The sequence below is a fragment of the Passer montanus genome, unplaced genomic scaffold (assembly GCF_014805655.1).
Source record: "Passer montanus isolate IOZ18808 unplaced genomic scaffold, ASM1480565v1 scaffold5, whole genome shotgun sequence".
Classification (NCBI taxonomy): domain Eukaryota; kingdom Metazoa; phylum Chordata; class Aves; order Passeriformes; family Passeridae; genus Passer; species Passer montanus.
This window is the reverse complement of record NW_024369929.1, coordinates 12,839,823-12,911,911: the sequence shown is the minus strand read 5'-3', so window position 1 is coordinate 12,911,911 and position 72,089 is coordinate 12,839,823. Positions and strand designations below refer to the sequence as shown.

General features: G+C 41.3%; 2 long non-coding RNA genes across 3 annotated transcripts; both read right to left on the bottom strand.

Moving 5' to 3' along the window:
• Nucleotides 1-19,588: 19,588 nt before the first annotated feature.
• LOC120509213 lies at nt 19,589-57,137 on the bottom strand. 2 transcript variants are annotated; one of them, XR_005629193.1, is made up of 8 exons: nt 56,693-57,137; nt 56,351-56,514; nt 45,231-45,330; nt 42,824-43,110; nt 39,608-39,753; nt 38,219-38,306; nt 36,217-36,308; nt 19,589-22,699 (listed from the first exon to the last, which is right to left on the bottom strand). It is a non-coding gene; the product is annotated as an uncharacterized LOC120509213 (long non-coding RNA). The 2 variants fall into 2 exon arrangements; XR_005629192.1 differs by having other exon boundaries at nt 56,351-57,137.
• A 4,187-nt stretch (nt 57,138-61,324) lies between these two features.
• LOC120509214 lies at nt 61,325-68,769 on the bottom strand. Its single transcript, XR_005629194.1, has 4 exons — nt 68,731-68,769; nt 68,038-68,295; nt 63,540-64,051; nt 61,325-61,810 (listed from the first exon to the last, which is right to left on the bottom strand). It is a non-coding gene; the product is annotated as an uncharacterized LOC120509214 (long non-coding RNA).
• Nucleotides 68,770-72,089: the final 3,320 nt, after the last annotated feature.

Here is a 72,089-nt window from a genome sequence, read left to right as displayed (position 1 = left end):
ACCTCTCCTAGCTGGAAGAGGACACTGGGTGTCTCCAAGGGTGGTTTGAGGGAAGGGCAGGGACCAAGCAGCTCACTGGACAGGAGCAAGGGAATGTGCTGGGAAATGCCAGCCTCCAGGGAGAGGTGTGGATGAAGGATGTTCAAGGTTGCAGTCAGGTGTCGAAGCTTTCACAGTCCTTCCCAATCTGACAGCCTGTCCAAAATCTGGGATGCAAATAGGTTGTTTCAGACAGATATGAATTCTGTGGTTTTCAGGGAGTTTGGCCCTCCCTCTGGGCAATCGGACACCAGGCCTCCTTGGAGGAAATGTGTCCATAATCACAATAAACAGGGCTAGAATTTAAAAAGCAACCACTGCACTTATTTTTTTTAAAGTTCATACACACCCTATCTGTGCCCAGAAGGAATTGAACAGAAGAAGAAAAAGCAAATTTTCCCTTCTGGCTGGAGCTGCCCAGAAAGAAGGATGATGGCAGGTGTTGGCAGACTCCAGACACTGTGTCTCTGCCTGTGTGAGGGATGGGGAGATGACATCTTCAGGGATGAGCTGCTCCTGTCTGGAACTTGTTCCATGTCAGCCCAACTTCTGAGCTTGGTCTAAAATTGTAAAAATTGAAAAAAAAATGACATCTCTTAAACTGCTCATTAAGGTTTTCAATTTTCCACCTTCCGTCTGATGACCTCTTTATAATTTCCTACACACGGGTGACCTTTTCTTTTTCACAGAGGACACAAAGCTCATCCACCAGGCAGCGCATGAGTTAAAAATATATTCATATAGACAAATCTGAACACTAAAATAAAATTGTCTTCCTGAGGTCATTGTCTCTGTAGACCAAATTGAGGGAGGAAGTGCAGGAATGTGATGCTGATTAAGATACCACATGCTGGGCAGGTATCAGTTTAAACACTTTAGACTGTTACCTGCTCAGCAGGGGAGACCTGAATCCACATTTGATGATTAGACCATATTTATGTCTCAGCTCAGCGAGTTTCTATACATTGGCCTGATGAGCAGAGTGTATAAAACTCACACTGGTGTCTCCATATTCATCAGAGGGCTGAAAAAAAAAAAAGTTTCACAGGTATGTCAGATTTCTAAATACGTGGGTGTCCAGGGCCCATTTACCCCAGACTGTATTATGGGGAAATGAGATTCTACTCAGTCTGCCCCCTTTCACATTTGGGATGAATCATGCAGCAAACTGAGTCATCTCAAATTAATACTCATTCACAGTTGCACAGGCAACAAAACCAATAATGTGCTGCCTGAAGAAGGGAGTTTCTAGCACATGGAAACTCTGCAGATATAGATACATACATAAATATATGCACACCTATATGAGACCTATGTATAGATGTTTTGCAACTTTGCATGACAAGCAGTAACTGTGTTACTTCATATGGTATTTGAAGGTCTCAAATTCTGATTAGCATTCTTGATGGGTTCTTTCAGCATGGTTTACTCAGGAAACCAGGCTTATGCAATCACAGTCTGTGTATGTGTGTACGCGTCTGTCACCATTAGACATCAGATAATTTACACAGGAGAGAGGCATTATGAATGTCCCTAGACCAGGAAAAGATTCCTGGAGAAATAACTGCTGTCAGTGTTTTCACCTTAAAGAAACGGAGTGAACCCAACTACGAGACGTCTCCACTAAAAATCTTCATTAGGCTTTATTAAATCCTGTACTCGTGGACCTGTTTTCTCCATATCTAATTAATTATTATGAATAAGGAGTCACTAAAGAAGCAGAATGCTACTCATATTTCTTATTAATCTGCTACATTTTTCACTACAAGAGATACACTTTTAAATGTTCTATTTTCCAGTTTACAAAATTCTCCTCTTGGCTATACACAAGTAGGTTTGCAGCTCTGGGCAGAGGTCAGCTTTCAGGATATTGCACTCCCACATGACCCAAACCATCTCACATGACACAAGGACTAATATTTCTATTTGGGAGTTAAAGCTGCGCTCCAAATGCTTATGAGTGATGTGCGAGAGGAGCCTTTAGCCCACATGCTCTGTAAAATAGAATTCCAGAGTAAGGTCCGATTAACACAACTTCTGCTGATGGACCTGAGTGCTCCTTCAGCAACAGTCCATGAAGATTAAGCCCCATAAGGCCCAATTATGAACTTAGAATTTAATATGGTATTTAATATAGGACAGTGGTTTAATTTCTTTTCCTGGTGTTTTATGTTTTGAGGATTATTATACATATATACATATATACATAACCTTGGCACTGGGGTTCATACACAAAGCAAAGAATTGGGCAGTGCTGTTGCTTACAGAGAAAATCCAACTCAAACAGCCGTGATTGCACCTGGAGAAGTCCTGGCTGCTGCCAAAATCCATCTCTGACTTGGAGAATTACTCTAGTATCCCATTAGGCATTTGTGCCCACGTACCCACTGCCTCAGCTGATTGTTACAGTTGGATCACAGACAATTTACTGGAGTTCTTTTGGGACAAATAATCCAGGGATATGGAGAAAGCAGAAAGAGGAAGGGAATTACGGTTTGAATTGCTGATATTTCTAAAAGAAAAACAGCAGTTGCCATGACAATGAAAATGTGAAATATTCAAAGAGGTCAAAATTAAAATACATGATTTACTCTTCACAAAGAAAGTGCTACACACACATAGCTTGTGGATTTTAGTTTTTCAGATTAATTTTTAAATTTTTTTTCTTTTACATTTAGGACACCATCTCTTGGAGAATCCCTCACTGTTAATACACCTTCAAACTGACCTCTGCTGTGGAGCCCATTTCTAAAATAGGGTCCTTGTGCTTGCTAGTAATTTCTAGAAAATTAGAAAAATGTGTCAAACATCTCTAGTCCATCTTTACATCTGTGACTTAATGGGAGTGAACAGGCCTGGAGAGATGGAGACTCCCCAGCTGGGAAAAATGAGAGCATTTGCTTCTGGAATACTAATATGTTGGCAAACATAGATGTTTTGGGAAGGACAGACCAATAATCAGTGCTTTGTGTTTCTTTCTTTTCAGATTCTCTGGAGAGGGAGGGCTGTTTTGCTTTTTATTTTTGTTTTAGTTTTAGCCTCCGTGTAGCATATTTCAAATATAGCCACCTTGGCACCTCCTTTCACCTTATTTTCTGCTTCTATAAGGAAGACTAGCTTGCACCAGAAGATTGATTCAGTATCTATATAATAAAACTGTTCACAGTCTCCATCCACAAAATTTCAAATGTGACCAAAAAATCCAATACTTTTTGGAATGCTCAAGATACAAAACCAGATTTTATTTCCCCCCTTGTGGTAGCATACTAAAATGAAAGAAGAGATTGTCATTAAAAAACAAAACTAAATAAAACAAAAACCAACAAAATACCCAGAAACTCCTCCTTCCAGGCTGGGACTGATCTCTGTTTACCTTGGGGGTTGCAGACTGGCAGGAGAACCTGCCATCTGAGCATGGCACATGCCAAGTTCTCCTTGCAGCCGAGTCCTTGTGCTGTAATTTGCTTTCCATGGAACAGGGAAGTATCCAGAAGGATCAGTGAGGTGTAAACCTTAAAGTGTACAAGGCCTCTTTTGTTCTTAACTAATAATGTTGTTACTCATGTGTGTCTTAGGTTGGAGATGGCCACGGAAGAGCAGCCAAGTGTCTGCTGCCTTCACCCTTTGTCACTGTTCCAGCCACAGTGGACTGCAGTGTTTTTGTCCTCAGAGCCATCAAGAACAGGGCATTTCAGGAATTCACAAAATCAATAAAGAGTAAAATCATGTGTGAGTGGGAAAAGGGAGGAGAAAGGTCAGCAGAGAACCAGCCTACCTAATGTCTGGGGCTTGTTCATTGTGGGGTGGGTGGACTGGGGCAAGGCTTTCTCAGAAGCTCTCCATTTACTGAAATAGGTTGAAGAGGTTGAGCCACTTAAAATCAGGTTAGTTTTAGTTCTTTTGCTGTGCTTGCTCAGGAAATGTCACCAGTGACCCTTACCCGCACTGTATTTTGAAGAGGATGGATTCTGCTCTCTGTGGTGCTGCTGGAAATCCCAACTGCATTAATTGTGCCAGATTCCCTTTGCCCAGATCCTTACCAAATTGTGCATGCATCTCATTCACTGTCATGGGTAAAACCCAGTTGAATTAATAAGTAATGATTTTGTGTGTTCAGCTTTTTTTTTTTTTTCAGTCATGTAGAAGGCTGATTTCCTTTTATTAAGAAACTAACAATTTGCCACCATAAACCTTTGAACCATTCATTTAAATTCCTGAATTTGGGGCACAATATTATGTGCACAACAGAGTCAGTTCTCCTTATCTCTGTAGCCTGAAGTATTCCAAGTGTTACCTGCTGTACAGTGCATATCTCATTGCAGTACATAGGCTCTGAAGTGTGCCAAGTAATAAGCTATAAAGAGAGAAGCAGGACTCAAGCAACACAAGGATGCAAAGCAATATTTTCTCTTGACACCCAAGGTCATGGCATAAAGAAACGTGGAACAAGGGAGCGTCAATTTTCATTGGAGAATAGGGTACAGTGCTGCTGTACCAAGCTAACAGAAATAAATTAATGTGATGGAAAACTTAGAGTATCCTCTTAAAATGTGTTTATAAGTGTGTGAGTGTGCATGCAAGGGGATGATGCTGCATTGCTCTGTATATTTTCATGGCTAGCAGAAACAGGCTGCTCAGACTTAAAAAGAAACACTTTTTAAAGATAATCCACTCTGTATATGCTATAAATACCGACACAGTTTTGCAAGGAGCTCTGGGTTAAAGAGCTGAGAGGAAAAAGTATGGTTTGCTGCCCAGTGAATTACTCATCAATACGGTCTTAACGCATTTGCAATTCCTAACCAAAACATTTACCCAATGATAATTTTCTAGAATTGATTATATTTATACCTGGGCCCCTGTAAAGCTGGAAAAACTGTTGTTACATTCTTCCATTGTCTTGACTCCATGGTAGGAGCTATCTGTGAAGAGGGAAATAGAAGGAACCTTGTTTGTCTGGCTATGAAGTGTAAACCAGGAGTAAATGCAGAAGAATAGTTGGGTTTCTGATTGTTCTGTGCCCAATTTGTCCTGTGAAGGCAATGGAAAATCTTCTGGTGGCTTAGGTAGGGTTTATATCAGTCCCTTAGACATTATCAATCCATCCAGAAGGATTCATAGCATTCACTCTATGGCTCCAACTGACTTTAATTCTTTACCTAACATTTCTGAAATGCAGACTGTAAGGCAGCATTTCTTTATAGTTAGGAAAGCACACGGTGCTTAATTTTAATGGAAAACTCTTTTTTAAACACAGACGGATCCTGCTGTGTTTGACAAATATGTTCCAGAAAGAAGCTCAATCTAGATGTTATGTGTAACTTTATCTTATTCCCTTTTGAGCACTACTGTTCTTGCAAAGTGATCTCTCAACTGCCCAAAGTCATTACACTTTTTCCCTTTCACATTGTACCTCTGTAAATGTCAGGCATAACTACATTTTTATTTGCAGAGATACCACTGCTATGAATGAGTAAAAATTTCCTGCTCCCCCGCCTCCTTCTCTTTACCCTGTGCGCTTTCTGCTAATATGATTTGTTGAACAAATTGTTCCATTAATCTGGGGCTGTTTGACAGAGTGAGAAAATAAGTGCCAAAGTGAGAAGATTCACAAGAATCGGAAATCTCAGTCCCTCTTTCTCAAGGTAAATAGTTATTATATCAGGGTGTCAGACTGGTGAAATGGATGTACTTTCATTCTCAGTTTGTAAATGTCACTTTTCCTCAGCCCATCAGGGTGACAAATGAGGTGTGGGTTACAGTAAGAGTTCATTCCTTGACAAAGTTCTTGCTGGTTTATTTCAACGGGAAGGTAACCTCCCCTTTCTGCCCCCCACCCAAAAAGCAGGGGGAGGGGGACACATCTTCAGTCAGGAGAGAAACAAAAAACAAGGCAACTTGGGCTTGAATAATGCCCAAATTGCTCCCATTTGCTGCTAAAACCTGGTGGAGGTTTCTTCAAAAAACAAGTTATGATACATTTTGTTTGCTTTCCTACTCTTTTCTTGCTTGTTGTTTTTAGCAAAGACCCATATGACATACTTTTACTGGTACTTATGTCAATATTTATTGAACAAGTGGTCAAGAGAGGCCACTTTCTAAGCCCTGTGCTATCTGGTTGTTAATTACCACACTGCAATGTGTTAATGAAGAAGAACACCCACCTCTTTTGACAGGTAATTGATAAGAGATCAGGAGGCCCAGTGACTGAGGAGGAACATGAAATGGCTTCTTTGATTGCCCCACAGATCACAACTAGCAAGGAGCTCACATGGCTCCTGGGCAAGCACAGTCACAGGGAGAAGAGAAAAGGATGATCTAAACAATTTGAGCACCAGGTCTTTTTGGTTTCTGAGCCTTTGATAACCCTCAGGAAAATAAGATTTGCAGTAGCTCATGAAATGTCTTCTGAGGCTGAACCATTATCTTCAGGACATAGACTGTGGGTTTTTTTCCTAATGGTTAAGTAACTATGAAAGAAAGCTGCTCCTGCCGGAATTTGCCATAGTGGTAATTCAGAAAGATATTTGTTTGATGGATTCAGCTCTTTTCTTTCAGCTTGTAGCAGCTCTTAGCTTTTAGAATTATCTGGTGACTCAATTTGGGTTCTTATATTGAGAATGCTTTGTGGGTTTACTGTGCTTGGTGCTCATGAACAAAACTGTTTTGAACCAAAAAGATGTGATTTTGCAAGAAATTCTGGAGAAAAAGCAGGAAGAAAGTAAAATAAAAAGTGGATGGATTTTTATTTTTATAGTTTCAAAATGAAATAAAATTTTCTTCAAAATAAAATTTTCTTCAAAAGGAAAACAAGCAACCTCAATGGAAAAAACAGAAACAATCAGCAGACCCCACTTGTATTTTCTCAGAAGCATATCAAAAGCAATATGTTTCCATGTAACATTCTGCTTTTAGTGAATCAGCATTTTCTGATGAAAATACATTTTATTGCAAAATGTCTGCTCCATTGGCACATAATCCTGCACATGTCATAAGAAATGAAAAGGGTTGAGGGTGAATGGGAACAGGGACCTCCAGATCTGGATCTACTGCTTGAACTGAAAGGCTCCTAAATGAACAACTATTATAGACTCTTGCGCGTGTTCGAACCCTCAGAGGGAGATATTAATTAAATGCATGTAACATGTTTCTTTTCCTGACTGATAAAATGTCAGGCTTTGAATTAGCTTGACGATGACAATGCTTATGATTCAGAAATGGAAATTTGCTTTTCATTATTAAGAAAACCACTGTATTCTAACACTCACTTGAAAGAATCTATTTCTACCAACACGTCTGCTGTTAAATTCCCAAGCTAGAATATTTGTTAGAAATTAACATTAAAATGGAGACTACACATAATCAAAGAAAATCTATCTAATTTTTTCTCTGTGTGTGCAATTCCAATATATTTATCTCTAAAATCCAAGTAGGAGATAATAGTGAATTTTGTATGACATCATATGCATTTCAAACAGATCACAGTTTCATCACCATATGATTATTTTTTCCTAACAAATCAGGGACTAAAAGGCTGTACTGAAAATAGAAATTTCAAAAAGTAATCATACAGTGAATAAGAAAAACAAATCATTTCATACTGCGACTTTTTTTTTCTTTAAAATGTTCTTCTCTTTTTCTCATCAAGCTTGCTCCTGCACATAAATTGTTCTTTGAAGACCTATTTTCTCTAGTACTGGCTAAAATAAGCAGAACAGTTACAGTCAACAATATTCTGCCCACTTTGCCAGAGCCTTCATAATTTATGTCTAACCTGGATAGGAAAAGCCCTTATAAATTTCAACAAATGTCTCATTAATTAACACCCCATCTCCCTAAGCCACAGAGCAGCTGGTGAAAGGAATTGTGTAGGTTGATTCTGTAGATATAAACTAGGTCAACAAGAGGGATCCATACTCACTATTGCAAGATGATATTTCTCTGGAGGGTATTAATAGTTTCTCGGATCTTTCAGCTTAGGCTTATAACTATACAAAGTCAACAGTATAAAGCTGCTCAGCCTATGTACTTAAATAAAAATAAAATAAAAAACCCCACAATGCATTACAAGGTTTCTTTGCAATCTGATGCAATGGGTCAAATCCTGAAATCCTTCTTTAGGCCTTTAGCCAAGACAATGGGAGGCTTTCTATTGATTTAAATGAACTTTGTATTTCAAATTTTTTCTGGTTAGTACTTGATCATGCAAACTCTTTACTGATTACACTATATATTCATGGAGAGTCTGAAGTCCTTAGTCAGGCAACTCTTTCTTCTTGCCTGCATGATAAATTATCTAGAGAGCATTGTTCTCTGCTCATTTCTAAATACTCCTTTAGCCTATTCAGCATGCTAATTTTAGGGTAATTTATTTTTTCTATAACTGTGCATAACTGTAATAAAATTAAATTAAAAATATAAGGCTGGACAGCAAGGAATTAATATTACAGGTCTATCTAAAGCAAGCACTGAATACAAGGTGGAAAAACGAGAGGAAAAAATGCCTGGGAAGCATTTCCCTTGCTATAGATGTCTTGCATATGAAAACCTTGTCTGAAGTCATCTGAGGAGGCAGACAGGCAATTTTCACCTATTCTTAGTGTTAGTATATACTATATCGTGATGGGATGCAGGGAAAGGAGAGGAGAATGCAGTGGCTAGCAGGGAAAGATTAGCATACAAAATTTTAGCAGGATCTGATAGCAGGAGGAGGGAGTCAATGGGCAGGCAGAGCAGAGGAAGACTTTTCCACGCTGGCAGACTCATTTCAAAAAGGTGCAGAACCAGGAGTGCAAGACCAAAATAAATGATAGCAAGAGGGTGAGCATTTATCAGAAAAGAGGAAGAGCAAATAGGGGATACAGTAGGATGTGAAAACAGCAAAGCAGTCAGGAGTGAAGCCATAAAGCTCCTCAGAGGAGATAATCCTGCCTCTAGTGAAGTCAATGGGAGTTTTGCCATTGACTTCAACAGGGTCAGGATTTCACCCAGGGAGTGTTAATATGATGTGGAAAGAGATAGGAAGACTGGGGAGATACTCAAGAGAGACAGCAACATGGTCATAGCATATAATATTAGCATATTAATGGCTATGGCTGTTTTATTTTACAGCTCTGTATGAAGCATAGAGACGATAGGAACTTTAAGAATACTAATATGTCCCTCATTATTAACTAATGCAATGTCAGGAATCCTCCAAATACAGATCCCCTGCCCACCCCTATCTCCCCCTGCAATATCTCATGAGGGAGCTGAAGTCAGACTAATTTTGGTATTTTAAAAAAAAGTCAGAACAAATATCATTGTGTCCAGTAAGCTGAACATAGTGATTGAATCCAAGCTGACCACAAAATTTAATTGCAGGTCCTGAATTATTTGAGGTTAGGAAAAGTTACATTATAGTTTCTGAGTTACGCAAAATAGATCAAGACTTTTTATCTTGTAAAAGAACAACCTAGAAGAGGGATAAGGAGGTCAGAGATAGGTCTTTAACATACTGACTGGCCTGGAAATGGCAAATAGATAATGAATGTTCACTGTCTCTAGTAATGCAAGATTTAAAAGTCATCAAAGGAAACTAGCACAGGATATATTCAAAAGGAACAAGACTTCTGTCTTTGTAGCACAAAGGCAACTTGCAAATTCCTTGCAAAAATATTTAGGGGTGGTTGTATAACTTCAAAAACAATCTATGGGGGAAATTAATGGAAGAAAAACACATTGAGAGCTATTCAATGCATAGAGAGCTTTTGTTTAAGGAGTTTCTGGGCCATGGGGATTTTTTTCTGAAAAACAGCACAGAAGTTTAGAAAAATATGCTTGTATTGTTCCCAGGATATCTGCTTATATCCAAATCCAGAGAGCACACAGGTCTATACAACTCTTGGGTCCAACATGGTGCAGCAATTCTCTATTCTAAGGCAAGAGAGGCAAACTTATTTACATAAAGTCTACATTACTATTTTTTCAATGTTTTTATTCAAATATTCTGGGAGTACCAGGTAAGGGATAAAATTCTCTGCAAGTAAAGGTTGAATTTGTCAGAATAACTCCACTGGGCAGCTCTGGAAGTTTTAGCTCTGCCACTGCTCACTAAAAGGAGACAAGGGTGCCAAGAAATCAGCAGCTTTTTTGGCTGGGATTTTACCTTCTACTGGAAATTCACTTAGGAGCTAATCCAAAGCCAACTAAGTCAATGAAAAACTCCCATTAATTTTAATGGGTTTGGGATCCGGCCCTTAAATCATATGTAGGCAGCTAAATCTGCCAGTCCTTTAAAGCTGCATAAATTTACCTGCTATTCCCCAAAGCACAAATGCATCCCTCCAACACCTGTCTGACAGAACTATTGCATATAATAAGAAAACCTTCCAGAATCACAAGTAAGCTGTGAACACCAGCCTGCCACCAATCTCTTCTGATGCTGAGGTAGTTAGTACCTGGGACTGCTAAAAAACCGTAATCAGGGATGGGGCTGAGATATGAAATACAAGTATTCCATCTGCTTAAGCTGAGCAGCTCACAAAACATTAGCCAACTGCTAAGTTGCTGCTTTTCTACAAACTGAGTCATCCTCATCACACATTACACTGGGTTTTAAATGATTGACAGGAAAAAAAGCTAAGAGAAGCAGCTATTTCTTTACATTTAGCTGGTTTGTCAGGGCATTTGAAAACTTCTGGATTAAGGTGAAAATGCTTAAGGATTAAGTGGGGAGTGAAGGGAAAGGGAATGAAAACATTTTAGTGCTGTGAATTTAGAAGTCAAGCAGACACACTCAGGAGAGCTAGCAAGACCTTTACCAATATGCTGTATCTAATCAACAATATCATTTAGAGTTTTCCACTTTATGGAGGAGAAAAAAAGTAATGTTTGAAGGTTTCTCTAGCCAGCGCTCTATCTCATCAGGGCCTTAATATACTCAGCGTGTGTTTTGCAAAATGAGATTTTGCAAAAATCAGGGTCACCCCTTGCACCCAGGCAAGAGGTATTAAAAGATATTCATCTTTACAAAGAGTGTCCTGAAATGATGGAAATAAATACAAGTCTCAAGAACTTTTGAGAGAGTTACCAGAGGCTCGATCACACCAGACAGTTGTGAATCATAACAAGAGATGTCTGGGAATGTATTATTCAAATGGAAGTGCTGATATTGATAATATTCACATTTAAAAGACTACTGTGAATTGTTTTAATGTTCCTCATCACATGAATAACAGACAAAAAAGAGGTACTTTTCTGTACTCCTTGTTTCTTTGCACTGTGTTAGGCAAAAGGTGCCTTGAGGGGGTCAGGAAATAATAATTTCGTTCCTTGGCCTATTGCAGGTCTCTGGTAATGCTTTGAGTACTTGGTTTTCTGTGTTTATTTCCCCATATAATATTTTTGGGCAGAAAATTTTAAAAAGAGAGAAGAAAAATCACATATGATCAATTTTACAGAGAATACTGGATAGTTCTGTCACATAGCAGGAGATTAAAACATCTTCCACTAGGCCATGGAAGCTTGGTTTGGAGGACTATAGGAAAAATTAGGGAAGTTTTTCAAACGCTTGAAGTAAGTTTTTTAAAGACCCCAGAGAGGAAAAAGGCAAGTAGGAAGAACAAGAAGATTTAACATTATCACTTGTACGAAGCTGTTTCTTTTGTAGAGACCCCCAGAGCTGGGAAAAAAAAAGGAAATAGTGAATCATTAATTCTCAGCTCAGTTGTTTTCTTTCATGTTTGCTATTCAGAGTAAGTATTTTATGCCCATTCTGGGACTGGAAACGTTTATACACACAGTAGCAGCAGCATCAGCATCATAATAACTGAATAATTTATATTTTAAAAAAAAACCCTTGCACATTTTATAAACCAGTATACAGGTATTGCTGCATTTGCTCATGTAAAGGTCCATAGCAAATCTCTGCCTAGAAAATGTCCCAATGTTTGGGGAAAAAAAATTTTACTTAGTTAAAGACAATTACAACCTATAAATAAAAAGTCTGAGGTAATTTCAGCTTATTGGTAAAGACTGATCCATGTAACACTCAAAAGTAGCAGTTATGATTCAGGTATCTCTCTATCACAGCTCTGATTACTTCTGAATTTTCTCCCTGGAGCAATACCTGAAGCTACCAGACAGCTCAGATTTTGGGTGGTGTGGCTGCCAGCACCAGGTTCCACAGAGCAGTGCTGATTTCCTTACTGCTCCTCACAGCGTCACAAGGCCCATGGCCCAGTAATTTCAAGGGTCTGACTGGAAATTCTTCTGCTTTCATGGCAGAGGTGTAGAAATATGCTTTAAGGGAGATGAACCCTATCCTGATGATGTCCCAGAGAATGCATGTTCCCTCTGAAACGTGCTTCCAGCCCAAGACAACAAAAATTCCCTGGCTCACCTCTGACCAACATGAACTTATGGGCACACTATTGTAACAGCCAACCACCCTGAGTTCAGGGTCTGCTTTTTCAGAAAAGAGGATACAGAAATTAGACTGATTCTTCTACCCCCCCAAAAAAGCCCAGCCTGATGGCTGTGTATCTCAATAATTTTGTTGGACTTAATTTTTTGAGGTACCTGCTTAAAATTAAGAGGGGGAAAAAAAGCCAAAACTAGGGGCTTGAAACATTACATAAACTGGGTTTACTAATCATCCAGTCTGCACCCCTCCAAAACCTGTAAAATACATGTAGGTTAACGTTATTAAATCCCACTTAAAAATAGGTTGGTTTTGTTAAGTGTGGCATGATTTTTACTGGGTGTTCTGCTCGCCTGGACCTCGGGAAGCACATGTAGGTACACGTGTCACTGGCTGATGTAGCCACCTGGCTGCAACCCTCCATCAGGTTCTTAGCCATTCCCACTTATTAGTAGAGAGGATTTTTTTCTTATTTTAATCTGCACATTGCACATGCATTTAATTTTACATTAAAATGCATGCATAATTAGGCATAGCAGCAATGAAACGTTCCCATTTGGAAATGTCCTGCCCAAACCCACACAATTCAGTGTCACATTTGGTACCAAGGTTTTTTAGAACATGACAGTCCATTATCCATTAGTTTCGAATCTCTTCTGTTAAATGCCTTGTTTCAGTTAGAAACTGCACAGTAGGAAATTAAAACATGTTGATAGATTGGAAAGTTATTAAGCTTCCTTGCAGTGTTAAACAAGAATTTACAAGAATTCGCTCTCCAGATTTATCAGGGATATATTTACAGTACTTGAGTAAGTGTGAATATTACTCACTGGAGATATTTAGTCACATACTGTATCTCTCTGAAGGGAGACCATATTGCATTAAATGTCTCCACCACGTTCTGTAATTTGAAAGATAAATCCTTGAGTGCTGATTAGTCATATATTGATACAGAACATCTATTATTTTGGGTCTATAAGAAGATTTTCATCTCTGTAATATTAATTTCTTGGCTATCATCATGCTTTTTCTTAGCAACCATCTTTCATTATCATAACTCAGGCCACTCGATATTGTTAAATTTCCTCATGTACAGTGCCAGAAATGGCATTGCAGGTGGGGGAGGTAAATCTTACTTAAATTAAATGGTTTGGTGTGGGCTTAGAACAAGAGCAGATATTGCTAAGGTTTTGTGTGAAGTTTTTCCAGTGACACATTTTGTGGCATTAAGGAAAAATCTCAGACTCACAGGGACTCCATTTCTACATCTGAAAACTGGGTTGGAATGTATTTTCCCAGTGACATGGGGAGATGTTGTTTTTATTCCCAAATTATTATGTAATGTATTAGTTAAAATAGGGTCCAATTGCTAAGATCAAAAATAGCATTTAGCACCTCGACTCCCACTGAATTCAAGTATCTGACTCTGCTTGGGTATCTGGTAAGGAAAAAAAATAGGTGCTCTGTCTTGCATGTGTATTTCTGTCTAGTTATGAAATACAGGCAGCAATGGTGACCAGAATAAAACTTCAATTTACCAAAAGATAAAATAATTCTGATAGTTTTGTAGGTAGTGAAAAATATCAACTATCTCTGATACACATGAGCTTTACTCAATACTCAAAGCCAAAATAGCTCTCGTAGTCCCATAGCACAAAGTTGAAGTTAGGAGCAATTTTTAGGCATTGATTTTTGACTAACCATCAGTGTAACACTAGATTTTTCTGTCTTTAAATCACAGCTGGGAATGGTATTCTCAAAATACTATGGTTGAGTAAGAATCGAACGAAGTTCCATGGAAAGTTACTTTTCACAATGCAATATTGTTCCTATACATTAGAGAAATATCAGTTCTCCTCGTCTGTCTTCAGCCCACTTGTCAGGAGAAAAAATTGTCATTTTCAGGTTTTCTCATTTTTTTCCCCTTTCCACTAAAAAACAAACAAACAAAATCCCCAGAAAAATAACTGCCCACTAACAAAATCCACACAGGGGCCCTAATTTACTTCTCTCCAATGTAAATGTTTTGCAAGAGGAAGATTTACTTTTTTTTCCCCAGACAACAAACACAGCCAAGGTATTTGGTGCCCTGATACTGCCCTCCTAACACCTCTCAGCTGTGAGACAGAGGGACTCAGACCCAGGATCTCATCCCTGTGCCTTCCCAACCCTCCTCTCTCCGAGGCAGCAACCATCACCACAGCATAGGCAGCTCCACGTCTTTTGTGATCAGAGAAGCTGCTCTAACACCAGCAATTAATTTCTCCTATTGGGACATCAGGGGCTTCAAACAGTTCACAAGCACGACAAAATAGATGGCAAGACTCCAATTTTCTTCCATGAACTTTCTAGGTCAGAAATCAGGTTTTAAGGGCACAGGAGATCATACTGTCTGGCTTGCTCTATAATCCTGGAAAAGAGACCTGTCCTAGGCTGACCAGCTTGTGAATCGAGGCCACTGTTTTTCTTTAGTTGGCCCTGCAGAAAAAATAGATTTTTCTTTGGGCTTAATGCTCAGAATTCTTATGGAAATAAAAAGGTGAAAAAGGGGGATGGAAACAAAAAGAAAAGGGAAATGGAGGAGGAAGGGAAGGGGAAAGGAAAAAGGGAAGGAGAAGGTGAAGGGGGAAAAAGGGGGAAGGAAAAGGGGAAATGAAATAATTTCTACTGTGTTAAACGCAGCTGGATATAAGCCTGCCATAATTTCACACACAAATCTTAACCTTTCCTCCCTCAGCTCGACCAGACTCCTGTAGTTCACAAAATGTTATCACAAGCGAGTTGAGCTGGCTGAGCACTCACGGCCCTAGGAGCATTCAGACCAGTATGAGACAAACCAGCTGTGCCAAATCCTGAGCTGAAGCATTGCCATGAGGTTCATCTGGTTTAGATCAAAGGGCTATAGGGCAGCTCTCATCAGAAAGTGCTGGGAATAGGAGACCTTAAACCTTTTGATTCCCGCAGTCCCTCAACCTCCAGATAAATTAAAATATTTAATCAAAATCTAATGGCAGTGATCTTGTTTGTAGAAATGCTTTATTATCCTGTGCATTTTAACCACAATCTGCCTGGTTCCTAATGCGACCTAAAGAACTAGTCGGCATTTATTACAAATGCAAGGCAGAAAGCTTCTGGCTCAGCAATTAATCACTGACATGGAGGAATTTCTTCTCTCCAGGTGGGGAACCCATCCAAAAACTAAGAAAAATAATCGGGCTAATTAATTCTTATCTGCAAAGAGCAATTAGATAAATGACCTAAAAACAGGCCTGTCACCCCTAGTGAGGTGCTCAGCTTCTAAATAGAATAATGTCTCTTTGCCAGGCCATCTCTGCAGTGAAATGGAGATCACAGGGAGGAAGGGGAAAAGACAGCATGTGGGGAGGGAATGGACTGATAGGGGAGTAGGTTAATTAGAGCTGAGACCAGCCATTGATATAAAAAAAAAATTAAACCAAAGCTCTGCACTCGGGTAGATTTGCTGTGATCCCATCACCTTCACAGCTCTGCCTTTGTGCAGCCAGAGGTACTAAGGAGAGTGAAGCCACATCTCCAAGCTACTTTTGAGGAGGAAAACCACTCACCAGGCTTGTCCACCACTGCATTGCATTTCACCTGGGTGAGTGGCATCCCTGACATGGCACTCTTATTAACTCTGAACCGTGTGTCTGTGGCATGGAATGATGGTGCCAAAGTGAGATGCAGAGTACTCTGCTTCAGTTAGTTTACTCCAGCAGACTTCTTGTTTAGTTAGGAAATGTGCAATGCAGAAACCTTCAGGACGGAGCCAAATTAATCTAAGCAGCACAGGTGAGAAGGCAACAAGAGTATTTGTACAGCAGACCTTTAGTCATCTGTGTATCCCCAACAGAATCTTGCTATCCTTTCAGACATCTCATAGCCAGGCAAAAACCAGAAGGGAAATCAAAAGAGGAGAGAAAGGGCTTTTGGATATATTAGGATAATATTAAGAATTTGTTTTTGCTTTCCTCTTCACAAATAAGTTCCTTGCTCAGTGGCACAAGGTATCTTTTCCTTGATCCTGCTATTCTGCTTACTTATGTCATGACACCATGCCATGTCTGATGGCAGGAGGCAAAGGGACTCACTGAAGGAATTGATTCAGGCTTATTGAAGTATTTACAGAAATAAGCCTAAATGACCAGACATAAAATACTACAGCAGTCAGATTAAAACAATCCACTCCACTTATAGTTAATCAGGGCTTTAGCCTCCAAGGAACTGATTTGAAACTAACAAAGTGTTTTCCAGCTCCCAAACCCCATGCCAATCATGTTACTCGTGCCTTGGAGCTGTTAACAATACCAAATACAAAAGTAAATGCAAGTCTGCAGATAGTTTTACTGTTTCCAAGATCCAAAGCTTCTTACAGTAAAAAAGAAAGACTAAAAAAATTACTCTCCCCAGGGCTACAGATGGTGGTAAAAGACCTTTGTCTCTGTCTGAAACCTTGTGTGACCAAGGTTCTTATAATTTATACAAAACAGATGCCTGCTTAAATGCTTTACTCAAAGCTGTCATGGCCCCTACATCCAAGCAGTTAACAATAAATTACAAGGACTAATGGATTAGATTAAGATGCATGAAAACATTGTATATATTCTGAAGAATGATACTTCACCTACCAAAAAAAAAAAAAACACCACAAAAAAAACCCCCAACCCTGTGAATGTTTGGAAAAGAAAAGAGATATATATTCCAGCTAAGTACTTTGCTGCTTGCATTGGCTGAAATGCGGCGGCACAACAAAAGCAACCATCTGTGTTTAAACACAAAGGAAGAGACAAGCAAGTCTGTGTCAGTTTAAATTTATATTTTCCCTCGATGATGCTAATGTGAGGTTTAAGGCAGAGCAGAGCCCACAGGATGCCTAAGGATGTTTCTGGAAGATGAATGCATGTGTGGAAGATGGACAGCTCGGGTCCAGGTGTGAGCTTCTGCAGGACTGGGAATGTTCTGGGGAGAAGGTTTGCTGCAGGAGGAGGATTCCTTCCTGAACTTGTGTCAACTTAGTAAACTTTGCCACAATTCAGAGAATAAAGATGAATAGGTTTCAGCTTTGCACTTTTTGCTGCATGTATTAAAATGGACAAGGCTCCAGGCACAGGCTTTTGAGGGGGGCTAATAGAAGATTGCTCTAATAAATATCCTCTCTTCATTTCTTGTGAAGATGCAGGAAAGTTCTCAAGAACTGGAAATTCAGACATAGCTGCGGATAGTCCAGAGCGGATACTTGCTAATATTGCTGTATAATAGAGGAACTGGGAGAATCTGAAAATAACACAGGAAAAAATGGAAAAGTAGCTTGGAAATTTGCAGGCCAATTGGTGTTTACAAGAAATGCCAGTGGCACATTATCCAAACTTCAGAATAGAAGCATGGAATGATGCAAATCAACACAGATTCACTAATAATTTAATTAAATTTAGTAAAGAAAAAATCAGTGTGAAAACATCCGAACTGCAGTTTTCCTGCCAAAGTTATTCCCTTTTATTTCTGAGCCTTCTTTGGCTCTATCAAGAAGAACCAAACCAAGGCTCATTCTTATCTAGAGTATGTTGATTGCACTGTATTGGTAATATTCATGCCCACAATAAAACTGGAGCTACCTGCAACTGAAAAATTTGGGGGCAGCTGGCACATCAATGTCCCCAACCCACTGCAAATATCTGCAAGGGCTGTTTTCTCTATATGCATCCTGTGCAAGGATTGAGAATCAGGAGAAATACCTTTTTCTTTTTTTTTTTTTTTTTTTTTTTTTTTTATCTTTCAACCAACTCACTTATGTTTAATTTATACAGAAGTAGGTACAGCCTCCTTCAGAACCAGAGCCCAGAGCATTAGGGTGTTTTTAATGAATAACTTACAAGAAACAGTCACCTGCTAACAGGTCAGCCTCCCTTTTGTGTTTCATTCTAGTTTCATTAGTAAAGAAAAAAAGGCCTTTGATTGGATTAATGGAAATAGAACCACAGGGTTTAAATTATAAAGTATCCAGTGGTTATTTCTAGTAGCTCCTACTTTCAACTGGGATCATGATTTTTATCATCTCAGGCTCAAAGCTTTTGTGTTTGACTGCCTTGGACTGCAACATGGAAAGGTTTTGCTTTAGCAGAAATCACATTTCATCTTTCTCTCTTCAGTGATGCAGCTAAACAGCCTCTGGCTTTAAGGCTATCACCCCTACTTGATCCCTGAGCTGCTGGGGTTGCTCTCAACAGGAACTTCTGAGCAGACTCCCTTTGGTTGTTTGCTTTTTTCTCCCCTCTACCCTACTCCTCATATCCCTGCACCACCACCTTCCAGCAAGGGGCTATTTTCATTTATGTATTTATTTCTTTCCATTGAAACTGCAATATCTGGAGGTGGCTACAGACAGGACACAGAGCCATATGCTCTGCCTAACTTATGTAAACAGCATCCTGGGTGACAGCCTTTCCTGGCCCATCTGCAGCTGCCAGGGAATCCATTATTTTTCTGGTCCCTGGGGAGAAAAAGTTCTTGAGCATCATTACTCCTAGGCAAATGTAACTGACTCTACCATGCACCCTAATTTGCTTGCCATAATTATAGGTCGCTCACCCCCCTTTGCTATTTATAAACCTTTTTTATTTATTTTTTGTACTTATCAATAATGAATGGAGACTAGTGAATCATGGGGCTGTAAATTTGAATATTATGAAAATGCTAATAACAAGGTATCACAGGCAGCAGCACCCAGGTCTTATCAGCTGGTCAGATGCTCTATTAAGAAGCCAGTGAGGAGTTCAAGCAAATTGGTTATGTTAATGTCCTGTAGTACTTGGGGAAGACGAGGAGTTAGCAATTAATTTTTTTTTCCTTCTTCTTCCCAGGCTGCAAGCCAACAAGGCAAATTTATATTCCTCCTATTCTATGGGACCCCAGCTCGCAAGGGGGGCAAGGTGAAAATGCAAGAGGCTACCAAGAGCTTTCTGAGATCTAATTGAATGGTGCAACTGAAAAAGCTGCTGGAAGGGCAAAGGCCTGGGCAAGGAATAAATAAAGAAATATATAAATAAGCAAGCAAGCCCCAAAACAATGGGAATGAGGCATTCTTCCCCATTCATTCAGTTGACAGTGCTTTTGCAACTTAAACCTGTTTTATTAATTATGTTTGACATTTCCTTAATTAGTTTCATTTACATCCCATCAGCCCCTACCAGACGATTGCCCCATACATCATTTCACCAGAGGACTGAGATGCCTACAGAATTACAAAAACACCCCCCTCACTGCAAACCTCAGTAACTCATCACTGTATATTTCACAGATTTTGAGAATTAATCTTTTCACCTCTTATTTCTTATAAAAAATATATGGACATTTAATCTTTTTTTTTTTAATTATTATTATTTTTTCAAAGGAATGTGATGCAGGACTAAATTTCTAGTTTCCTTCCATACATACAATTTGCTTTGTTTTACAGTTCTTATGTATCCTGACATTGACAAAACATGGACTCTAGTGAAGGATCCAGTTCCATGGACTCTGCTTTGGCTCCAGAGCCCTGTAAGTAACCCCAGTGCTTTTCCCAGTTAGCTCTAGAAACTCACAATATTTTAATTTATGGAGAGATTCTTGCTCCCCCCACAGTTGATATGCAGTTTTCCATATATTGATTAATTTCTACAGAAGACACGACAGACTTTTTACAACTTTAGTAAGAATGAAAGGATTTTTTGTTGTTGTTTCATACCATTGCTCAGAGCTCTGGCGTGTTTGTCCTACCTCTCTCTCCATCCCCTCCAGGGGCTGGTGCGTGCGCTGTCACTCTGCACATTGAGCAGCCAGACACAGGACTGCCATTAGAGGCAGGCATTTTAAAAGTACACACTATTTTAAAATCAGCTCAGTGCATTGTGCAAAGAACAGAGCGAGTCAGAGCTTCGCGCGAGGAGCACCGAGTGCTTTCAGCCTGGAAGCTGCACAGACAAAATCACACGGTGCTGCCTCAGGAAATCCAATCTCCTGCCGGAGCAGAGCCCTGCATACCCGACCTGGGAGCCACCTGGCAGGAGGCAGGACCTGCTTCCCACTTGGGCTGTCAGATGTCTGGTGCAGAACGTGGCTCTGCTGTCCAGCACTCGGCACACAGAGACTGCCTGATCCTGACTGGGGTAAAGTGACAACCTGTTTTTGCTAATCCCAGAACGTGCTACCAGGAGCTGTCATTTCAGAGTCATCACACTCTCTGTTGATATCACTGAAGTTAATCATGCAGAAGGAAAAAGCTTGTATTAAAGCAGATAATTATTCCCCAATTCCTTAATAATACATGCAAAGGAAAGTGATTCTTATTGTCTTGGCAAACTGTGATATTACAGCACATTTTTTGTTTAATATTGATGCCCAGGTATTTTTCCTACTTTACACCACCTAGATCAGGGTTGTTACACTGTACAGGTTTCTTTACTGTGAACTGCTATACCTTAGACTCAGACCATACTTACGTTGCAACATTGGCTCGGTGGGATCTAATTGACATAAGTAACCAGATTTTCTTGATTGATTTGAGAAGTTTATCCAATTAAAAAGGCAGCTGAGGAGATGTTGTCCCTATCCAACCACCTACCCTTGCAAGGGCTGTCCAGATCTGTGTGTAACAGCAGCGAAGGGATCTGCCAGCTCAAGCCCTCCCAATACAAATACCAGATGGACTTACAAGCCCCAATAAAAGAAATATTAATGCAACATATGGAAATATATTCACTAAAAGAAACAGCCTCAAAGAAATATTGATGTGCTTGCTTTCTCAGTGGGACTCATTTGCTAGGGCAGAGCTTGCTGCAGTCTCTTAACCACATTTCTCAGCCCTTTTGGCTCTGGGGCCAGGTCACGTGAAGCCAGGCAGATATTTCTGAGCTTTCAACAGGATCCAGATGTCACAGATGCTCCTGGTGCTCTGTCCTCTCCAACCTTCACATGGATGGCCCTAGCCTGGGTTATAACCAACTGTCTCCTCAAATTAAGTCTGCCCAAAACTTTAAGCCTTCACTTTAATAAAATTCTCTCAGCCCTCAACCCTCAGAGGGGAGGCAGAGGGGAGAAGATGGGGGAATAACATTCTCATTTCACCTCAGAGGTTATTACATCTGTGCTTTGGGAAGCAACAGACATCAGGGCTAGAGTTCCACAGTTGGACTAAACATAGAGAAAAAATCTTGCAATTTGTTCTGAAACCAGAGAGATTTCATCCTGTTTTGGAAGCCTTCCAGGTAAAAGCCATGTCTGGGACCCTCTCCAGATTTTCTGCAAAGCACTGGCTGTTTCATTTCCAGATCATTTCAACCCTCAAGATCAAAGGGAGCCTGATTTTAAAAGCAGGAATTAAGTACTGGTGAAGAAGAAGGCAGTTTTAACTTTGCTGTAACCATACACACGATTCACAGAGGAGTTTCATCAAAAAGTTTGGGGGGTGCTGGTTTTGTTTTGTTGTTTGCTTCTTGCTTCATTCCTTTGCTTGTTCTCTCTTATCTTTGATCCAAGCATTTCCCCAAGACACTGCAAGAACATGGGTGTGAGAGGAATACGAAGCAGATTGCAGGGAAAAGGCTGAGAAGTCCCATTCAAAATTTGCTGGTGTTTTTCTTTCTCAAGAATTCAGCTCAGAAGCCGTTCAGACAAAATTTGGAGAGATGAAGATGGGGGATGAAATACATATCCCTGTGGGACCACAAACAGCCCTGGGTGTTGTTCTTTGGGCTCTGGCTTCATAAAGTGACTCTTTTTGAGCGAGGCTGGCTCCTTCTTAATAATGTCCTCTTCTGTCATTGATGCTATTTCATGGCAGGTTAACCTCAAAGGGTTTTGATAATTTCCCAGCTTTCCTGTTTGGATTCCACTACAAACACATGAACACAAACCCCAGACCCTCCAGTTCAATTATGAATAGTTAAAAACCTCCACTAAAGTAGTTTGGTAGATTTATCAGATGCTGCTGAGGCTTCAGATTTATCTCAAATAGCATCAAATGACCAAAAAAGAAAAAAAAATCAAAATATTTTTCTGTCACATGCTGTCATACATTGTCAGGGAACCTTGTGCTGTAGCTGCAGTGAAGTTGAATCTGATTAAAAGATCAGCAAACAAGGCAGGTTGAGGGGAATTTGATCTCGTCATTGCTATGCCTGGAAATACCTGTCATCTTCTAGGTTGTCCTGCACTGTGACACTCTTTCTTATCCAGTTTGCCAATGGACATTCACGGTGACATTCTCTGCAAGCAAAAAAGGGGAAAATAAAAAAAGAAAAAGAGGGATTTGAACCATACCAATTTTATTTTCAAGTTCTGTATTTTTATTCCTCTGAGATCAAGTCTAAACATAAATACCAATTATCAGAGCTACAGACAAATGAATAATTTGTTGTAAAACAATCCTGATTTATTCAAATGAGAGTAGAGGTGAAATTAGAGCTATGCAGGATATTATGTTAAAAAGCACACGCATACAAAAAGAAAACAAAATGTCTAATTTTAACATAGTGTTGTTATCTGTGATTAATGATTTCCGTGGGTGTATAACTCTTATGCAAAAATGCCATGTAATCATGTACATATTTGATTAAATAGCTTAATTTGTGTTCATTTAAAAAAAAATAAAATAAAGCCAAATAAGCTAGATAATGAGTGGGCGTGTTGTAGGAAAAGCAGATGGGATTTGAGGCACTAGCTGTGTTCAAAGGAAGCCACCAATTTCACTTCAAGAATATTTGCGTATGAAAGCTGATATTTTCTAGAAACATTCATGAGTAGAACACAGAGGGAAATTTTGCCAAATTCTGCTGTTTTTAATGAAGGCACGCGGGGGGAAAAAAAAGTTCAGCTGAGCCCAGTTAAATTCCCACTCCACAGGAAGAGCATCTTTATTTATTTATTTTTCTATATTTACTGGGAATGTTTTCTTTCTCTGAGTCAATTATACCTAAAGCATTCTTTTGTTTACTTCTGAGCCTCTGACAACAACCTCCCCTTTCTTTGCCTTCACCTGTGGAATTAAATACTTACTTTTCATCACACAATAAAAAAGACACCTCCCCAGATTGGAAATAATGGGATTCTTTGGTGGTAAAGCTGTGTAAATCACAGTGTCAAATGAATGAACAAAGCTTTAATGGGGCTAATAAACATGTCCCTCAGTATTGAGCAAGGGGACTTTTTATGAAAATGATCAAATAAAGTAATAAAAAAGAAGGGGCTTCCCCTCTGGGTTTATGAGCTCTCTTGTTACACATCATGTATGACACACTGACTGGCAGAATATATGATGGACTGTCATACATTGCAGAATGACTTCAATTAGGATGATAAGATGACAAGTTCCCATAGTTCATATCTGGGTTGGCTGTGGGTTTTTTTTCAACGGGGCTCTTACTTTGACCTCTTTCTTTCTAATGTTTGATATGAAATTTAAAGGGCCAGTTGAGGTCGTAGGAGACAAAATATGACTTATGTCAGGGGAGGGAGAGGAAGGCCACTTGTTTCTTTGTTTTCTCTTATATCCATGGGTAGGATCCTGTAATTCAGCCTCTGACTCACTATCGAAAATAAATAATGCCAACAGTTCAACCCACACTCACAACTCCAGAATTATAAACCAACACATACAGCCTGCCACTCAAAACTGACTGCAAAAATCACTGCAAACCCCCCAAAAACCTACCAACAAATCTGGAGACACATCAGACAAGATGACACACGATCCAACATCCACCAGTGTAATTTATTTGCTTTATACTGACCAGTCCTGTACGTGGAGTCTCAGGGAAATGTATTTCTGCAGGGTAGAAACTGACTTTGGACCCATAAAAACACACTGGAAGAAGCAGAAGGCTGAGATAATTTGCATTTCTGAGATTTTCCAGCTAAAACCTTGGTTTGAATCTTTCTATTTGGCTGATACAGGTAGGAAACTTGAAGGAGAAGTTGTGCCTGAAATGGATGGTGAGGCAGTGCTGTCAGCATGTTGAACATCAGAGGAGAAAAAAAAAGGTACAAATCAGGAAGTATTTAGAATCTGTGGATGGTTTTGAGGGTCTGAAAAACTCCACATGTTAAAAAATAACCCCCCAAAACAGCCAGTGTACAAGCCCTTCTTTTATGGCTATTTTAGGGTCCTTTAAAGGACTATGCTCCAACAGTCATCAAGAGCAAATATTGCTCTTGTAAGACCTACATATAATACTACTGGGTCAGGCTCAATCTCAGGCTGCTTCTTCTGTGGCAACTATAAAACAGACAGAATGAAGATGGAAAGCTATTCATCCTCAACAGGGCTAAGCAGGCTCCCTGATATTGCTGATCCTGAGGACCACCCTCTGCCTGACCCCAGGGATGCTCCCTGGCTGGACAGCATCTCCTCACCCACTCAGGCTCTGACCCAGGCGTTTTACATGGTTGCATGATTTGAAGCAGCCCACCAACCTGGAAAAGGAAAATGCTTTCCAATGGAAGACCACATATTTTCCAGGTGGCCTATTCTGCGGATTCAGCGTTATTGCAGAGGATTTGCCTTTAAGTCAAAAAATTGCTTGTGTACGAGTCTCAAAAGCAAATCAGTAAGTGGAAGGAGTGGGATAATGGAGGCACTTATCTCTGCACAGAGGCACAAGTTTGATTTGCATAGATCCTGGCAGGAGTGACTCTGACTTTGAAGAATGGCACATGTCATGGTACGGCCACGGCAAAGACTGTAACTCAGACACACTGGAAAAGAAAAGCCTCACTGGGTAGAAACTGAATAGCAAAACTCCACTTCTCCTTAGCTCTGAAAAACTACAAATACCAGGAGGTTCCAGGAAGAATTTCCTGGGCATCTACTCCTTGGGATAAATCGAGGTCTAAATCTAGACTAATTTACCCAAAGCTCCTGTTGAAGGAAAAAAGAGGAAGAAAAGAGAAAAGAATAAATGGGGAAAATTCAGCTGAGTTTAATCTGAAGAGTGTATCCATCACCAAAAATGATACAAATCAGCTATTACTGGATCATGCAAAGGCAACTCCACTACCTGTGATCCTTCCTTCGCTTTCTAAACCTCTTTTCAGCCCAGCCTAATGAATTGTCAGAACTGTCAGACAGCTCCAAGGAATGACAAATGTCTATGATTTGCTGCTGCTACTTTGCTGAAAACACCTGATGTATATAGTCCTGAAATCCTCTGTTTTGTATTAAAGGCAAGTGTAAGCTGAAAGAATTGGTGTACATGTGGAGTTATTTTCTTTCCTTTTACATAAATGTAGCTTAACAAAAAGAATATGATAAAAGAAAGTTCAGGTGGAACATTAAAGTATTCCTAAATCAGGAAATGTCAAAAAATAAGGCAGAAAATATAACCTCCACCATGGCCTATTTTGAACATTTTACAATCCCATATTTAATTATATTTTTAATATTGTATATAATATCCCTCTATGACCTGATATAAAACTTGCAATTATAGATCTCGATACTTGCATCATGTTTTCTTAATCAGAATTATAGATAATGCAACACAAAGCATTCTAACTCCACAAAGAAATTGTTTGACACACAATAAGATCAGTCAAATAATTAATGTGACAAATATCAGAGTTTGAGTTAAACAGGCTCCAAACATTTATTAACTTGCAGCCAGATTCTGTGAACATTTGTCATTGACTTAAATGGGTCTAAGATTTCACTTCTTGACGAGTGACAGGCCCTGATGGGTATTTAGTCATTTCTGCTATACCAGATTGGCACTGTACTTAATACATTTGCTAATTCTGTCATAGAACTTACTCTCTATAACATTCCCCTGCATCTTCCCTAAAGAAACCCTTGTGAATCTGTCCCTTCAATATCACATACAGAAAAAACATAGTTTTGAAAAACAGACAGTACAAGTCTTGCCTAATTAGTCACTTGTCCAGCACTGTAATACATCTAGAAAAGGTTCCAATTGACTGGAAGAATAATTTTTGCTGCTTCAGTGCTTGTTGGATGATATTTTCACAACAATCACTTTCTTTGTATGACTTTACAGGGGAAAGAGAGAGACACAACCGTGGCACTATCCTTGAAGGTAGCAGACACTGAGAGGCTGATCTGAGTAAGGTTGGGAGTGTCACAAATTGTGTTTCTCAGCTGAAAGATTGGAGACAAAACACTGAGGTTGTAGAAAGCTGAACCAAATGTGCAGGAACCAAGTAGAGCTGATCCTTCCTCTCACTGCCACAACCTGTCTGTGACAGGTTTACTGTCACAGGCTGAGCTGCCTGGGAACAGAGTCCAGACTCAAAACACTGCTAAAAGCAGTAAACCTGAATCAGAACCATGAGGATATTTTGTCATATTTCTTGTAGACCACCTCATTTTCACACTGGAAAGAAAAAAAACCAAAAAAAACACTGTTTATAGATCAAAGACAATGCCAGCCACCCCCCTGTAAGTGTGCACAGTGATTTCCATGAATGGTAGAGCCAAGGATGATGCTTCAAAGATGGAAAATGAGGTTGAGCTGGGTCTTGATGTTTTATCAACTTCATTAATGCTTCAGGCTCTCTGCAAGCCAAGAGCATTCTCAAGTCTTATTTCGCAATGAATCAGGCCTAGTCCAAAAAGAAAATACTTGCCCAGCCCTTGCAATTCTAATTAAAGGGAGGGTTGGGAGAAAAAAAACAACCAAAAAAGCCTACAAAATTTAAATTGATTAATTGACTCACATGAAAGGCTGCAAAATGGAAGGCCCCTGTGCTGTGTGTCTTATAATAAAGCTCCCCTGGCACACACTTGCACAGCTGCTACCTTGGTGTGGATGTCTGCCGACGATACAACATTGCCATCTCTCTGGATATCATCCCAATGAACACATTCCTCCTCAAACCACTCATGTGAGCCACTCCAGTGAGCCAGACAGGGAACTGAGGCACAGAGAATGCAGATAAAGACCTCCAAGGCATCAGGCTTGCTGGCTCCTATTGAAGTCCAGAGCAATCAAGCCTCTAAACGGGGGTCAAACACTGGAGAATTTCATCTAGGACGCTTTGCCCTCTGTGGTCAGTTCCAATTAATCAGGGCATGGAAAACAGGTCCCCACACATTAAGTGGCTGTCTAAATACTGGCATCCTGCCTCCTCTCCCTTATGAGCAGATGTGGGTTTGGGCCAAGCCTGCCTGAGTGAAGGTATTGGGTTGTCATCCCCTGCGCTGTCACGTCAAAGCACGATGATGGGACTGTGTGAGGATCTCCCAGGGCATCAGTGCTGCTGGATAACAAAGGGGGGCTGGTGCTTTCTCAGCAATCAGAGCTGAGCTCCCAAAAGCAGCCTCAGCAAAGGGCAAGAGGAAGCTCTGAAGCACTGCTGCTCCCATAGATGCACTGCAAATGAAGATGTGTATACCCAAGCAGGAGGAATAATGAGAAATGTATGCCAAGGAGATTACTGGGTTTCTCTATTAGATTAACTCTAGTTTGACAGTGGTTGGGTTTGGGAAATCCTCTATGATTTAAGAATAAGAATTCTTCTCTAAGTGGCCTAAAACTCGCTGCTATATCATCACTTGCTGTTGTCAAATAAATAATCATGCGAAATCAGCTGCAGAGAAAAGTCTGCTGTAGAAGAGAGTTCATGCATGACATATGATATATCTTTTCACAGGGACAGATACATCTTTCTTACAGCCAGCATGCAGCTTCCTTCACTGCACCTTCCCTCCCATCCAAATCACCTCAAATAAATGTGAGTTCTGCTGTGTTCACAGTAATTCCTTCATTTTTAAACACATAATGGAAATGTATAACTAGTCCTCATAAAAATTTATATCTCAATTCGTCCCTTTAATTTATAACAGGCCCTCCAGGCAGTTATTATTCAAACATTAATAAAATGCCTATGGATCACCAAAAGCATCAATTTTCAGATCCACCTCCCCTCCTATTTGTACATATATAAAGCCAGATTAGAGTTAATGCCACTTCTGTGTCTAACAACAATTACGCCTTTAATAAGATAGGAACAAATGATATATTATCTTAATCATGTTAGGAATTTGAGTTCTTTCCATGAAACAAAGTTGAATTTTTTATGCCCTTTGTGACAATTGTTACTTAACAGCCTATGTGTTTGGATATTGCAGTTTATGCAAATGTTCATGTTCTATAAATTTTAGATTTATCTCCATTTATCATTCCACATGTTCTAATATACAGACATTATGGTTTAGCGTCTGACTCTGCACACAGTCTAAAATATGATTAGGATACCTTTCACTTATTTATAACATGGAAAAAAGGATGGGGGGGGATAGCTGTTGTAGAGGCAAGATCCTCCACTTCCCCATAAAACCATGTACTGTGCAGAGCTGCAAAAGCCATCTTGGAATTTGGTCTTTCATTTACTAACAGCTGAATTTCAAAGGATTGAGGTTTATAAGGGACCTCTTCATTCCATGTTCTAAAATCAGTCATGAGTTCATTGTATATCACACTTTAACAACTCTTACTCAGGAGAGTAATTATGCCTAATATGAGCTCTCCCATAGCGAGACAAGGAGACAACTTGCATGCACAACTGTTTTTGGATTGAAGCCATTTTAGGGGATCATTAGGATCATAAAGATTTGTAGGAAAGAAAACCCTGGTATTTTTCATTTTTCTGCTGGGAGATTTAAAGCTGCTTAAATTTGGAGAGGAGAGCAAGGAAAGTACATCCTAGGCCATAGTTTCATTCTGCAAAGATCACTATGTTTGGATTGACCTCAAAGAAACAACAGTGAATTATGGAATCTGAGAAGCGGGACCTTTGCATGAAAAAAAGGATGGAAAATACCAAGAAAAAACAAAACAAACAAACAAAAAAAAGAAAACAAAAAACTAACTACACTCCAATCTGATGTCTAAAGCAGGTTGGATTTACTCTTAGACTTCATCCACAGGAGCTCACAGTGATGTTTCAAGTGGGTGAGCTAAGGGGGAATCACCAGAAATGGAGCTGTTGTGGTTTCTTTACACCAACACAGAGAACGGGCAGGAATTCAGCTGTACCATCTCACCTTCATGATGGCACCTGTGTTGCACCCAGGCTTCAGCTGTCCAGGAAATCTGTCTCCTCCAGAGAGCTGGCAGCATTGATCTGGAGGATTTTCTTGCCTGCCAGCGGGAAGTTCCCGTTTGTGCACCGAGGGGTCCCTGCATTTCCCAGGCAGTGTAGAAAAAGCTGATGGAGACCCAGGGAGGGACCAAGAGTAAAGTGAACCCCATTAAGACAGGAACTGTCTTCCTGTGTGTTTCATTATTAATACTGAGTTCAATTACTCTGATTTCTTCTGTTGATGAATTAGTAGCACCAGATTCAAGTCCCTGGCTGATACCCATTTGTCTTTGCTTATAAGTGCTAATGTGATCCTGTTCCTTTAAAATCAAACTCCTGCTTCAGTCACTTTACATCTTTGCAACACTAACTGTCTTTTCACTAATTGGTTCTGTGTAAATGAAACAAGCTGAAAAACACTGTGGCACCAATAAATATTAATAAGTTATTGTTTGTTTTCTTTACCTTGCTTATGAATTCATACAAAGACAGTGCTAAGACATTAACTCCAGTCTATTAATTGCCACCTGATAATTGCCACCTGATACTTTTCTCCTGGATAATTAGGTACCCATTAGTTCTAATCAAGTAGTTACTTAATTATTGCAGTAATTAGTCTAATGGACTAGCAAATTGAAGCTTTATCACTTTTGGATACTTAATGTTCCTGACAGAGTACTTCACAAGTGTCAGGGTTCCTGATTCAGCAACCTGCCATTGATGAACCCCCTGCTGCCATCTCCACCCACCCATGTTGCTCCCCGGACACACACACCACAACTTGGGTGTGTGAAGCCAGAGGCAACACAAATTGGAGCCCCTCTTCCTTCTGGTTCCCCTTCCCACCCCTGCCTATGCCTCCCCTCCTGTGCTCCTACTGCTCAGCTCATTCCACGCCAAAAGAACTTTGTTGGGAAATTAAATAACATCTTGGCATGGAGATCACATGCATTAGGCTGTACAGCAGCGTGAGTCAAAGGAAGGAGCTAATGTTGGCAGGTGTGGGAAGAAAAAGGCAACTGTGAGGGGAGAAATAATAAGGAGTGTTCATGAATACTCATCTACAGCCCTGCTTGGAAAGGGAAAGGAAGAGGAGCAAAGCAGACTGGTGGTAAATGAAGGCATGGCTCCAAGGTCTGGGACTGGTAATAGGTCTCTCCTTTATCAGCAAATTGAAGGAGCAAATCTAACAGAGATTTTTAGTGAATAGACAAATGTGGAAAATCTTTTTTATTCTGCCCATGGCCTCTGTATCCCAGAGCTGGTGGGCAAGAGACCATTTCTCTGCCCTACAGTTTTATAGTTAATATCACACTTAATTCTAACTAGGCTCTCAATCCCACATTTCTACAACATTCCACTGAGAAATGCATGCCATCCTCACCCCTGTACTCTGTCCATGTCCTCATCCAAGCATCATCTTGTGAACTGTGCTTGCTTTTGAATGCTGTGTTTGAGATGGATATAACATGCACAGACATTTAGAAGCATTAAATGTGAATTTATCTCTCCCACTGATCATCTGATGCAGATTCTCTCCTGTTTCTTCATGTCAGATTTGTATCAGAATTGATCATCAAACCCTTTGGCAAGTGTCATCTGCCCCAGACGCTGCAACGTGTAACATATAAGCATTCATTGTACTGGGAAGGGGAAAAAAAGATTGATCCTGACCAGAAATAAAGAGGCTAATTCCATTCAATAAAAGCTTGACAACTTGCTAATGATTAAACTACTTCACATATGTGGTAAGATTATGTATTCTGAAATAGATGTATTTATCTGTCTTGATCAGATAGCTCCTGTTTCCATTGCTGCTAACAGTGGAGCACAGTCTCAGATATTACCCAGAGAAAAAGGCTCTGGAACATGCCCTGGGTGGGTCCTGCTGGAGCCTGCTGGGTTTCCAAATAGCCACGTACCCAGGTTTGCTTTTTATGGACGGCAAGGCACAGGCAGATGGCACTGAGGAGAAATTAGTGGTGTTCACCTGAGTTTTGACCTACTATGGAACTGAAACAAGGGCAAGTTGTGGGTCAGATGTCTCTTATGTGTCAAAAGCTGTGTAATTTATAATTTTGGGTCACCACACAGAGACCAGAGTCCTCTAGTCTACCATTTAATCCACACTCATAGACCAAATTAAACCCCACAACCTAGAATCCTCACAAAATATGGAACTTATTTTACTTATTGACCTATCCTCAGTATGTTCATATTATCAGAGCTGACAAGCTGACAGTTTTCAGGGAAAATAAGTAATTTAGTAACTTCATCTCTCCTAATTCTTCTCACTGCATGAAAAGCAGTGTCCTTTTACAGTTGCTTTGCATTCTTACCCAAAATATGATAGACAATGACAGAGAGGTCACTGGCTCCTGAGTTTTCTGCCACAGCTCCACATGCATCTATCACAACCAGCTGGGGATGTCATTTCCTCTGAAGTTACTCTTGAGGTAACAGTCAATAAAACCTCATGCTGCTACTGGAAAATCCTGCCACAAAACTGCTTAAACACCTGTGTGGGGCCACTGAGCAATAACAATCCCATGCACTGAAAGCAAAATTAAGCAAAGCATATTTGGCCCATTAAGAAAACATATTGCTTGAAATTACAGTGCCCCAGGATGACTAGATCTTGCTTGTGGTACTGGCTCCAGAGGAGAGAGCTCTGTTCAGCAAGGGACATTTACTGACCTGATTTCAGTGGCTGAGAACATTGTCTCTGTCAAAGAAATCTGTCAGACAAGTTTTTCATGGTGAGAAACAGCAACATCCTTGTCCATCAATAGCCCTAACTTGTAACTGATGCTAAAAAATAAGCAAAGCCACCTGAGGAAGGCAGAAAACCTTGGAAAATCAGTGGTGCTGGATCCATCTGGGCTCCACACAGGACCATACACACGTCCTTCAGCATGCAACTGAGAGCAGGGAAACACTGACAGCCTCATCTGATTTCCCCAAATTACTTGGACTTTTCTGTCCCACTGGAAACAACCTTGGTGCAGAGCAGCTCCTCCATGGGTGCTCCCCAGTGCCTGAGCTGGCACTCGGGGGACAAAGGGGCAGCAGCCTGGGGGAACCATCACAAGGGTCTCACCCAAACTGTGCCAGCTCTGAGGCTGAACAGAGACTGCCTGTCTCCAGCACTATCGATCCTGCAGAAGCAGTAAATTCATTTTAAGGATGCTGAGAGACAGCGAGCAAACTGTACGTGACAGATGTTAGTCACATTGCTTAATGTACTACTCGGAGGTGTTCAGATGCTCTCGTGATGAGGGTGCAAATAAAATCAAGGCAGAGTAGAGGAAAACAAGCTAAGAAGATTTTTAGTTTTGGAAAGCTAAAAAACGGGGAGGTTTTTAGCTTGAGGAGGAGTAAATTTAATAGTACTTTTCCCTCTGGATCTGACATCATAGATTTTCCCTCTGGATCTGACTTTGAAGCAGACTTTTAGAATTCTTTACCAATTACACTTCAACCAGCAAATTGGAAGACAAACCAAGAATACCTTTTATGTTGAAAATACCAGGAAAACAATCCAATGGCAATTGAGAGAGATGCAGAACTCATCAAGGCCAAATTGTTCAGAAATCTTATGAAAGAGGAAAAAAACCCCAAATAATAAAGCAAGATCTTTTGTACCCTTTCCCCACTTCTCTCTGTGCTGTTTCCAGCACTTCAGTTCACAGGCTTAGTTGCAATCAATTTTAGCTTGTAACAATTCAGCAGTTTAAGATCTCCATAACAGTTTAGACCACCGCTGTTCAATGGGCTGCACTGCTTTTGGAAAAGCCTGAGTTGTGCTGAGGAGGAGAGTAAGTGCAAAAGGAAGGAAGAACCAGGGAGGCAAGCTGCTTCCAATTTGTCTATCCAGAATCTAAGATCTTTTTATGGAATGTGGGTTATTATTGGAAAGATCTTAGTCTTCACCTCTTTGAGAAGTTCTCTGAGTGCTTCCTTTATGAGTTTTGTCATTTTCTTGCTTGGAACACATGGAACAAATGCCAGCCCACAGGATACAGGGGATAAGGCAAGATCAAAGACAACCATTCAGCTTTCTGCCACTGAATAAAGCAGGGCTGTTTGCCTGGTTGGGAAAGCCAGTAGCAAAGTATCTAGACGGTGACCACTAAGTGTTTCCTCATGAAAACCTCTGGTGAGCACCAAATGCAAAACACCTTTCACAAAGGTAATGGATTTTGCTTAAAAGAGGCCCCTTGAAACGTTATCGAGGGGAAACTAAGTCATGAACAGTCTGGCCCTTGCTCCCTTCTCCTGATGGCCACGAGCAGCCACATCCTGGGAAGAGCTGGCACCCAAGCAATTCAGTGGCAAAACGACACTCAAGAAGCAATGGCTGCAAGCAGCATCTGAGGAAAGCAGAGTGATTAATTACTTTGGAAAGACCCCCCAAGCCATAATTTCATCCAAGCCATAATTTCAGCCTTCTGGTCATAACCAGGCAGAGAGCAGGGAGCAGAAGCATGAGCAGCAAGGATACAAAAAGCTCAGCCACCCTCATCTGAACCAGCCCCCCAGAAACAGTCTGGGGGTGTTGGATGGCCACTCACTTTCTCTTTTAGAGCAGCAATTTTCCTGCTTTCCTGATCACCCTGCTCTCCTCATTTACACCATCCTGGTGTAGAATTGACATGGTCTGAGGGTACTAGTAACGGGACAAGGACTGATCACTCTGAAATTTGCCTGTATGGGTGGCTGGACCCCTGGATTTGGGGTTTTTTGCTTTCTGTTGTGTTTTGGAGGTTTTTTACAGGTTGTTCTCAGCTGCCTGTCAGACGGGGCCATGATGAAACCCAACATCTTGCAGAGACATAAAATGGAAAACAGGCAACTCATCAGAAAAGTAGCAGCTGTTTTACACCATCTCTAAACAAAATCATCATACACTAAAAACTAGATTTAGCAGTTTAAAAGAGCTACTAACGCAAAATTAGCTGGAGACAACAGCGTGGTTTTGTAAGTGACAGTGCTTCACTCCAACGCCCTAATTCATGCAAAAACAACTTAGGAAACATTAAACGGCTGATGCTTTTGGAAAGGGAAAGAGCATCCACTTACAATGGCTGCTTAGGAAGAACATGCAGATTTATTACATCATCTTTTCTCCTTTTACAAATTTTAAATAAGAATTGTGTCAAAACTGCCACCTCTTAAATAACAATGATGCTATAGTCCTCCTGACAGAGGGAGATACCAGCTTTTATTGGCAAGTCATTTGTATTTATGGCAGGCTGAAAGCCAGTAAAAAGGTTGTGCAGAACTTTAACGGTGAATGAGATGGAATAAGAAGGCCTTGAGCACTTTGGATCATCAAATACTTCAATAACTGGATATGGCTGTTCATACAACCATAAATTCATACACATAGAGAGGATATAAAGACACAATTGCCATATGAATGGAGTTTCTGTTTCCTTCTGGAAGCTCATATGTGTGTGTGATCTGTTCTAGATACAGGTGCCACACAAGATTTCCTTTGGCCCAGCTGTGTTTCCCATTGAGGATGAAAATTTCCCTTTGTAGAAATATCCTGCCCATAACCAGCACATCTTATGAGAATTAGAAAGCTGCCTGGCAAGAGATTCAGCTGATCACTCTAGCACCAAAGGATATGTGGCTTGGCTGGAGGTCTGTCATCTTGTAACAGTGAAGGGGTGAGTCCTGATTGCTTGGGACTAGATTTAATTTGTCCATACAATTACTAAGATAAGAACTTGTTTTATTTTCTCATGAAGTAGCTGCCCTGCTCTGGCTGAGGTGCTTCCATATCTCCCATATTGTCAAGTCCCTTCATCTGTGTGATCTGACCCTGCCTGTCTTAGGGGATTCTCCCATCAAGTCCCATCAAAATCCTGCCTGAGGGAAGAATTCAGGGCTGGATACAGAGTGAAAAAGGAATAAAGTTTTAGCTGAGGTATGGCTATTTGTTCTGTACAGACGAGTTGTGGCCCTGAAGAAGTCTTATGTTTCCTAAAAAATTGTGAGGGTGGGAGCATAAAAAGTGCCCTGTACTTCAAGGGTATTTTTATTTAGATGCTACTCTTCAAAAGACTATATATAGCAGTAGGAGTCTAGCTGCAATCTAAAGTTTGAAAAGTTGCAGACTCTTGCAGACAGTCTGATGGATCTAAATTTTTCAGCTAAACAACATCTATGCTCTTGACCTCAGACCTAGATTTCACATTTCAGGAATTAAATGAGCATCATTTTCTAAAAGACATTAGACCAAGGCTGGGCTATCCAAAGGATGGCTTCACGATTTAGATGAAGATGTTGTCATGTCAAGGAGACTTAAAACCTGACATATCTTTTTTCTATTGAAAAACCAGACCTAGTTTGTTATACAACATTGTAGCTTCTTCTGTGCAGGAGGCAAAGGAAAAGTGGAGGTTATTCTGGGTTTAACATCTCTTAGAGGATTCTCTGCAGTAACAGGGCATAAGGCTCAGTGCCCCTGATGATCTGCCCTTGCCTTATATTACCCTGTTTGAAATTCATCCTCAGACTGAGCCAAAACCCTGCCAAAATATAAAGGAAATATTTGTGACCTCTGCCAAACTGTGAATCTTCTGTGTCTGAGATGCTTCAGATGCTTTGATTAGATTGAAGGAGTTGAGCCTGAAGAAAGGGGAGTGGGAAATGAAAGGAAAGCTATCCCTTACCTGATGTTGCAGAATTCAGGTGTGTGTCTGAGTATTCATCCTCCTTCCATGCAGAAATCCTGTTTTTCTCAGGAAGGTGTTGAACACAGAACCTGCTTAAAAAAAAGAAAAAATATTAAAATAGAAAGTAAATTTTGATGCAGGCAAGTAAAGGAGATCTTTCTCCCTTGAAAGGGCTGTATTCATCCTCAAGGAATTGTAGCCCACACTTTTCTTTGGCTGAAAACAGAAAAACTCAGTTTCTGGCTCACAGGTACATCCCAAAGTGGGAACTTCTGGAACCTGGGCAGCCCCTAAAGCCACCCAGAAATGCCAGATATGCCACTGCTGCAGCCCTGGGGGCATGGAGACAGAACCTCCTGGCAAGCAAGGCACAGAGCCAGAGGAGAGATTGACTGATCTTGTTTCAGATCAGATGGATGGCTCTAAGTGACCTGTAAAGACACTCCCTGAGCCCTGAGCCACAGCATTAAGAGCCAAGACACCACTAGCACGCCTGAAGTAGTTATTAGTGACTGAAGTAGCACTTGTCAGCTGCAACTTCAGTTTCAAGTAATAGTTTAACAGCATCAACTAGAAGAAAGGTTATATCTCAGTGTGTCTGGTGTGCTGCTGACACTTAAAGGAAATAATTGGTAGATTTAGAGCAGGGGCAGATGCCAGTGGTAGAACAGGGGAGGAGGTTGGGTACTCGAACAAAACTTCAACAGTGTATCATGTGATACCACCCAGGAATCCATCCTAAGCCCTGGCATAAAAAGTATGAGGAAGCTGTAACCCAGCCTGTGGAAAGAGCTGTTCTCCCCACCTGAGCTGGGTTGCTGTGATGATTTCTAAAGACTCATCTACAGTTGCATTTTGCAGCCCTGTCCTAGCAAGAGGAAAAAAAACCCAAACATTTTGCCCCTTGAAGTTGTGTGCCAGCCTTTTGGAAAGCACATGTAATGCAATCTCCAGCTGATTTTTGGCTTCAGGACAGCCCAAGAGAGAAAGTGTGAATGCGTGTGTGTGTGTGTGTGTGTGTATTCATGTGTACTGTGGAGAAGGCAGGAAATGGAATGAAGTGGAATTAAGTGCACTTCTGGAATGAAGTGCAGAGTGTCATTTTACCTGTACTTGGGCTGTGTGATGCTAAAATAGAGGAATTAGCATGCAAATCCAGCAATCCCCTGGCTGTCATCACCTTCCAATTAGCTGCATTTGATTTTGGTGGGTGCTGAAGGATTGTGTCAGCGGGTGAGGTGGGATGTCTGAAGGGTGCCCTGGCTGCCACGGGCAGGAGGATGCTCTGTGTGTGCATGTTTTTGCCTTGTGCTGGTGGCTGGAATGATGCTGGCCTGCCAAAATAAAAGCACTGCTGTCATTCACTGGCCAGAGGAACAGATTCTGGTCATGGTGACCCCACATTTCTGCCAACATCAGTGCAACAACCATAGATTTGTAGAATATCCCTAATGGGAAGGGACCCACAAGGACCATGGAAGTCCAACTCCTATTTGATTCACCAGTTATCAAGAACAAAGCATGGGTGTCTCAAATGCATAGTTTGGAACTGCCTTTCTGGTTCTTGTCCCATTCTCCTCCCCCACTGCCATTTAATAACCATTTTCTAATTTATGTTATTGATTACCAGCATTGCATGAGGCACCTCACTGTCCTCAGCACTGAGGTTTGGGAGCTGCTGAACTTGGTGTTGTTGAAATAAAAGATCTTGCTCTTGTCCCAGGGACAAAAACCAAGGGAAGAGGAACTGGTAAAAGAACAGGAGAAATATCAGTAGAATGTGCACCAGCATAAAATGCAGCTGCATCCAGGGAAGAGAAGAATTCTCTCTGCCATAAGGAGACAGTGTGTCTGTCCTAGCCAGCCAGCCTGGGAGGGTGGACAGGATTCTGGCTCCTTGTTTCCCCTCTGACCTTCTCCTGACTGTGACCAGCAGTGTCTCATCAGACCAAGCTAAAAAGTGAGGCAGAAGAGTGTCTTCAAAGTAAGATTAACTTACATTTGTTGAAACAGAAGGACTCCCATGAAGAAATATCTTGCCTTCAAGAAGGAAACCAAAACAGCCATACATTGGTCACACAGATAAGCTGGAGAAATTACATTTACAGAGAAATTTAGAAAAACATACATGTGATTCAATTTGTCCAGAAAAATAAAGAATGTTTCCACAGATAAAATCCAAGTAATTCTAAACCTTTGTAAGAGTTTTTTTAGTGTGGAGCACCAATAAATTCAGCATCTTTTCTGTCTGTTATAACTGAAACTCAGAAAGACATAAACACATTCTGTAGGTAATAAATTAGAGGGAGGTGAACCAGTTGAAAAAATTGCTTACATTTGGAGCCTTAGTAACAAATATGAGTTCCAGGTCATGACTTAAAAAAAAAAAAAGAGAGAGAAGTAAAGGGGCTAGGGAGGACACTGGAAATTCATAGTCAGCTTAAGATGACAGCTCACCACAAGTGAGTAAAAGTCAAGGGCACTGCATGAAGTTTCAGTTTTAGACAAAAAGAAACAAGTCCAGAGTAGACTTGTGAGTCATTGTCAGAGCATGGATGCTTGATGCTTTGAATATGCAGAATGCAGATAAGGTTGCCAAGAGAAAGGTGGGGGAGCAGAATGGAAGAGAATAAAAGTTTTATTTTTGAAGCCAAGATAAAATTGTAGGGTGGGGAGAAGATGAAGAGCCTGGAATCAACCAGAGCAGCATAAACAGAAGATTGAGACCTGGGTGCTCAGAAGAACAGAATTTATTCTAAAAGCAATGAAAAATGGGAGAAGAATTTAAGCTGCTGTTAACAACAACAAAGTATGTAACTGTGACAAGAATACCAATGGTACTCTGAGCTGTACACATCTGTTTTTGTTGGGTTAGATTATCTTAAGAGAGAACATGCCAATAAAGCTTAAAAGAGCCCTGCCACCTTTGGCACATACCCCAAATCAGGCCTGCACATCCACCCTGTGTCTCACTGAGACTGAGAGCTTCTGTCCTTGAAATGTTAAACTCATTATCTGGTAGGTGTGGACAGTCTTGTGTATCACAGAGCCAGGAAGAAATTTGACATCAGCATGTCACAGGGAGGGGGAAAAAACCCAACTCCTGAGAAATGTTGAGAGTGTGTGTATTTTTGGCAGAGGATACCAGCCAGACATGTCAGCTGATAGCATCCATAGAGCTGGAAGACTGAAAATGAACTGCAGTACAACAAACACAGATTTCACAACTGAAAGCAGCACACTGACATTTATATTAGCTCCGTTTGACATGACCTGATGAGCTGGGCTTGGCTGGAGCAGCAGCCACCATCCTGCTGCTGGTCCAGCCCTCCAGCCCCCTTGCCCTGTGCCTTCCCCGCCCTCCTGGAAAAAAAAAAGGACATCATACCCATGCTGGTGCTCTTTGCTGTGAGAAGGTCAGTTCCAAGTGCTCGGCTCATGGGTGAGGCAGGGCTTTCACCTTGTTCTGATTGAGGGGACCTTGTGGCAAACCATTGCCACCAGTGCAAGTCAGGGGGGCTGGACAAGCCCCATCTAGAGAAGAAACGTGGTGGAGTCAGCAGAGGTTGCCCTCCTCCAGGCTATTCTGCACTGACCAGAGTGACTCCTTTGACCTTGGTGGAGTTACCTTGATTTACCTGAAGGAAGCCCAGCCCGATAAATTCCGTCTGGTTTATGGCTTTGCGTATGAGAGAAAGGGAAGTTTGGACCTGCAGTCCCCAGGGCTACTTTGGGGGCTGACTGTCAAGGTGTGTTTTTTATTGTGTGTACTGCTTGTCTGATGATAGGAACTAAATTGAGAAGAGGCTCATTTCTCACAGGCCACTGAGCAACCAGAATGTGCTAACTGTCATACGTAGGAAGCACTCAGGTGTCGGGATTGTCAAGAGAGAAAGTGCAGTGCTTTTTATTAACTGCAAGAGCAATCAGCTCTGTCTGGGTCTGCTCAGTCTTGTGGAAACACATAGTTCACACTGGGCAATGCTCAGAGGCTTAACACAGGTATCAACACTGTGCCTGCGGTAATAACTTCACATCAGAGCTGTTGCATTACAGACTGGTGCATAGTCACAACTGTGCTTGTGGTGCTTGGTAGTCTGATCCCTCAAAGGCATTTGCTAAGCCTGAATAGGCTGAAAATTGCACGACTCGATTGCATATTTAAAATGGATTTTGTCTTGCCCTCTCAGGTCTTGTGTGTGTATGCAAAGGCTGCGTGCACCCCTCTGCCTGGCGTGGTGCCCTGCTCAGAAGCTGCCTGTGCTGCTTCATCCTCAGGTCTGAGCAAATGCAGCTGCTTCCAGGGCTTTGGAACAGAGCAATACAGCCAGGCAGGGTGGTGCATGGCAGAGAAACCCTAAAAAGAAAGAGGGTGATGAATATTCAAGGTCAGATCTGAAGGGCTTTGAGCAACCTGGTCTAGTGTGAGATGTCCCTCTGCTCATTGTCTGTCTGCTCATGGACCAGATGATCTTAAGCATCCCTTCCAACCCAGCCTATTCCATGATTCGGTGAAGATGATGTCAAGACACTTGAAGCCTTTTTTTCCTCAAATTAAGTTCAGGTCCACTGAGTCCTTCCCTGGAGGATATGAAAATATCCTCAGATTTCAAGGGGAATTCATTCTGATCTTGATTTGAATTTGGCAAACTTGAATTGAGGTAAAATTAGGTTAGGTTCAAACACAATTTTTAAAAAATCAAATTATACATTAGAAAAGTGTTTCTAGCAGCAGCATCAGTGCCACTTAATGGTGGCAAAAGGGTCAGATGTGGTCCAGGTTTCATTTGCATCCTGACACTGTGTCACTGATGGACTCTGTGAGAGGAGCTCAGGGACTTCCTTTTCTCAGCTGGGACATCTTCAAACGTGACCCAAAGCCATGATCACAAGCAGATCCCCACAGCATGCATAGGAAAGAGGTCAAATATCCCTCAAATCCCTAAATTGCCTCCACACTGCCTAGAGCTTATCAGAAAGATTATAAAAGGTTCAATCTCTGTCAAGGAGTCCCTATATCCATGAGACCTGCTACATCTCAGGAAGCTTCAGAAGTGGGGGAAATCTCTAACCTGTTGCCTCAGCTGGGAGTTGTCTGCCTGAAGTGATGGGTCTATTACATTTCCCTAGCACAAAATCAGCTCACAATTAAATATATATGTGTGGGCAAAGTTCCAATCTGTTTACTTCCCCGCTCTACCCAGGGAGAGCCCTGAGAACAGCATTAAAACAAGAGGCCAGCTGGGCCAACAGAAATGTTCACGGCTGGCTGCAGTGCAGCACTTAGTTGCAAACACAGAAAATAGCCCACTACATCAGAGAGAGAAAAAAATGAAATACACGAGGCACGCTGCAGTGCCTGAGCAGCTCCTTTTCCACATGGCCAGGGGTGCTTGGTGTCCCTCCCTGGAGCCTCCAGTATGCAATGCTGCCTCATGGTGCTCGGGGAGATGCCCAGCCCCAGAGCCATGCACGCCTCCCCTGGGTTATGGGGTGGGCTGCACGTTTTGAGGACAAGCAAAGTGACACATCCTGTCACCAGAGCAGGGTCAGTCAGCTGTACAGCAGCCTGTGCCCTTAGCAGGTGCTTCAATGTCAAAGGTATTAAAGCTGGTTATTTTCAGCGCTGTGCCAAGTGCCGTGCAGGCTTGTTCCTCCCCTACCCCCATTCTAATTAAATTTATAGGCAGCAACTACGAGCTGGGCTAAGAGTGGAGCTGTCAAGTTAAGAGAGAAGCACCAGCACTGCAAAACCCTCCAGCTGGAAAGACAGAGTTTCTGATGGTTGCTGTATTTTCTGGAAATTATCTCTCCAGTCTCATCTCTCATGTATTTCCCCATATATCTCATCTCTCCCTCTGTCTCTCACACACCCAGGTGCACGCACACACACAGAGGCACGTGCTCACTCCCTGAGTTATGTGCTATTTCCTCAATTTGGTGGATTACCCCTGTCTTTACAGGAATATATACAATATAGCTGAGGGCTCTATCCTTCTGCCAGCTACATCAGCGTAAGGCAGGCTGTTCTAGCAGTGAAAATGCCTCATTTAACCCTAGATACAGACAATTCTGATTTTCAGTGGAGCTGGTGAGAGCAGTAGGTTTGCAGCTCTCAACTGATGGTCCTGTGACTGTGTGGTGCAAAGTTGTCCCAGAGTTTGCACCTTATCTACCACCATAAGACTTGTTAGAGAAGTGCTATGGGCATGTCCTGGATAAACTGGGGCAATCTTGGTCACTGTTCCAAGATTAATTTCTCCAGCAAGGCAAAAACTGAGATCTTCACATGGTTCACAGTGAACATTTCCTGCAGCTTCAGCTTTACATAAGCCCATCCCTGCAAGCCCTCAGCCTCCCAGAGGAACTCTGATTTTGCCTGAGTAGTGCCTCCAGAGACAACAGCACCTTAAGGGATTAGGCAGCCCCAGGACCTAGAGATGCTCTTTTCCCCTTCTTGAATTATTCTGCAGGGGTTTCCTTGACCTAGACTGGGAGAGGTGATAAGATTGCAGCCAGCAGGAAAATGGCAGTGTGCCAAACAAATATATTTTCTGCAGCCCTTCCGAGGGTCATGTTACTTCAAACCACAGTTTGTTCTTACCTGCACACACGTGGAGTGCATTGGCTGGTCCCCGTGTGGCACAGCAGAATGCTCATCCAGTTCATTTCCCTCTGGCCACATTGGAGGAGGACAACAATTCCAATGAAACTATCTCATCCAGAGGTTGCACACAAAATCACCAGGGAAGGCAGCATGGAGGGTTTCAGTGTGCTGTTGTACACATTGCAGCTGGCTTTGAAGCAACTTAAATAAACTGGAGGATGATGTGATGCTGATTTCTACATCTCCTGGATGAGATGTTGCATTGCAGAGCCCAAACCTGATCCCTAGAGTTTTAAAAAACAAAAACTCCCTCAACCATTTTACTACCACTACAATTCCTAAGATAGTTTTCAAAATTGAAAAAAAAATCAGACAAAGATGAGGTGAAGGATAGGTAAGAGATTGAAGGATAAAAAAATTATTTTTGGTAGAGCAGGGAACCTGCAAGTGGTGCTGAGTGTCCACAAAGAATGGAAGATGGAGCTCTTTCAAAGTCAGGCATTAGGTTTTCCCATTACTATTTGCTGGTTTTTGTCAAAGAAAAAAAGAACAAACTAAAACAAACTATCCATAACTTAACGGCTGATGACGTTAGAAAATCTTTCTCAAGGTGCTGCTGATGGGTGATGCAGAAAACCAGGTACATGTGATGCCTTGGTACGATCTTTAAGCAAAATCTAAAGAGTGGGGATTGGGTGCAGTTTAGGTCTCCCCACAATGGCTTAAGTTTTAAGATGTTTTGAGATGTAACCTGGAAAACTTGTCATCCCTTTATTGCCCACAGAAAGGACAATTAACACTGTAAAATGCAGCAGGTGACTCTACCCCTTCCTGATGTCGTGGGCCCATTTTAAGGTCAGTGATTGAAATGCTCTGCTGGTGTCAGCTGAGCCTTTGTATCTTCTCCTAGGATTTTACTCACCAAGGACTCTTAAGATCATGTACATTCATTAGTTAAAAAGAAGATATAATTGCCCATCCAAGCTCACCATATTCCAATTCCTCCTAACCTTGCTCACCTAAGCAGGTGGCAGTGAGTGCATTTGCTAACTGGTGATTACAAAATTAGCTGATTGATAAACCATCATCAGCATAACTTTTAGGGAAACAAGTAAAGTTAATAATGAGTTGACCTTTAACTTCAACATGAGGTAATTTTATATTAATTTAACTTGGCCAATTTATTAGGGTTGGAAAGGAGAAAGAGAGAGAGCTTGTATTCCTTTGAACTAGTACTGCAACAGAGGCAAACAAATAGAAAAATTTCCAAATGTACTCATATTTTAAAATCCACATTAATTATAAATCCACTTATTCTTTGTAAAGGCAGGGTCTGCAGCCTGGTTGGGGGAGGGAATAGGGGGTCATGTATAAATTGTCTCCCAAGGACCCCACTGAAATTTCCATAGCATTCGCCATATGACACTGATGTGTGAAAATTGACATGAAGATTTGAAAATTGGGACCGAGGGAGACCAAGCATAAAATAACTTCAATTTTGCGCTCTCTCTGTCTCTCAGAGGAATAGTGCAGTGGACTGACCAACACAACACAAACAAGTGAAGGGGAGAGAAAAAAATATTCAGGGAGAAGGATAGTAGTTATTAAAGAGAAAACACACTCCTCACTCACTGAGAGAAAGGATGATCAATGGATTTAGTCACAGAGAAATTCAAGCAGAAAATTGCTGCTGTTTTTTATCTGAGAGGCAGAAAGTTTAACCAAACCAGAATCCTCTCAACTCACATCCAAGGCAAACAGTGAAGAAAACCACTGTGTTTTAGAACAGCAGGAGAATTCTGTTTGTATGTGCGTATGTAAATTTTTGTTTGTGCTTTTACTTACAAGTGTTATGATGCCAAATAAACTGTAAGGTAGAATCCTCACCTCCAGAAAAGAGCTACATTTTATCCTATCTCTATTCTTTCACTCTTTTTATGATTCTGAATGTGGTTTTCCAGAACTAAGTTTTGGTATTTTGGAGCCTCCTGCTAACACTTGTGTACACCAAACCCAGCTTTAGGACTAGTTCCTTATGCCTCCCAATAAACAGATCATTTTGCAAATGCAGAAGGTACCAAAACATCACTGGCCTATGGAAATAACACAAAAATTCCTCTCCTGAGTTATAACTGCTGCTCAGGAAATAGATATCCATAATTTTTTAGCACTGACTAGGTATTCAGTAGCTCACATCTTTGGGTTATTGGTCAAAATGTCAACAAGTGAGAAACTCACTTTGGACTCTTAGCAGGACCATCCAGATCTGCCATGTTGCACTGCAGACAAATACCTGCCCTACCTGCAAGACCATGGGGACTGTACAAAACTAGACTTGGCATGAACTTGGTCTGAAAATTCCACACCTGATCTGCCCTACTTTATAGAGACACTCAACACTCACCATTATCACAAGCTTTGGAGAAGAGCCCAGTTGCTGGTGCTGCTGCTATTTCCTTTTTGGGTCACAAGTTGTTTGGTGGTCCCTGTTGTCCCAAAGACACCTGCAAGGCAATGGAAGTGCAAGTCTGTACATTTCTGCACTGTGTATGGATAGAGATTGAGATGAGACAAGCATGTAGACCACAGCTTTAGATTTAAAAGTGCCCATTCTCTAGCTGCTGCAAGTCCTGAGGTCATTCTCAGGCTGACAGGATGCACTGTGCACTCCTGAACACTCAGTGGTCTCTCCCCAGCCTATTTTTCTTGGGATTACTTACTTTATTTTATTTAGCTTTGTGGCACACAAGGTTCCTCGTGCTTGCTGATACGATGATCTACAAGAGCGGCGTTCACATGCTATGGATCTCATTTATTACAAAGTGAAGTATATAATAATGAAAAATAGCTGCAGCTATTCCTCCTCTCTCCAGGGTATCTCAGCACCCTTATGGATGACCGCACACACAGTCAGCTCCATAGAAACAAATGGAGGGGAAATGGCAGCACACAGCTCCGAGCTGGAGGACTGAGTGCCTTTGGTCTGGAGCACGCTTGATCCATAGCTCCTCTTGAAGGCACATTACAGAGGCTACTGAAAAAAATATATTTTTTGCAACAGCATGCCTAGATGTGGAGCAGATTGGCCTTGTAGGAACTGGGGAGCAGGCAGAGAGGAGAATTCTCTATTACAGCGGCCCGTAGGAAGCATTTGTCAATAAACACCTTGAGGATTTTCTATAGAGTCCAAAGCAAAATGCCCCACGATTCGCAGTCAAACACAAGAGCTGCCCATCATTGACTCTTAATGCTCTGCTGAGCATGAAAACAACAGCATGGAGACAATATGAAAAGGCCTTGCAGGTAATTTCACAGGGTAACAAGAAATGCCAGGCTTATTGTAATTACTGGCACTGGTGACAACAGAGTTAGTTTAATTTAAATGCTGGGACCTTTAGGGCAGCTTCTGTGCTTCACACACTGCCTGGATTTTATAAATTTTGTGCTTTGACTCATCTGATGTAGCTACATAAAATTAAGTGATTTGAGTTGCACTCAAAATGTGCTTTTGAACTTCTTTCCACAACTAGGAAAGCTAGGATATTACATTTAAATAAAAAAAAATTGGAAATTTACTAGGTGATCACCTGATTTCAGCATCTGAGGCTTTAAGGAATATAATGAGAAAACTACAAGAATTCACAATACTAGAACAATAACAAGGATGATGATATTAATAACGGTTTATTATCATGTAAATAGAAAATAGAATGCAAGGACACAGTATCTAATGATTTCATTACTTTCTTTTACAGCCTGTTGCAATGCACTGGCCATAAGGCAGTATTGACTTGAACCATAGTTCTGTGTCTGTCTTCTATTGAAATTCTTTCATCTCTTTGTATGATGCCTGAATTTGGCAAGGTTGATGCCATCTCCCTTTTAATGAACTCATATCATTAAGTTACTTCCAATTTATAAAACTGTGTGATCAGAATATGGCTAAATACTTCTATTAGCACTTTTAAATCACTCAGGAAATAATTTTAACAATTATTTCTTCATTCTAGTAATAAAACTAATACTTATAATGTCTATGCTTCCTGGGTTTTATTTCAAATACTCTTTAAAGGGCCTGAATTTCTCACCTTTAGAACTCTCTTAGTTTGTATGATCTCTTTGGTAAAGGGATCATCCCACTCATTCCCATACAAAGGTAATTTTAAAAAGATTTTCTTTACTTATTTATGTATAATCACGGTACAGATTACATCAAATGCTTTACAATGTACATATAAAACACTCCTGGCTGGTTTCACACACTTGGAAGATAGTAATCTCCCTCAGAAGTTTGAGATGAAATATTCAAATAAGAAGAAAATAAAAAGGATAACACCCACCTTAAAAAGGTCTTCAGAAGCCTGCTGGGCAGAGTTTGAGGAGGAAAGATAGGCATGATATACTGCCATTTTTGAGAAGGGATGGAAGAATCACCTCGATTACTACCATGGAGAAATGTTTTCAAGGTTACTTTTAACTCCCGAGCAATAGTAGCAAACAGTTTGCAAGCTGTCCTGAAGATTTTAACTAGAAAAGTGATATTCACAGAAGCAAAAAAGACAGTTATAGGCCATTGGGTGCAGTGTAATTGGCACTTGGCCCCAGACACAGAGGTTGGAAGCTCTCTCTGAGTTTGACACAGGGCATATATTGAAGTTGGAGGCAGTTTAGTGAAAGCTCATTTTCTTGGACTATATAGTTCTGTCAAAATGCAAGCGCTTCACAAACAGCTTCAGAAATAAAGACGGAAGAATAAAGTTCCCACAATTCTGAAATGTCCACTTTTAACAGTTTGGAAATAGAGTTTGAGGTTTGGGTTTAGTTTTTATATATGTGCATTTTAAATAGTTTAATATCTATATATGTGAAACACCAACAGTTTTAGATATACAAATATATACTTTGATATATCTGGTTTGTATATATATATATATATATATGCAAATATATACAGGTATATATAAATATATTTTCCTTTATTGGAATTTTTGGAATTAGAATTTTTCCTTATTGGAATATTTCCCTCATTATAAAATAATTTTAAAAGCTTAAAAGCAAAATAAAACACTGTTTGTAAAATGGATAATCTAAAACTTCAAATATCTCAGAAGGGAAAGGAGATTAATCTCAAATTATTTCTGTAAGTGCTGACCTGCATTAGATTAATCAGAGTTTTCCATTTGAAAGCAGAAAGTGAAGTAAGAAACTATCTGACTAATCTTAAGGTAGATGTCATGGGTAAAATCAACTACGTGTAGAGAAGAAACAGCCCTTCTTGGTTTGTAGGCATCACTTTTTTTTTTACAGACAGACAAGGCTTCTTAAGGACATTCTTGATATCTTAATACCTCAATCTTGTTCAGTGTCATTCCTGAATGAGACCATTGTTGAGGCAACAGTGAGTTGCATAGCTCCATCAACCTTCTTTAATTTGCTTGGAGATTATGGGAAAACCTCTATAAATCAGTTTTATGACCTCATGAAAAACTTACAGTTGTATGGCATCACTTGCATGAATTATGAGATAGCCACAAAAAGGACCAAAGATGTCAAGGACACCAAAGTGAAGCTTTATGTACCCTGGGACATGGCAGCACATGTCACAAATCTGCACTTGGTAGAAATACCAAAGGCAGACATGGAAGCTTAAACTCTCTGTGCCTCCTAAGCATGAAACTGGACTTGAAAAGGCTGGGAAGGAATTGTTAAAATTATCTTCATAAGAGTCATTAGTCTGAAGACGTAACAATTTAATTCTTCATTAGCATTAAAAAAAAAAAAAAGAACCAGAATGTGTACAGAAAAAATATACTTAATGAGAAAAGAATGCAGGTCAGATATTCTTTTTTTTTCTTATTCAAATGCAAAGTTTGCATAATGTCTTTTGTTAGAGACTTTATGCAGTCTGAATATGCTGCAGCTGTAGCCACATATTCAGTATGTTCACAAAATAGACCTCCAGTTGCTCTTTCCTGGAGTTCCTTCTGCTTTAACATTACATCTCAATGTTTTTTCATATTTGTCAAAACCTAATCCAATCATCACTGAACTTTATGTTGCTTCATGGTATTGTAAACCTAAAGAAAAGCCTGAGTTTTGCAAATTGAGCTGAAAGCCTTGGAGAGCACCTGGAGGTCAGGCTCTCTGTAATGTTAACAGCAGAGATAGCCACACATACCCTGACTATTAGTTAGGTGCTTCCATCAACACTGAAACATTTCACAACATCAAACTGATTTTGACACTGCTTCTTTTTGGAAGAAAACTAGAAGAAAGATCCTGACTGTGCTAAAGAACCCATGCCAACTTTTTGAGGGGCACACAAAAATATTTGACTTTACATTTTAATTTTCTATCATATAATAGAGAATTATTAAAAAAAATTAACCCAAGTAAAATATTCTGGTTTTGTCAAAATATTTCTTTCTTTTATTGACACTAAATAAATCTTATGATGTTTCCTGGCATGAGTACTGAATGTTTCCATTGTCACTCTATCCAGAAGGAGCCAGGCTCCCAAATCTCATCCTCCCTGTGTTAAATGAAATGTTTATCCTTCACCAAGTACTGAGCAGCCTAAACATAACCCTGCTGAGATTTGCCAGGGTAGAGGAGGCAGAAGGTCCTGGGCTCAGCCAGAGTGAGCCCTGGCCAGGCTGATGTCCTCTCAGCCTTTCCCTGTGTCCCTGCAGCCTTGTGCTCAGGGAGGGGACACAAATGCAGCTCTGCAGCACCTGTGGAGGGAGGATACTGCTGTTGGCTGTGCTACACCAGTGCCCTGCAGCCACTGCAGGTGGGTCTGACACTGTCTGCTCTCCCCCTGTTAAATTCCCACCTTCTCCCCTTTCTGTCCTCACTTCAGATTTCCCTGGAACTTCTTTTATACCATAGAGCCAAGCAGACTTTCAGTCCAGGAGAGCAGCAGACACTGAGTACAAGATATCTGTGCTCAGTGTTGTAAACTAAGTGGTCCCATTTTCTGTTTTAACAGGGCTTAGTGTCTCTCTTTGGAACAGAGAGATGAGATGGAGAGATAGACTTTGCCTTCCTCCCCTCCCCTGGCCTTCTCAGCTTGATGTTCCTACTAATTCTCTCACTCAGGCCCTGCTGTTTGAGTCTCTTCTCTCTTTTTTCCCCTCTGCCATTATTTCGGGTGGTTACTCATCCCATTTGACTCCCCCCAGGGTGTCACCAGGCTGCTGCCAAAAGCTCTTCTGTTTCCTCTCCTGTTGTGTTCACTCTTTCTCTTTTTTTAACTTTTAATCTCAGCCCTCTGTGAGGTGTGCTGAACAGTCATGATGAAGCATTCAGGATGTTAGAAAGTAAACTGCTGGAAGAGGTCAGCAAGAGCAGAAACCAATAAAGCACCAGGAGGAAGTTTGATATGTACGAACAAAGCAATTGGTAATGATGTGAAATAGTTAGGTCAAGCAAGGGCTGTGCACAAATGAAAAGATTCACCTCCAAACACCTGAAAAGTTTACCTAACCTGCTTCTCCTTGACAGGAGCTGGTCTGTTGCTGTGAACCATTGCTAACAGCTTTATACCCTGCTTTATTTGCACATCTCAACACCCACATGAGCGTCTGGCCATCAGCAGCAGGGTGGATTCCTTCTTCAAAAGAAACTCCTGAAATCCTATAAGCCTCCTCTTTCCTTTTCTTTTCTATTCATTGCTGCCTATTACGTGAAAGGTGTGATTTCAGACTAAGTTTCTAATACCCTCTCTTAGCACCAGAAAAGCCATTGAATTCAAAGGGGTGGCCTCTGATATATGGGATTGTTCAGTGTAAAGATGGCCTTGTCAAGCTCCTGCTTAGTCAGAGAGCAATCAGATACTACAGCTCCTACTAGAGAGGGCAAAATTCCCAATTTGCCAGGCAGGGGAGGTTTGCTTACAAGTGGAAGATGCTTTATTTAGATAGATTTCACGTCTGAATTCCCCAGATCGACTCAGGAAAAGGTGAGGGGCAAACAAACAAACAAACAAACAGAGAGAAAGAAAGAAAAATGAAAAATTCAGTTGAAATTTTTTTCACGAAAAAAATAAGTTTTTTTTGTTTTTTTTTAATAGATAGTGAAAAAAAATAGCAATGGGAGACATTTTAGGCACAGCATTTTTAGGCTGTCTCCTCTCTTTTCCTCCCTTCTGAGGACCAGCACTGCAAGAGGGGATGTATTTTTCCTCCATTTACACTTGCAAGCCAAGACCCTTTTCTGGCTTTGCTCTTGTTACAACTCAAGGAAACTATTTTAATGAAATTTCCTCAGAAATTAAAGAAGTCCCTGCTGGTCCCTGCTGTTTCTGTGTCGCTGCTGACCTCCTCTGAGAAAATGTTCTGGCATTTCCACAATGGCTGAGGTACACTGACCTGAAAGGAACAAAATTCCAAGAGCCTGGCTCAGATGGCAAATTGGACAGGACTTTTCCCTTCTCTGGGAAGGCAGCCAGCCTTGCAGCTGCAGCCTGGGCCACTTCAGAGCAGACCTGGAGGGCACTTTCCTAGACCTCAATGAGAGCAGCCTTTATTAAAAGGAGAATTATAATATTAATAGGAAAATTATTTTGCTGCTAATGACAAAGAACTCAGTTTCTTCATACTTGGACACAGTTATATTCCCAACTATGCCAATCTCAATATTATCTCAGATGGATACTGGTTCCCAGGAGGCCCTTAGGGGAGTGACCTTATGTCCCTCTACCTTTGATAAACCACTGCCTGCATGCATATAAATCAATTAACACCATCAGCTTATGCTAATTTTGAATTTAGATGGCATGCTGGAAATAAACAGGGGTGTTTATGCCTGTCTAGAAAGAGACCACAATAACAATCTTCCTTCTTCCCCGACGTACACACACAAATACACCCACACCCAGTGCACACACACATCAGGATCTAGCAAAACGCCAACTTCAAGGAGCTTTCATTTAGCTGTTTGTGCTCTCTCTGTTTTTTTGGGCAATTTGGACAAATAGAGCAGCCAAAATAACACCATGCAACATACAAATATCCCTTGTTAGCCATTTGCTTTCTGGTTTGCTGCTGTGTCATTCCCATTCCTGCTTTTGTTGCTGTTCTGGTATTGCTTTCTTTAATTTAGGGTACTCTGAGGGATGTGATGTTACCAGACTGGGAAGAAAAAAGACATTTAAAAGTGGAAAAAAATTACTCTATTCATGAATACACATTCCTTTTTATCATAGTCTGACTACCCACAAGAAATAGCACATCCCAGCTTCCCCCCACCCCACCACAGAGCATGACTTACTGGTATTAATGGTCAAGAGCCATGCCTGAAGTGTTGGGTCCAGACAAGAGCAGCTGGGAACACATCCAGGAGGGAGACGGAGCCTCAAGACACAGAAGGTGATCGAAGGAGCCACAACAGCCTTTGTGGTCAGACCAAATGATAATTTCCCTCTTCACCTCTCCCCTGGCAGTCAGGTGAAGGGTTCATAGATGGTGGCCAAGCCACAGCAAGCAGACACCCAAGGAGCTTCAAGGCCCTCCAAGCTCATCAGCAAAAGCTCCTTGTGCTTCCTTCTGAAAGACTTTTCCCTGCCCAGGCTCCGTCTGTGTCTGGACAATGTGTGGAGTATGAGGGTGCTATTTGTAGAGCAAAACACATCAGTATATGACATATTTTAGTGCAAGACATGAAGAGTTGTGTGCTGAGAATCTATTCTCTGCCATTGACTTATCTCCATGATAAACATATTCATGAACTAGGGGTAATTTTTATCTCTGATTAAAGCTGTAAGCAGGCACAACTCTTTCTCAGTTGACAGCTCTGGGCAAGGAATGGATATGGCAGAATTGTCTAAAATACAAGTCAATTTCCTTGGATCCTGCAATTCTCATCAACATGGGCATTTTCTGACGATCTGATTTACTTACCAGCAGTGCCCAGCCTTCTATGCCAAGGCAAAGAAAAACAGAGGACATATGCTGAAAAATTTGTAACATGGTCCCCTAATCAAGTGCTGGCTCCATCCTGTATCCTGTTATAAATTGTAATCTACATTGTGTCTACTGTACACATGTCATTATTCTTTCCTCCACTCTGCCTGATTGCATTTAAATACTTTTTTTAAGTCATTATTGGTTCTCCTATTATTTATATGTTGCTGGTTTGGTGGTTCTCTCCTTTTCTTTTTAGCAGAGAGACCCAAGGTTACTTTCCTCATATCCGAGGAGCCAATTAATTTCCAGCATCCCCCAATGCCATCCCAATAAATAGAGGATGCTGTAGCCATATTTCCTTCCACAGGGAGACCAGGATGTTGAGCCAGTTCTGAATCCAGTCTTAGGTCTACGCCATGGTTGAGATATTCAGAGGATGGTCTCAGCTGAAGCCCTGTCTGCTCACCTGATTACTGTGTGTGCTGCTTTCCTCATTGCTTTTCTATTGCACTCAGAGTATAGTTGTATTACTTGCACTCCCAGCCCAAAGGGACCTCATTTCTAAGCAGTATTACAATGACAATATCCATGGTTGGAGAGGAAGAGCTGAGGGGGGGTTTTATTTTTAGTGGGCTTTTAGTTATTTTTAATATTTTTGCCACAGACTGTTATTTTTTTCCTCCTTTCTCTAGACTCCTTACTTCCTCCTTATAAATCCACAAAATACCCTTAAAATTATTCATCTTTCATTTAAAACTGCTGGGGGCTAAACTGGCCTCCTGTGTGGTCTGGAGTGAGGAATTAAACACCACAGCAGCTTTCATGGGAACAAGTGTCCTAAAAAGAGAGACAGGCACAGGCACACCGTGGGCACAGCCCCTCCATAAATAACAGAACTCCAGCCCTCTTAAATATCCTCAGTAAGCCTCCCTAAGAGTTTTAGGGAGACATCATACTCCTTTAAACTGGGTAGTCAAGCAGCTTCCTTGCTGCTTGGGGGCAGAGGAGCAGTGCCAGTGTCAGGCACACACAGACAAGTGTTTTTTTAGGGTGGCAAAGCGATGGAGAAGCAGCATTTATGGTGCTCTCTGCCCTTATACCTCTCTGTGCCGTGTGCCTTGCCCTGTTTTTGCTGAACTGTCGCCTTTCAGTGTGGGGGAAGGTGGGACTGTGCAGGTGGTGGCTCTCCCCAGGACAGGCAGAGGGATGTGACTGGAAGCTGGCCGAGCCCCGGCGCTGCTTTACGCCATCCCAGCTGGTGGCACTACATCATCCCTGCAGGGCCGGGCAGGGGCCTTGACGCTGGCAAAGGGGGAAGGCAGGGATCAAACACAAGTCAAGGTCAGCAGCACGAGCAGAGATGCAAGGGGGAAATGCATCACGGGCAGTGGGGAGCCGGCTCCATGCTGAGCCCCGGAGCAGCTCGGAGACGATGCTGTGAATGTGGGACTACCCAGCTACAGACACAAAACTGGGCTTTTCTCTCCTTGAGAAACAGGGAGGAAACAAGGCATCCTTCAGGCAGCAAAGTGCTGTTCAGATCAGACTTCTAGAGGGGAGAGTGATAAAGTGGAAGGCAAAGAGGTCTGACATGGGCAAAAAACATACAATGAGGGATAAAGTGCAAAATCTTGCTGGCCAATGGCAAGTAAACCCTCTGTTAGTGAATCTAATAGGCGTGTGACACACACACACATGGTGGTAGTAGTTGAGCCTTCCCATCTGGCACTACTGATTAATCAAGTGCCTCTAAACCGAGGAAACCTCCAAAAATATCCATCGACAAGATCTGAGAGTGTGAGAGAAAGTAAGACAACTCCAACTGTGTCGGCAGAGGCTGTGCTTGATGCTAACAGGTGGTGATGAACATTGCGTGATTTAGAGCTCAGAGGGGAATAGGAATCTGAAAGATCAAGTATCATTCCAAAACACTGACAGACTTTGGGATCTGAACCTTCAGGCTTGAGGTCTTCCAGGACAGAGCAGAACATGAAAATAGGGAGAGGAAATGGAGAAATCGGCTCCAGTTCAGCATTTCCTGCGTTCAAGAACTTTTCATTATAAATAGTTTAAAAGGAAATTTGTAGCTCACCTGATATGCTGACATTCTTGAGAATGCAGAACAATACAAAGTCTGCTTTTGCTCAGATCTTAGACCAGTGTTCAGACCCCATTCCTTGCTATCAGTAGTACCTCGCATCCTTTACACATTAAGTTACAGTGACATCCAGACCCATACTCTATACAAATGTTGATTGGCAGGATGAAGACTGGCAAAAGTAGGATCTACAAGTGATTTATGAATGCAATTCAGTGGCTCTTGTTTATAAACAGCCTGGTTTGCTGAATTGCTGTATGCATCATTCCTGCAAAGATACACACAGGTCTCAGGTGCTCTGCAGGCAGCAAGAAATGTGCAAGGCACCAAGGAAGTGAAGGAGGAGAGGTGGAGTAAATGAAATAGAAACTCCTGAGAAGAAAAAATTAATTTCCCTGAAGTTGCAAGACTGAAGTTTAGCAATGGAAGGAATTCACTGGCCTGGCAACTCTGGATGCTGCCACAGGAAAGCACTTTGGGACTGCCTTAGCACTGTCCTCAATATCCTTAGCAGTTACACACCATGTTCTTCTCCTCAGGCACAGAACTACCTTGAAAACAGTTTATCCCTCTTACATCCAGTATTAAGCAGCAATATTAACCAGCCAAAGCTTTGCTATTGCACCCAAATAAAATGTGATCAGAATTTGGGTTGATGAAGATCTGGTGAGGGAACTGCACAGGGCAGAGAAGGATTTGTTTTCTTTTTCCATTGTGTCAGAATGAACCCTATGAAAAGAGGACGGTGCAGCTTTAATAATAAAAAAAAAATGAGAGAAGGAAAGGAAGAAAAAAAGAAAGAAAGGTGCCTCAGTTGTCTCGGCAGCTGATCAACAAAGGAGCAGTCGTGAGCTGTAACCTCTTGGAGCTGCAGTCTGGAACATGACACATGTCAGGCTATGATAAATGGTGCGGAGTGTGTGCAATTTCAAGCGCAATGCCCTTGAGATGCTCAGGACCCCGATCGCAAATGTTATTGTTAAATTAAACCTTAAAGGAAGGATTGGGAAGGGGAGGGGTGGCTTTGTGCGTGTGTGCGTATGTGTGTGTGTGTATGTGTGTATTTATTTTTATATATATATATATATATGGATGTATGAAATGCACAGAAGAGAAGGGGAAAATGGCAAGGTGAGGAGAGAAAAACTTTATATTTCTTTTAATTGAATTGTGCATCTTCTAGGTCTGGTTGAGCTATGGGAGAACTTCAGGCAGGGTTTTTCTATCCTACAGGCATTTTATTACTTTTGCTCCATCACAATTTGATAGCTAGAGATCAGCTAAAGTAGGCAGGTACAAGATTGGAAAACAGGTAAATAAATAAATAAACACATGCCACAGATGTGCAGTTTCTCTAGCTCAAGTATTCTGTGTCCAGGTACCTTTGAATCTAAATGAGTGAAGTTTCAGAGAGTACTGAGCGCTGATTTTTGGGAGCTGCTGGTCTCTGAGGGCTTGTTTGTAAGTTGCGTTGTTGTTTGATGGTGTGTGTTTGTTCTTTCTGAGACAAATACTCACTCTCAAAAGCTGCTCTGAGAAAGAGACAATGTTTACATCCACATCCCACTGTGAGGAGAGCAGGGACTGAATTTTGCATGTTCTCCAGGCAGATTTCATCCCCAGCCTGTAGGAATGGCCCCAATGTGCAGCTCGTTGCTTCTGTGGTGTCAGCATCCTTGTTCCTGTGGTTTTGGAATGGGAGTGGGGACAAGGGCAGTGAGAAGTGTTTTAGACAAGCAATTGCAGTAGAGTGAGTGGTCAAGGGGTATGGAACAATGAGTAAAAAACAAAGCAACCTCTCCCACATGCTGAACAACCTTTTGCCAGGAGAGGTGGCAGGGAGGGCTCCACAAGCCTTACCCTCTGAATTTTGCATCACATGGGTGCTGTGGAGAGCAGGGACTGGATCTCCTGGGCTCTCGTCTGTGCAGCTTCCAGTTGCTGCCTTGCTCCCTCTAAAAGGGTGAGAACCAACATGCTCCTACCTTGAGCTTGTCTCCGGTCACTTTGGACCTGGATTTGAATCTGTTCCTCTCTCCTCTTCCTTCTGCTGCCTATTTTATGTCTTCCATTTTTTCCATGTGCAGAAGACCCTCCAGGTAGAAACTCACACAGATTCCTCAGAAGTCCTCTCTTTACTTTCTCCCTTTCCAGCCTCCCTCCCCCACCACATCCAGGCTAAGTGCAATTAGTGTAGGCAGTGCAGGAAACACAGTGGAGAAGGGAGCTGTGTAAACGAGGGGGAGGACATGCACTGGGGGAGGTACGGGGTGGGGGAGCTGGAAAGTGTTCAAGGGGAAATGCTTGCATGGCTCACATAATTGAAGGGAAGAAAGAAGCAATGAGAAGCATAAACCCTCCACTGGAAAAGGAGATGGGAAAAGCCTTTAAATCATGATGGAAAGTAAATTCAAACAAACAGTAAAAGGTAACAAAGGACTAGCAGTGACTCATTTAGCAAGATATATTGTTTGATCTAATTTTCACCAGGTACAAGACAAACTCTCTGGTTGGGAAAATGACCATCATAAGAGACCTCCATGACCTATTCAAAACACTTAGGACAAGGAAAACAGGTAGCAGAGGTCTGGCTGCACCAGCAGTAATCCATCTACTTATTGCTCCCGGTTTCCTCCATAGTGACTCATTGTCCATTAAAACCTTCAGAGTGTCATGACAGCATTAAAGCCAAGGCTCAGATTTGGGAAATATAACATATTGAAAGAACATATTAGATACCAAAGTACTAAGATTATTATTTTTAGATGCATCTTATGAACATCCTACATCTTGTTTTGTACTTTTTGGCTACTGTTGCCTAGCGTCCAGGAAAACTCAAGTCCTTTTTCGGTTCTTTGGAACATTTTCTCCATGTTTCTTGTTATTAAAGAAAATAAACATTAGACAAAAGCAGACTTCATTGTATCTATAAATAATTTAATGCAGATGAATTCATGGAAAATACCAGCAGGCAGATTTTTGGAGAGAAAGAAAGAAGAAAGAAAGGGAATGGTCTAAGGTTACATGGCCAGCAAATAGAAAGAGTGAAGCAGCAAGAAACTACAAGATGTGATGAGTAGACACAAACATGAAAGTAACTAATAAAGGGTAGCTGAACATAAAGATGCCTTGGAAAGACAACTCAATCTCTTTAAAAACAGATTATCCTTTAGTAATGAGCTTCCTGCTACAAAGGAAAAGAAGGCATTTGCTGTGTGTCTTGGTAGGGTACCAGAGACTTACATTTAATCATCTCTCATACTGACATGTTACCTCTTCTAAATTTTCCTTCTGGGGACAGGTGGCAGGCGATGACAATGTTGTGATGATTATTTAATAATGTATCTCTCCTTTATGACCTATCACAAGATCCTGTGGACTTAGAAGCATCTGTGGATGGATGCCTGAAAACTTGTTGCTATTCAATGTTCTGTCTCATCCTAGAAGAAAGCCTATTGCATTAGAACATGGAAGGTTATATGAACATTGAAAAAGTTTGGCTGTAGACAGGAGGAGCTGGTGAAGAAATAAGTGGTAGGAAGGAATAAGAGCATTTTTAGGAGGAATGGAGCAGCTCTGCTTGATTGCAAACAGCAATTCCTAAGCCACCAATTTTTGCTGATGTTGCACCAGAAAAGCCTTCCTTGAGGTATTGCTTCTGCCAGGCAAAGTGGAATAAAAGGCAGTTAAGAACTCAGCTGGAGCCATTGAAGCAAACATAAAGCAAAATCCCGTGTTGTATGGGATCCCTCCCTGCACCATGTAAGACATACGAGCCCTCTTTGTCCAGTCACTGCTTGGACAGGGATTGTATTTTTGTGCTGTGTCTTGGCTTTTGTATCTGTGCATAAGCAAAAGGCAATGGGCACTGAAGTGGAAGGCAGAGGAGCTGTAATCCAGGTCTGTGACCAGAGCTGAACGTGTCTCTGCTCCCCAGGAGTGTTTTTGGGAAAGGTGCTGCAGCACTGAGCTATCTTCTGCAATCACAGGACATCAGGGGAGGGAGACAGGGAGGTTTCCAGGGAAGAGAACCACCCACCCACAGGTGGGAAGAAAGGTTTACTTCAGACATTAGAGAAACAGAAGTAGAAGCCCAGGGAGAAATCATCTTCTTGCCATTCTGCTGCTTTGCCACATGCTGGGGGAGCAGCACATTGTTCTCCAGCTGAACAATGCCCAGTTCCCACCACGTGCAAAGGGAAAAGAATGCGAGCTTTGCTTTGCTTTATTATCAACTTGTGCAGTGCAGAGATAACTGCACAGGCTGCTCGGTCCCCGAAAAGCGAAGATGAATTTTGATCAAAATTGGATTACAGGGCATTTCATTTCTACTTAAGAATGGTTCTGAATTGGTTTCCCATTTACTCAATATCCACAAAAATAACAAAATAAAAACTGTCAAGACAGAATAATGCTGCTGAAAAAAAAAAATAAAGCTCAAAAATTTGTGAAAAAATAATTGGACTGAAACAGCTCCAAGTCAGATTAGCATTAAATCTTCTTAAGAATGATGAAGGCTCTTGCAACCAAAGGCAAGATATTTCATTAGGCTGAATCTGCATATTTAATTCTCAGCATGCCAATTTAATGTAATATTTTTTGGTTATCAGGGACCGTTCTTTCTTGATATATAATAATGACATTGCATTTGGTTTAAAAGTAGAAGTCCACAATCAAGGCAATCACAGACTATTAAGTGCTCAGTAAAATCCCAATCAAATTGTGTTCAAATGGGTTAAAGGGAGATGGTCAGAGCTGCCAATCCCAAAATACAGCCTAGCCCTTCAGCCCATCCTGTGGCCAAAGGAATAGTACTCTCTTGACTTCAGCAGACCCTGTGATGGAAAATATTTCTGTCCAAAACAAAATTGGCCTGTAATCTGGGTGAGCTATTCAGAGCAAACAGTGGCAAATTTAGCCTTTTCTCCTGTTCACAAATCATCCATGTACGGACTTTGTTGTTTTAATGCCTTTGCATGTATTTGTCTGACAAATACTAAATATAGAAATAGCTCAGCAGCCTGGTGACATTGATTATATCTTGTATTATCTATGGTAGATTGTCGTATATGACTGGTTCTTTAGGTTACACTGCAATTTAGCCATAGAGCAAATATGTTAAAATACCAGTGTAAAACGTACTAAATCAGATCCTCATGAATTTTAAAGCCTGGAGTCAGAAGCTCTTCCTCAATCTGTTTACCAAATCAGTGTGGCTGCTCTCAAATTAAAGTGCAGTGCCCCATAAGCAAGATCAGGCATATGAGCCATCATAAACCCACTCTGCACTTGTAAATGGCAGCTGATTCAGCTGTAACCTGAAAGCAGCTTTTGGGACCAGAGCATTAAACATTTCCAAAAGTTTCTTACCATTGTCAACCTTCTAGACTCTTTCAAAATCATCCAGCATGCCAGGCTGCTGGTTCTGAGTTGAGTGAAGTGTCTGTCCTCAGCAGGCACCTATGAAATGCAACAGCAATGTTCCCTTTTTTTTAAATGTTTGTTTTATAGCAACACGCATTTGTAAATGTGTGTGTTTGTGAAGGGATTGATTGACAATAAGATCATAATACCGAAAAGAAGAAAATCTGCATTTTTGCCAAACAATGTAGAAATATCGAGTGTGAGGGTCATATATGGAGGCAAATTCCATTTAAAGAGTTGAAGGCTCAGTGTGATGGCACAGAGACCAATGTCAGTGTTTGCTGCTCTGAGCCTACTTTTGTCAGAAATTGCTGCTTAAGGACCTCAGGTGTCATCTCTCCATGGAGGATATAATGTACATCTTATGATTTAGTCTTTTTTCTCATGCCAAAAGGGCAGAGCCAGGGCTGTAAATGTCTCCAAAACCAGACTAGAGAGGACTGAAGCCTACCCGTAGGCACAGGCTGCCCAGAGAAACTGTGGATGCCACATTCCTGACTGTGTTCAAGGCCAGGTTGGACAGGGCTCTGAGCAATCTGGTCTTGTGGAAGATGTCCCTGCCAGTGCCAGGGGGGTTGGGCTGGGTGATTTTTGGAGGTCGCTTTGAACTCAGACCTCTCTCTGTGAGATGACTGAAAGATATCCTTACACCCTGAGTGGACATTCAGCCAAGAGAATACTTGTTCTATAGTTACACAAAACCTATTTATTACCTGCAAGAGATCTGATCCTCAAGTATGTGCCAGGGAAAGGAAAGTATTCCCTAGGTCATGTTGTCTCCTCTTGTCTCGGATGTTTTGCAGTATTTCTCTCCAAGAAGAAAACTTTTCTTGCTGATGTGCCAGTCTCTTGAAAAAAAAAAAGAAAAAAAACCAAAAAAGACAAAAAATCCCCTTCTGCCGACATTCCCTTCCGAGTCTGGGAACCTCTATTGTCTTTTCTCTGGTAATAAATGATAATAATTAAAGGCAAATACACAATAATTAGTCACACTAGGTTTATCCATCTGGCATACCTGTATCTCATCACTGTGTCTTTGAAACAGATGACAAGCACCATATTGCACAACATCCTGCTAATGGGTCTGAGCAGGGAAAAAGAAGGTAAAAGGGTTACCTCAAAAAAAAAAAAAAAAAAGTAAAGAAAGTAAAAGAAAAAAAAGGTTAGCAACAGGGACTGGCTGACATTATAAACATTATAGAACATTTAAAAAAATAGTGGTGGCTGACTCTCAAGTTATAAACCACTTAGTGGCATATGGGTTTTCAACTGGGGGTTAGGAAAGCATTGAAATATGCAGCCCTTGGCTTAAACTACCTCCTCCTTAAAATACCTGTACCTGACATACCTACTGTTGAAACAAAGATCACTTCCTGGAAGATTTTAGCTGGGCATGCAGATGGATGAGGAAAACAAGCCATTCTAAAAGCTAACTGAAAATTTGGTTTTGTTCTGAGGATAAGACATTACAGACCCAGTAATCAGCTATTTTGGTCTCTCTTCTCTGGGTTGATTGATGCACACCAGGAGTCTCTTCATCGCTATCAGGGCTGCCTGAGAGAAGGCAGAGAAAAATTAATACAGCAAAGAATTTTCAACAAATATTTACTTATTTTTTTTTAAAAATGATCATACAAGTCTGGCATTTGATTTCTGGGAACTTGTGAGAAGCAGAGATTTACTTGTATAAATAATCACAGGGAGCCAATTTCAGTCACATGCATTCAGATTTCGATTAAACCTCCACAAGTGCTTCAACTCCCTTTCACAGAAAAAGCAGACCCTGGCATGCTCTGAGAGCTGATTTTCTGGTTTTAATGATTTTTGGGTTGCAGTCATGCCCAAGACACCCTCTGTGGAGCTGGGCCCAGCTATGTTACCTAGCTGCATAAAAACAAAGAAAACAAACAAAGGCAGTGCCTGGCCAAAAGCCTCCACAACCTTGGTGTAAGATGAGCATCAAGCACAAAAGTGATTTTGTGCTTCCCCAGGTCTAACCTTCCTGAGCCTTGCAGAGCTGATAGCTGAAAGCTACCAGATGGCACTCTCTACAGCAATAATATTATTTTTTTAAAGTATAATAGATTATAATAGATTTATAATAGATTCTGAGGTGAAAAAAAGTCATTTGTAATTGACACCAACTATCCAAGCTTCAAGGCAAAATCTTCCTTCATAAACATCAAGCTGCTCTATCTCTCACACTCTGTTAAGATTTGTACCTGGCTGGGATTTAGAGAACACCTCAGTTCAGCCTTTGCAATGAAGGTGCCTCTTTGTAGGTGTTTTTGAGCTGAAACCCACCACAAGTCATGGCTGGCTCATGTGATGCCAGCAGCTGTACTGTTTCCTGTTGAACATCCCAACCTCAGGAAGAGAATAACCATGACCCTGGCCAAACTTCTCTGCACTCAGAAAATGCAGCCAGGTGTTTGTAAAAATGGTAATGGCAGATTGGCTCTTTTTCATGTAGTTCTTGTGCATTAGGATCCCTGATCATACAGGAAGAGAAAAAAAATAATGGAAAGGTGAAGGGAGGTTCTACAGGTGATGCTCCCCTAACACCTCCTACTAACTCTATCACTGACCATATGGACATAGGGAATGCATCATTAACTGAGTTGGGAGAACTGATTTTTTTTTTTTTTTAATACACCTGGAGCTTATCTTGAACAATTTTGCCTCCCAGAAGCATTTCAGCCAAGCTAAGCCCACTGGCATACATCACACACAATAAACTGTGATGCTCTTGCAATAGTCTCGAAATGCAAAAAAAATTGTATTGGTCTGCAAATGAATTGTCTCCCTCAGTCTGGGAAGAACCATGAGGCTCTGGGAAGGGAAACTTATATAAAACCAGAGCAAAACCCTGCAGTTTGTCATTAATTCTTTCTAGGTAGATTAACTGGGGACAAGCTTTTAAAAATACTTCCTGTGCATATTTTCTATACAAAGAGACCTTCTCTTGTTTGTTTCTCTCTTCCTCTGGACAGTCCCTAGTGATGATTTTCACAGCTCTTATGGAAGCAGCTCATTGTTCTGCAGAGACTTAATTAAAGTGTACTTCCATGTGAAATTAGGCTATTGTATTTATTTAATCTTTATGGTAATTGCTGTAGAAGGGCTGTGACTGTCTGCATCCTACTCTCACACCCACGTCCCTCCCCACCCCACGGCCACCACTCCCTGAAGGAAATGGCAAGTTGTTCTGCCCTGGTTGAACTCCTCATCTGCTCAAGTGATGCATTTGAACTTTAACCCACAGACAGCAATATTTGCTCACCATGCCAGCGTCGTTCACAGGCTGATGGTGTGCTGGAAATGCTCTGCAGAGAGACACAGGTTTGTACTTTTCTTCTCCCAGGTATCAGCTGATACTGCATTGACTTCTTACAACTCTACTGACTTATTAGCAGAGCTCATGTGGTATTTCACGCTTTTTGTGCCAGTCCATAGGTCTTTCCTAGGCTGAATTTCATCTTGAAACTATGCACTCCATTGTCATGGGAAAGCCTTTTTCTTAAAATTAAAAACTACACGTCTATGAGTCCGGCTTAATCATTGAAATGTTAAAAATAAAATGTCAATGAGCATACAATTGCCAGGTATCATTTATGTCCAAATATTATCCAAGGAAATTGTAAAATACAGCTCTGGCACTTGATTGCTCTTGTTGGGGGTAGAAGGAATTGTTTCAGTTTGTTTCCAGAACATTTCTACAGTGAGATGGGTCTGTTTTCCAAAGAGATGTTGGTAAACTGAAAACAACATCAGGTTTCCTTGACTCCACTGTGCCTGGAAACATATGAGTAGAGTTGCAGTGAGGAATAAAAATCAAATAAATGTAATTAAAGCCTCCAAATGGTGTGATGCCAATTTGATTGGCATTTTTTATTTTGTCCTCAAAGACTGAGCTCCCAAAAAGCATTTGTCCTGAGATGCACCAGCAAACAGGTGATCTGGCCCCCTCTCAGACCATACCTAAAGTTCAAGTCTGACTCAAGAGAGTCACATCACAGGAAGAGGAAAATTGAGGTCTCTGGCTCATCACTGTAGAGATGAAATTGTATTTTCTGCCGTGCTCTAACATCCTGTTTAAATTACTATTGATGAAATCCTCTCACACACTGAGAGAGGATTCATATTTAACATAATGTTTCAGACTGGTTGAATAAAACACAGGAATCCAGCTTTTCATAAATCAGTTGTCTGAAGGACAGATTATAATCCAAAGCATTTCCAGAAATTCTCTCATCTGTCTTCTGCCAGGTGTGTATTTTATGCAATTGATAACCTCCACTTTGTTTCCATATGAACTGACTATTCTCTTTCATTCTGTCCCACAGGGCTCCGTGCTGGCCCTGGTGCTTCTGAAGCTCTGAATTGGCTTCCTCTTCTAAATCAGCATGAGGAGTGAATTATTATTGCAACATCACATCACTATCACTCAGATTCACTTTGATTTATCTGCAGGCTGATCCCAACAGCCCAGCTCTGCTTTCTTGCTGGGTTGATGCAGCTATTGTTTCAAATCTGGTGGTAGAGACACCGTATCTGTGCTCTTTCTTTGCAGTTTGCCTTTCTGGGTGGTGGGTGTGTAACTCCATCCTGACATAAGGGACACGTCCACCACTTTGGAAGAAGATATGAGAAACCACTCACTAGGCAAAAATGGAATAATTCATCTCCACTGCACTGCAAAAGCTTTAACCTAATCCTTTGGGCACAGAGAATGGCTTCAACTCGAGGTTTTATAGCCATTCAAACTTTTAGTGTTAACCCTGACTATTCCTCTTCTCCATGTAACTATCTGATGGCTGTATACATCCCACTGAAGTCTGACTCTGGGGAAATCTTCCCACAAAATTAACTTTTCTGACACTCTAATACCTGAGCTAGTATTTCTTATTCTGTTTCATTTTTTGTTGCAATGACAACAACAAGGTAAAGAAAGGATGATTCATAACTTCTGAAGGGGCATAATATTCAAATATCTGGAAGCTCTAGATGGGGTTTGAGGATGACCCTTCATAGGCGCTGTGTTTGCATGTCAAATGACGCATATTGCAGTCTGAGAGGTCTTCTCATCTTAGGAAAACACCAGATTTTTTAGGTACCTAAAACAACCAAAGGTGTTAAAAAATGAGTAATCTGCTCTTTTGCTTGTTTTTCCCTGGAGCAGGCTCAGTTTTTAGGTAAAGGGAATCTGGGGGATTGTTTGTGGGACTTCAGTTTGCCTTGGTTTTGCTCCATAGCTGTGACCTCAGCTATCTGCAATCTGTTCCTACACATTCCCCCTTGTGCAGGTCAAGAAAATGTGGGCATGAGCTCAGCAACTCAAATGAGCTTCCACCTGCAGCCCCTCCCGAGCATAACTCCTTAGACCTCCACCCTATTTGGAATTCCTTCTTTTCTACAATGCCTCCTCTCCTCAGAGAATTGCTCTTTTATTGAGTTTTTTTTTGGACTCCAAAGGTGCTGTCAGGAAAGGCAGAGGTTCTCTTTGATGCAAACTGGGTAATACCACTGCACTTGCTGGCATGTTGTACCTACAGGAGTGTAGGGAATGCATCTGAGAGGATGTTTGATCTTCCATGACTATCTCTTACAATCCCCTTTTTTATATGGTTTATATACACTCCACGTGTGTCCAGGCACTGCAGCACCAAAGACTGATCTCAAACAGAGCATGGCTGTGTTTAAACTGGACAGTGTTATCCTCCAACCCCTGAAAAATCCATGGGGCCACACCTTGCAGGGCCTAAAGGAAAGAAACAAGGAAAACAAAACAAAAAGCCCAGTGACTATGAACGGGCAGAAACTTCAGCTCCATTATCACTCCCCTTCATCTGCTCAAAAACCCTCGCTGCAGGGGTTGTCATGGTGATGCAGGTTTGACCTCTCACTTTTTACTCTTCCAGGAGCTAAAAAGGTAAAAATGAGCCATTCTGTCTCGAATGAAAATCAACCTTCCTCAGTCAAAGGACGCCAAATTGCTTTTTCCCTTTGTCAAACCCCCGAATGTTTCCATAGGCGACACAGAAATATATAAATAACCAGCACCAGCATCAAGGAGCACCCATGGGATGTGGCAGTGGCCATGGTGGATGTGGCTCAGCAGGAGTGGTCCATCCGTAAGTTTCCTAGAAGTCACAAGGTGCCACATCCCACATTTCCCCTTTGCCACCTCGTTCTGTCTCTACAGCCAGCTCCTTATTCAGCCACTTCAGCGTGGGGTTCCTGCTTGTGGCAGCTCTAGGGCAGAAAAATCAAATTATTGATTGAACTGTGCAGCAGCCTCATAAGGCATTATTAGCAGCCTGCTATGAGCAGGACCAGAAAGGGTAAAACCATTTATTTTTATTAATATTCTTGAGAGCTGGGCTTTAGCAAACCCACCATTTCCCTGGGCTGGCAGCAAAGTCATTGCACCATCTTCTCGTCCCTGGATGAACCTGGCAATGCACATGGAGGTCCTTCTGTTTGTGTGAGGGGTGGCCTAATGTATTGGGATAGAGCCCTTGTCTGAACTACGTGCAGAAGTAATCTCCTTCTGTCGATTGCTATTGAATCTAAGTCCTCTGCTTTGATAACCAAATCCTTCCCTACTTGCTCATTCCTCCCATCCAGTCTCTCCTCCCACCACTTTCACACAGTGCCAGGGTAGCTTGACATGTGAAACCAGCATGACTTCAAATCAAATATTCGGGTTAACTACAAGCTGGCCTTGAATGAAACATTTGAAGAACCTCTGATGCTAATTCCCTGATGCTTAGCACAGTTCCATCAAATCTCTTCCTGCACGAGACTCTCTCTACCAGTTCTACCTTAAACAAGAGCTACTGAATTCATTTGACAGAATCAAAACAATTTAAGGTATATATATAAATACACACACAGATTTTTATATATATATATATATTTTGCATGTGTGTGTGTATTTATATATGTCATATATATATATATAAAGTGCCAGACTTAAAATCCTACTAAACTGCAACTGAAGTCTGGAGTCATCTTTAAACAAGAGCTACTGAATTCATTTGACAGAATCAAAACAATTTAAGGTATATATATAAATACACACACAGATTTATATATATATATATTTTGCATGTGTGTGTGTATTTATATATGTCATATATATATATAAAGTGCCAGCCTTAAAATCCTACTAAACTGCAAGTGAAGTCTGGAGTCATCCAAAGTTCAAATATTTCCCATGATTTTGGTATGGAAGGTTCTGAGAACAAGTGTTTTTGGATGGTGTACCAATATAGGAGGTCCTCAGAGCACCAGACAACAGGAATTCAGCTGCTCTCCAATACCATTGTCCTCAAAACAGGGACCATCTCCCTGAAGATCCTTCACTCCCACATCCTTGCTTCCACTTTTCCCTTCTTACAGATGAATCTTTAATAAAATGTGTTCAACAGACAGGGTCTGACAGTCCTTCCTCCCACTCCACTGGCACTCACCAACCCCCAGACACACTCCAGTGCCCTCGAAGATTTGGTGCCTGAACCCCCGAGGTGTTTCAGCAGAATGAAGGCACTTCTGCCTCCCATACACTCCAGAAGCAGAGCTGTGCTGAACACCAAGTGCCTCCAGGCCAAGACTATCTCTTAGACCCAGCCATGGGACCTTCTTAGACATTCCCTTTTGCTCCTCTACAAATCAGCCACACTCATTGAGGCACTAAGGCCTTGCCCACCATCTCAGTGAGTAACTTCAAGCATTTTGAGAGGTGAAGAATATGGGCAGCCTCTGCCATGACCCACCTTTCTCCTTTGCCAGCCTCCCTGGTGTGTGTAGCACCTTCCCCCTCCTCATCCACACAGCAGCCTGGGCTGTCCTTGTCACAGGGCTCATGCTGCACCTCTTGCTCATTTCTGGAAACAGCCACAGACTTTCCCTTCAAATCCATCATCTCCTCCAGCTCCAGCAGTGACCATCTCTACAAGAGTCACCACGACCTCCTGATTCATTCAGAGGAGGCATGCCATGAAGGGACACAGTAGATTGCTTCAGATGATGCCCTGAATTATGAAAACAGACAGTATTAGTGACAACACTTTAAGAGTATCTTATTCCACAGTTAATTATATCTGTGAAACTTTTCCTTCACAACAGTACAGCCCAGTGAGTCTGATTTGCCTCTATAAAAGGGGCTGTCATGTTCCATGCAAGCCATTTCTCTAGCACAAACAGGCATTCTCTAAGAGTAAGCTTTACAGGGAAAAAATAAATATTTTCTCAGACACACCATTTTGTCTTAATTTTGGTTATACCAAAAGCAAAAGCACCTCTACTTAGACTTACTTTGGGGTGAGAGGACTGAAATAGTGCCCTGAGCCCATTGTTTTTGTACTGTAACACTCTGGATATAAGTGAGGGGGTGTTATGAAGGTGTTAATTTCTGTATGCTTATGCTCAGAAGTTCAGCCCTGAAATGCAAATTTAAAAGAACTTACCACCACTTTTTCTCTCTCTCTGTTATCCCGCATTATCCACAGCCTGAAAGATATAAGTCATTAGATAAATGACTGCCAGTGGAATGCTATAGCTGCAATGTAAACTATCAAAACAAAATCCATAACAACAACAACAACAAAAAAATAACGCCTCCCTCAGAGAAAAGTTCTGCTTTTCACATTTAAATGTACTAGTTATCAGTTATTCCTGTTCACAGGGCATTAAAATACATGCTGTTTCCTAAGCACTGTTGCAGCTCTAACTAGACTCAAGCTTGGATCTAAAATAGAACATTTTTTACCAAGCAGTATAATGTAAAACTGTTGTCTAAACATCTCTCCTCCTTACTAGATCTCTCTAGAGTTTTCTCCAGAGAATCCTGCTTTTTCTTTATAGCACCATCATTTATGTCTTTGTTTATTAGTGGAATGAACTTGTCAGTAATTCTCTTCCCACCAGCCAACCTTTGTCCCAGCTCCCTACGTGCTCATCTCTCCAGCTTGGATCAGACACAATGGAGAGAGCTCCTGCCAAAGTCGTTTCAACATGAGCTGCTCAGCCTGCTGCAGGGCAAGGAGGTCACCCCTGGATCCTCGCCGGTGGCCTCGGGAGCCCAGGGGCCACTGTGGGACCAGTGAGCACTGGCCAGGGCTGCAGTGCTCACGCCCAGAGGCCCTGGGGTTCACAAGTGGCACTGTGAGGTGGAAGGGATCTTGCAGGGTGCCCTGGACACTCAGCAATACACCCAATACAGGCATGGAGTGGGAAGGGGCGTCTCATGGAATTCCCAGGGCAGGCAGATTCCATGTGGAATTCTGTAATGGGCTGTAAGGTGCTGCCATGATGCTGGAAGCAACTTTAAGGCCCCAAACACATATGAGGGTGACTCTCAAATTCTAGGACTCATCTGATTGCACCACTCTAATTCAGCAGTTTAATCCAGGCACTGCCTGGACACATCCTGCAGATGCTCAGTCCTTCAAAAAGATGGAGTTTATCTCCCCCCAATCTTCTGCTTTTAACTCACAACTTCTGCGTTCAAGGATACTTGAGTCTGACTTTGAGTCCTGCCAGTGATTTCTTCCTCTGATTTTTAGGTAAACCAGCTGGGGACATTAGTGACAAATAAACTCTTGCCTAAAGTTGGAGCAGATGAGCAGCAAAGCCCCCGTGAACGGTTCCTCACCAACGGGCGGATTCGCTGCGGGTTGAGAAGTTGCTACGTGTCACCTGATCCATGGCAACTGCCTGTCCATGGCAAATGTGAGATAATTTAAGGGAGTTTAATCCTTTTTCTTTGCCAGTCCACATGATGAGTTCGTGCAGGGTGGTTGGTACACAGTAAATTCACACCGTAATTTACTGCGCACTAATTTCCCAAAGCTTTTAATTTCACAGTGTCTCAGTTTCCTCATCTGTAAAAGAGAGATAATAAATACTTTCCTTTCTGGCAGGAGTGCTCGAGATCCTTCAGCAGTAAACATAAAAGGAAACATTTAAAAATAGTTACTTACAGAAACTTAATTTTTTGTGTAAACAGTTATTTGGGTCTGATCTTATACTACAGCAGCATGAGACTACATGTAGGAGCAAATAAAATTTGAAAAGTAAATAACTTATGTTAAAAACAACTAGGATACTGACCACAATATTATTTATATGCAACTGAAATTGCAAATATTTTATTAAAGCTTTCTGTTTCAATCCATCTGTGATTCCTTATAAAGAAAAACTAAAATGATGTATTTGCCATAAAGAAGCACTAGACTGTTTTCTTTAAAAAGAAGCAACATGTGTCATGAAGGCCTAAACCTTGTATTTCTCAGGAGGCCCTAAAGTTCTTTTTGAGGGAGTGATGCATGATCAGACCCAGAAAACAGTGTGGTTTTATTTCAGATTTTTCTAGACTGTAATAGCCCAAGGGTATGTGCTATAAACTGGAGGAGTTGAAGGAGACCTGTTTTTAAGAGGAACGTGGTTAGGTTTCTGTTTCTGATTGGAATGTTTGTTTTAAACTTTTCTTTTAGGGGAACATTTCAGAACTAGTTGCAGTTTCAATGATGACTAAATTCACATCTCAGTCCCAGTCCCTGGGAGTTGTCCTATTCTTTCTGGTGCGGCTGAGACGTCAAGAAAGGGAAATTTGCCTTTAAAAATTATTCTTCCTGCTGAAATGATGAGTATAGTATTAAAACCTAAAGAGTGTGTAGGTCAGGAAGCAAAATGAAAATCAGGAACTTTTTTTCATTAGCATCCATATACTGAAAATTCAGATTAACATATAAAAAGGAAACACTTGATACTTGTGTGTATGGATATAAGATTCTTTTTTTTTCCCCCTCAGCTGCTGAAGGAAACTTTTAGATCTGTTCCTGCTCTAGTAACAAAGCAGTTTAAATTGAAAATGCTTTCCATTTCTCCTTTTCTAATTCTTCAGGTATTTCTGAGTGATATTTCACACAGGCAAAGAACAGCTAATTCCAATCAGCGGTTGCCTCCTTGAGAGAGTTACAACGAGGTGCAATCAGCTCTGCTCTGTTCCACGGTACTCAACTGCCATCCACTGGAGGAGAGAGGCAGAGGCAGGAGCTCTTCTTAGCTATTTAAGTCGCAGCAAAAATAAAAAAGAAAGTATGAGCTTGGGTCGTACTTTGCTTATTTATCTGTTCTCTTGCGTCTCCCTAACATGAAGCACAATTGAAGTTAATAAGTCTAAGAAAATACAGCTGACAGGAAAATCATTTCACTTTCTTGACCAAGTGACTGTCCTTAAGCACTGTCTATAAATCCAATAATTCTTAATAGCCATATGAAGAGAAAGAAAAGGAAAGGAGTGAAGGAAAACTACGGTTTTGAGATAAGAGCACTGATCCAGTCTACGGCAAGTAAGGATTCTTAGAGTACAGTCTTTTACACTACGAAGCACACAAGAATCTCCTTTAGTATGCTTCTGTAAATGTTAAATTCTCAAAATATCACTGATTAAATAAAAAGCACTTACAATAAAAGTCTCTAATTTTTGACTGCCACAAGAGTAACAGCAGAAAACAGGCTGGCTGCAGCCGAGGGATCTTGTCCATCTGCCCGACATTTTGATGCCTCAGCTGACTTGAATTAGGAGAGAATAACTTGGAAGATTTTTTGAGTGCATCCAGCCCCAAGTTAAGAGAGTCCTCTGAAGCAGTGACTTATATTGCTTAAGATCACGCAGGGAGCTCCCGGTTGTGCTCTTGATGGCTTTATTAGAAACACAGCGGTGGATCTGTGTGATATAAAAACCATCCAGGGGAGTGCTTCAACACCTGACCCCCCCTTTGCAAGGCACAGAAGTATTTGGGTGCAGATGGGATAAAAAAAT